This window comes from Metopolophium dirhodum, chromosome 9, assembly GCF_019925205.1.
Source record: "Metopolophium dirhodum isolate CAU chromosome 9, ASM1992520v1, whole genome shotgun sequence".
Lineage (NCBI taxonomy): Eukaryota > Metazoa > Arthropoda > Insecta > Hemiptera > Aphididae > Metopolophium > Metopolophium dirhodum.
Genome location: NC_083568.1, coordinates 23,349,258 through 23,421,346, shown reverse-complemented (window position 1 = coordinate 23,421,346; position 72,089 = coordinate 23,349,258). Strand labels below are relative to the sequence as shown.

At 28.2% G+C, this 72,089-nt stretch overlaps 5 protein-coding genes and 1 pseudogene across 8 annotated transcripts; 3 read left to right on the top strand and 3 right to left on the bottom strand.

Moving 5' to 3' along the window:
* Positions 1–13,021: 13,021 nt before the first annotated feature.
* On the bottom strand, positions 13,022–14,881 carry LOC132952378 (uncharacterized). Of its 4 annotated transcripts, none has more exons than XM_061024665.1 (5): positions 14,397–14,880; positions 14,148–14,297; positions 13,968–14,054; positions 13,715–13,911; positions 13,023–13,368 (listed from the first exon to the last, which is right to left on the bottom strand). In XM_061024665.1, the coding sequence occupies exons 1-5, from the start codon at positions 14,439–14,441 to the stop codon at positions 13,218–13,220; spliced, it is 630 nt and encodes a 209-aa protein (XP_060880648.1). In that variant the 5' UTR covers positions 14,442–14,880; the 3' UTR covers positions 13,023–13,217. The 4 variants fall into 4 exon arrangements, with proteins under 4 accessions (XP_060880650.1, XP_060880648.1, XP_060880651.1 ...); XM_061024666.1 differs by having other exon boundaries at positions 13,027–13,368; positions 14,160–14,297; positions 14,397–14,879; XM_061024667.1 differs by lacking the exon at positions 13,968–14,054 and having other exon boundaries at positions 13,022–13,368; positions 14,397–14,881.
* Positions 14,882–15,089: 208 nt separating this feature from the next.
* Positions 15,090–20,062, top strand: LOC132952905 (uncharacterized). Its single transcript, XM_061025405.1, has 2 exons — positions 15,090–15,218; positions 15,279–20,062. The coding sequence occupies exon 2, from the start codon at positions 15,817–15,819 to the stop codon at positions 19,345–19,347; it is 3,531 nt and encodes a 1,176-aa protein (XP_060881388.1). The 5' UTR covers positions 15,090–15,218; positions 15,279–15,816; the 3' UTR covers positions 19,348–20,062.
* Positions 20,063–42,884: 22,822 nt separating this feature from the next.
* On the top strand, positions 42,885–47,741 carry LOC132952866 (uncharacterized). Its single transcript, XM_061025341.1, has 11 exons — positions 42,885–43,343; positions 43,880–43,951; positions 44,825–45,015; positions 45,080–45,314; positions 45,389–45,523; positions 45,608–45,709; positions 46,044–46,214; positions 46,282–46,458; positions 46,582–46,829; positions 46,901–47,078; positions 47,551–47,741. Exons 4-11 carry the CDS (start codon positions 45,158–45,160, stop codon positions 47,658–47,660), a joined length of 1,278 nt encoding a protein of 425 aa, XP_060881324.1. The 5' UTR covers positions 42,885–43,343; positions 43,880–43,951; positions 44,825–45,015; positions 45,080–45,157; the 3' UTR covers positions 47,661–47,741.
* Positions 47,742–54,481: 6,740 nt separating this feature from the next.
* LOC132952820 (uncharacterized) lies at positions 54,482–58,819 on the bottom strand (annotated as a pseudogene).
* LOC132953033 (uncharacterized) lies at positions 56,736–58,958 on the bottom strand. The gene is made up of 3 exons (XM_061025582.1): positions 58,875–58,958; positions 56,945–57,466; positions 56,736–56,801 (listed from the first exon to the last, which is right to left on the bottom strand). Exons 1-3 carry the CDS (start codon positions 58,956–58,958, stop codon positions 56,736–56,738), a joined length of 672 nt encoding a protein of 223 aa, XP_060881565.1.
* A 261-nt stretch (positions 58,959–59,219) lies between these two features.
* On the top strand, positions 59,220–64,454 carry LOC132953032 (uncharacterized). The gene is made up of 11 exons (XM_061025581.1): positions 59,220–59,325; positions 59,483–59,656; positions 59,799–59,852; positions 61,256–61,342; positions 61,518–61,679; positions 61,911–61,970; positions 62,058–62,135; positions 62,234–62,290; positions 62,365–62,599; positions 63,518–63,682; positions 64,207–64,454. The coding sequence occupies exons 1-8, from the start codon at positions 59,220–59,222 to the stop codon at positions 62,275–62,277; spliced, it is 765 nt and encodes a 254-aa protein (XP_060881564.1). The 3' UTR covers positions 62,278–62,290; positions 62,365–62,599; positions 63,518–63,682; positions 64,207–64,454.
* Positions 64,455–72,089: the final 7,635 nt, after the last annotated feature.

The window sequence follows — 72,089 nt, the reverse complement described above, 5'->3', positions numbered from 1 at the left end:
ATATTTTGTATTGACTTGAAAATTGATAACTTGGTGCCCTACGAATAATCATTCTTTAATGAACTAAATATTTTGAATAGTTTTTTTTTGTTTATGAATCTGGGTATTTTAGTTTGTACTTTGTAATGTGTGTATTCCTACATTTAAATGTATTCAATATTTTTTTTTGGTTTCCTAAAATGCATTTGCCTGCGGGCGCCAACACCCTCCTTCAATTTTTTTTTTACGATATAACCTCTAGCCAAATATTTTAAACATTGACTATCGGGTACCCTTGAATAGTCCTTATCTTTAATGAACTAAATATTTTAAATAGTTTTTTTTTGTTTATGAATCTGGGTATTTTAGTTTGTACTTTGTAATGTGTGTATTCCTACATTTAAATGTATTCAATATTTTTTTTTGGTTTCCTAAAATGCATTTGCCTGCGGGCGCCAACACCCTCCTTCAATTTTTTTTTTACGATATAACCTCTAGCCAAATATTTTAAACATTGACTATCGGGTACCCTTGAATAGTCCTTATCTTTAATGAATTAAATATTTTAAATAGTTTTTTTTGTTTATGAATCTAGGCATTTTAGTTTGTAAGTTGTTATGTGTATTCCTACAGTTAAATTTTTTCAAAATTTTTTTTTTGGTTTCCTAAAATGCATTTGCCTGCGGGTGCAAACACCCTCCTTCAATTTTTTTTTTAGGATATAACCTCTAGCCAAATATTTTAAACATTGACTATCGGGTACCCTTGAATAGTCCTTATCTTTAATGAACTAAATATTTTAAATAGTTTTTTTTTGTTTATGAATCAGGGCATTTTAGTTTGTACTTTGTAATGTGTATTCCTACAGTTAAATTTATTCAATATTTTTTTTTGGTTTCCTAAAATGCATTTGCCTGCGGGCGCCAACACCCTCCTTCAATTTTTTTTTTAGGATATAACCTCTAGCCAAATATTTTAAACATTGACTATCGGGTACCCTTGAATAGTCCTTATCTTTAATGAACTAAATATTTTAAATAGTTTTTTTTTGTTTATGAATCTGGGTATTTTAGTTTGTACTTTGTAATGTGTATTCCTACAGTTAAATTTATTCAATATTTTTTTTGGTTTCCTAAAATGCATTTGCCTGCGGGCGCCAACACCCTCCTTCAATTTTTTTTTTAGGATATAACCTCTAGCCAAATATTTTAAACGTTGACTATCGGGTACCCTTGAATAGTCCTTATCTTTAATGAACTAAATATTTTAAATAGTTTTTTTTTGTTTATGAATCTGGGCATTGTAGTTTGTACTTTGTAATGTGTATTCCTACAGTTAAATTTATTCAATAATTTTTTTTGGTTTCCTAAAATGCATTTGCCTGCGCGCGCCAACACCCTCCTTCAATTTTTTTTTTAGGATATAACCTCTAGCCAAATATTTTAACCATTGACTATCGGGTACCCTTGAATAGTCCTTATCTTTAATGAACTAAATATTTTAAATAGTTTTTTTTTGTTTATGAATCTGGGCATTTTAGTTTGTACTTTGTAATGTGTATTCCTACAGTTAAATTTATTCAATATTTTTGTTTGGTTTCCTAAAATGCATTTGCCTGCGGGCGCCAACACCCTCCATCAATTTTTTTTTTCAATAATGTAACTCTAGTTGAATATTTTGTATTGACTTGAAAATTGATAACTTGGTGCCCTATGAATAATCATTCTTTAATGAACTAAATATTTTAAATAGTTTTTTTTTGTTTATGAATCTGGGCATTTTAGTTTGTACTTTGTAATGTGTATTCCTACAGTTAAATTTATTCAATATTTTTTTTTGGTTTCCTAAATTGCATTTGCCTGCGGGCGCCAACACCCTCCTTCAATTTTTTTTTTCAATAATGTAACTCTAGTTGAATATTTTGTATTAACTTGAAAATTGATAACTTGGTGCCCTATGAATAATCATTCTTTAATGAACTAAATATTTTGAATAAATTTTTCTGTTTAAGATTCTGGGCATTTCAGTTTGTACGTTGTTATGTGTATTCCTACAGTTAAATTTTTTCAAAATTTTTTTTTTTGGTTTCCTAAAATGCATTTGCCTGCGGGCGCCAACACCCTCCATCAATTTTTTTTTTCAATAATGTAACTCTAGTTGAATATTTTGTATTAACTTGAAAATTGATAACTTGGTGCCCTATGAATAATCATTCTTTAATGAACTAAATATTTTGAATAGTTTTTTCTGTTTAAGATTCTGGGCATTTTAGTTTGTAAGTTGTTATGTGTATTCCTACAGTTAAATTTTTTCAAAATTTTTTTTTTGGTTTCCTAAAATGCATTTGCCTGCGGGCGCCAACACCCTCCTTCAATTTTTATTTTAGGATATAACCTCTAGCCAAATATTTTAAACATTGACTATCGGGTACCCTTGAATAGTCCTTATCTTTAATGAACTAAATATTTTAAATAGTTTTTTTTTGTTTATGAATCTGGGCATTTTAGTTTGTACTTTGTAATGTGTATTCCTACAGTTAAATTTATTCAATATTTTTTTTGGTTTCCTAAAATGCATTTGCCTGCGGGCGCCAACACCCTCCTTCAATTTTTTTTTTAGGATATAACCTCTAGCCAAATATTTTAACCATTGACTATCGGGTACCCTTGAATAGTCCTTATCTTTAATGAACTAAATATTTTAAATAGTTTTTTTTTGTTTATGAATCTGGGCATTTTAGTTTGTACTTTGTAATGTGTATTCCTACAGTTAAATTTATTCAATATTTTTTTTTGGTTTCCTAAATTGCATTTGCCTGCGGGCGCCAACACCCTCCTTCAATTTTTTTTTTCAATAATGTAACTCTAGTTGAATATTTTGTATTAACTTGAAAATTGATAACTTGGTGCCCTATGAATAATCATTCTTTAATGAACTAAATATTTTGAATAGTTTTTTCTGTTTAAGATTCTGGGCATTTTAGTTTGTAAGTTGTTATGTGTATTCCTACAATTAAATTTTTTCAAAATTTTTTTTTTAGGATATAACCTCTAGCCAAATATTTTAAACATTGACTATCGGGTACCCTTGAATAGTCCTTATCTTTAATGAACTATATATTTTAAATAGTTTTTTTTGTTTATGAATCTGGGCATTTTAGTTTGTACTTTGTAATGTGTATTCCTACAGTTAAATGTATTCAATATTTTTTTTTTGGTTTCCTAAAATGCATTTGCCTGCGGGCGCCAACAACCTTCTTCAATTTTCTTTTAGGATATAACCTCTAGCCAAATATTTTAGACATTGACTATCGGGTACCCTTGAATAGTCCTTATCTTTAATGAACTAAATATTTTAAATAGTTTTTTTTTGTTTATGAATCTGGGCATTGTAGTTTGTACTTTGTAATGTGTATTCCTACAGTTAAATTTATTCAATAATTTTTTTTGGTTTCCTAAAATGCATTTGCCTGCGCGCGCCAACACCCTCCTTCAATTTTTTTTTTAGGATATAACCTCTAGCCAAATATTTTAACCATTGACTATCGGGTACCCTTGAATAGTCCTTATCTTTAATGAACTAAATATTTTAAATAGTTTTTTTTTTGTTTATGAATCTGGGCATTTTAGTTTGTACTTTGTAATGTGTATTCCTACAGTTAAATTTATTCAATATTTTTTTTTGGTTTCCTAAATTGCATTTGCCTGCGGGCGCCAACACCCTCCTTCAATTTTTTTTTTCAATAATGTAACTCTAGTTGAATATTTTGTATTAACTTGAAAATTGATAACTTGGTGCCCTATGAATAATCATTCTTTAATGAACTAAATATTTTGAATAGTTTTTACTGTTTAAGATTCTGGGCATTTTAGTTTGTAAGTTGTTATGTGTATTCCTACAATTAAATTTTTTCAAAATTTTTTTTTTAGGATATAACCTCTAGCCAAATATTTTAAACATTGACTATCGGGTACCCTTGAATAGTCCTTATCTTTAATGAACTATATATTTTAAATAGTTTTTTTTGTTTATGAATCTGGGCATTTTAGTTTGTACTTTGTAATGTGTATTCCTACAGTTAAATGTATTCAATATTTTTTTTTGGTTTCCTAAAATGCATTTGCCTGCGGGCGCCAACAACCTTCTTCAATTTTCTTTTAGGATATAACCTCTAGCCAAATATTTTACACATTGACTATCGGGTACCCTTGAATAGTCCTTATCTTTAATGAACTAAATATTTTAAATAGTTTTTTTTTGTTTATGAATCTGGGCATTGTAGTTTGTACTTTGTAATGTGTATTCCTACAGTTAAATTTATTCAATAATTTTTTTTGGTTTCCTAAAATGCATTTGCCTGCGCGCGCCAACACCCTCCTTCAATTTTTTTTTTAGGATATAACCTCTAGCCAAATGTTTTAACCATTGACTATCGGGTACCCTTGAATAGTCCTTATCTTTAATGAACTAAATATTTTAAATAGTTATTTTTTGTTTATGAATCTGGGCATTTTAGTTTGTACTTTGTAATGTGTATTCCTACAGTTAAATGTATTCAATATTTTTTTTTGGTTTCCTAAAATGCATTTGCCTGCGGGCGCCAACACCCTCCTTCAATTTTTTTTTCCAATAATGTAAGTCTAGTTGAATATTTTGTATTGACTTGAAAATTGATAACATGGTGCCCTATGAATAATCATTCTTTAATGAACTAAATATTTTGAATAGTTTTTTCTGTTTAAGATTCTGGGCATTTTAGTTTGTAAGTTGTTATGTGTATTCCTACAGTTAAATTTTTTCAAAATTTTTTTTTTTGGTTTCCTAAAATGCATTTGCCTGCGGGTGCAAACACCCTCCTTCAATTTTTTTTTCAGGATATAACCTCTAGCCAAATATTTTAAACATTGACTATCGGGTACCCTTGAATAGTCCTTATCTTTAATGAACTAAATATTTTAAATAGTTTTTTTTTGTTTATGAATCTGGGCATTTTAGTTTGTACTTTGTAATGTGTATTCCTACAGTAAAATTTATTCAATATTTTTTTTGGTTTCCTAAAATGCATTTGCCTGCGGGCGCCAACACCCTCCTTCAATTTTTTTTTTAGGATATAACCTCTAGCCAAATATTTTAACCATTGACTATCGGGTACCCTTGAATAGTCCTTATCTTTAATGAACTAAATATTTTAAATAGTTTTTTTTTGTTTATGAATCTGGGCATTTTAGTTTGTACTTTGTAATGTGTATTCCTACAGTTAAATTTATTCAATATTTTTTTTTTGGTTTCCTAAATTGCATTTGCCTGCGGGCGCCAACACCCTCCTTCAATTTTTTTTTTTCAATAATGTAACTCTAGTTGAATATTTTGTATTAACTTGAAAATTGATAACTTGGTGCCCTATGAATAATCATTCTTTAATGAAATAAATATTTTGAATAGTTTTTCTGTTTAAGATCTGGGCATTTCAGTTTGTACGTTGTTATGTGTATTCCTACAGTTAAATTTTTTCAAAATTTTTTTTTTTGGTTTCCTAAAATGCATTTGCCTGCGGGCGCCAACACCCTCCATCAATTTTTTTTTTCAATAATGTAACTCTAGTTGAATATTTTGTATTGACTTGAAAATTGATAACTTGGAGCCCTACGAATAATCATTCTTTAATTAACTAAATATTTTGAATAGTTTTTTCTGTTTAAGATTCTGGGCATTTTAGTTTGTAAGTTGTTATGTGTATTCCTACAATTAAATTTTTTCAAAATTTTTTTTTTAGAATATAACCTCTAGCCAAATATTTTAAACATTGACTATCGGGTACCCTTGAATAGTCCTTATCTTTAATGAACTATATATTTTAAATAGTTTTTTTTGTTTATGAATCTGGGCATTTTAGTTTGTACTTTGTAATGTGTATTCCTACAGTTAAATTTATTCAATATTTTTGTTTGGTTTCCTAAAATGCATTTGCCTGCGGGCGCCAACACCCTCCATCAATTTTTTTTTTCAATAATGTAACTCTAGTTGAATATTTTGTATTGACTTGAAAATTGATAACTTGGTGCCCTATGAATAATCATTCTTTAATGAACTAAATATTTTGAATAGTTTTTTCTGTTTAAGATTCTGGGCATTTTAGTTTGTAAGTTGTTATGTGTATTCCTACAGTTAAATTTTTTCAAAATTTTTTTTTTGGTTTCCTAAAATGCATTTTCCTGCGGGCGCCAACACCCTCCTTCAATTTTTATTTTAGGATATAACCTCTAGCCAAATATTTTAAACATTGACTATCGGGTACCCTTGAATAATCCTTATCTTTAATGAACTAAATATTTTAAATAGTTTTTTTTTGTTTATGAATCTGGGCATTTTAGTTTGTACTTTGTAATGTGTATTCCTACAGTTAAATTTATTCAATATTTTTGTTTGGTTTCCTAAAATGCATTTGCCTGCGGGCGCCAACACCCTCCATCAATTTTTTTTTTCAATAATGTAACTCTAGTTGAATATTTTGTATTGACTTGAAAATTGATAACTTGGTGCCCTATGAATAATCATTCTTTAATGAACTAAATATTTTAAATAGTTTTTTTTTGTTTATGAATCTGGGCATTTTAGTTTGTACTTTGTAATGTGTATTCCTACAGTTAAATTTATTCAATATTTTTTTTTGGTTTCCTAAATTGCATTTGCCTGCGGGTGCCAACACCCTCCTTCAATTTTTTTTTTCAATAATGTAACTCTAGTTGAATATTTTGTATTAACTTGAAAATTGATAACTTGGTGCCCTATGAATAATCATTCTTTAATGAACTAAATATTTTGAATAAATTTTTCTGTTTAAGATTCTGGGCATTTCAGTTTGTACGTTGTTATGTGTATTCCTACAGTTAAATTTTTTCAAAATTTTTTTTTTTGGTTTCCTAAAATGCATTTGCCTGCGGGCGCCAACACCCTCCATCAATTTTTTTTTTCAATAATGTAACTCTAGTTGAATATTTTGTATTAACTTGAAAATTGATAACTTGGTGCCCTTCGGAACTAAATATTTTGAATAGTTTTTTCTGTTTAAGATTCTGGGCATTTTAGTTTGTAAGTTGTTATGTGTATTCCTACAATTAAATTTTTTCAAAATTTTTTTTTTAGGATATAACCTCTAGCCAAATATTTTAAACATTGACTATCGGGTACCCTTGAATAGTCCTTATCTTTAATGAACTATATATTTTAAATAGTTTTTTTTGTTTATGAATCTGGGCATTGTAGTTTGTACTTTGTAATGTGTATTCCTACAGTTAAATTTATTCAATAATTTTTTTTGGTCTCCTAAAATGCATTTGCCTGCGCGCGCCAACACCCTCCTTCAATTTTTTTTTTAGGATATAACCTCTAGCCAAATGTTTTAACCATTGACTATCGGGTACCCTTGAATAGTCCTTATCTTTAATGAACTAAATATTTTAAATAGTTTTTTTTTGTTTATGAATCTGGGCATTTTAGTTTGTACTTTGTAATGTGTATTCCTACAGTTAAATGTATTCAATATTTTTTTTTGGTTTCCTAAAATGCATTTGCCTGCGGGCGCCAACACCCTCCTTCAATTTTTTTTTCCAATTATGTAAGTCTAGTTGAATATTTTGTATTGACTTGAAAATTGATAACATGGTGCCCTATGAATAATCATTCTTTAATGAACTAAATATTTTGAATAGTTTTTTCTGTTTAAGATTCTGGGCATTTTAGTTTGTAAGTTGTTATGTGTATTCCTACAGTTAAATTTTTTCAAAATTTTTTTTTTGGTTTCCTAAAATGCATTTGCCTGCGGGCGCCAACACCCTCCTTCAATTTTTATTTTAGGATATAACCTCTAGCCAAATATTTTAAACATTGACTATCGGGTACCCTTGAATAGTCCTTATCTTTAATGAACTAAATATTTTAAATAGTTTTTTTTTGTTTATGAATCTGGGCATTTTAGTTTGTACTTTGTAATGTGTATTCCTACAGTTAAATTTATTCAATATTTTTTTTGGTTTCCTAAAATGCATTTGCCTGCGGGCGCCAACACCCTCCTTCAATTTTTTTTTTAGGATATAACCTCTAGCCAAATATTTAAACCATTGACTATCGGGTACCCTTGAATAGTCCTTATCTTTAATGAACTAAATATTTTAAATAGTTTTTTTTTGTTTATGAATCTGGGCATTTTAGTTTGTACTTTGTAATGTGTATTCCTACAGTTAAATTTATTCAATATTTTTTTTTGGTTTCCTAAATTGCATTTGCCTGCGGGCGCCAACACCCTCCTTCAATTTTTTTTTTCAATAATGTAACTCTAGTTGAATATTTTGTATTAACTTGAAAATTGATAACTTGGTGCCCTATGAATAATCATTCTTTAATGAACTAAATATTTTGAATAGTTTTTCTGTTTAAGATCTGGGCATTTCAGTTTGTACGTTGTTATGTGTATTCCTACAGTTAAATTTTTTCAAAATTTTTTTTTTTGGTTTCCTAAAATGCATTTGCCTGCGGGCGCCAACACCCTCCATCAATTTTTTTTTTCAATAATGTAACTCTAGTTGAATATTTTGTATTGACTTGAAAATTGATAACTTGGTGCCCTACGAATAATCATTCTTTAATGAACTAAATATTTTGAATAGTTTTTTTTTGTTTATGAATCTGGGTATTTTAGTTTGTACTTTGTAATGTGTGTATTCCTACATTTAAATGTATTCAATATTTTTTTTTGGTTTCCTAAAATGCATTTGCCTGCGGGCGCCAACACCCTCCTTCAATTTTTTTTTTACGATATAACCTCTAGCCAAATATTTTAAACATTGACTATCGGGTACCCTTGAATAGTCCTTATCTTTAATGAACTAAATATTTTAAATAGTTTTTTTTTTGTTTATGAATCTGGGTATTTTAGTTTGTACTTTGTAATGTGTGTATTCCTACATTTAAATGTATTCAATATTTTTTTTTGGTTTCCTAAAATGCATTTGCCTGCGGGCGCCAACACCCTCCTTCAATTTTTTTTTTACGATATAACCTCTAGCCAAATATTTTAAACATTGACTATCGGGTACCCTTGAATAGTCCTTATCTTTAATGAATTAAATATTTTAAATAGTTTTTTTTGTTTATGAATCTAGGCATTTTAGTTTGTAAGTTGTTATGTGTATTCCTACAGTTAAATTTTTTCAAAATTTTTTTTTTGGTTTCCTAAAATGCATTTGCCTGCGGGTGCAAACACCCTCCTTCAATTTTTTTTTTAGGATATAACCTCTAGCCAAATATTTTAAACATTGACTATCGGGTACCCTTGAATAGTCCTTATCTTTAATGAACTAAATATTTTAAATAGTTTTTTTTTGTTTATGAATCAGGGCATTTTAGTTTGTACTTTGTAATGTGTATTCCTACAGTTAAATTTATTCAATATTTTTTTTTGGTTTCCTAAAATGCATTTGCCTGCGGGCGCCAACACCCTCCTTCAATTTTTTTTTTAGCATATAACCTCTAGCCAAATATTTTAAACATTGACTATCGGGTACCCTTGAATAGTCCTTATCTTTAATGAACTAAATATTTTAAATAGTTTTTTTTTGTTTATGAATCTGGGTATTTTAGTTTGTACTTTGTAATGTGTATTCCTACAGTTAAATTTATTCAATATTTTTTTTGGTTTCCTAAAATGCATTTGCCTGCGGGCGCCAACACCCTCCTTCAATTTTTTTTTTAGGATATAACCTCTAGCCAAATATTTTAAACGTTGACTATCGGGTACCCTTGAATAGTCCTTATCTTTAATGAACTAAATATTTTAAATAGTTTTTTTTTGTTTATGAATCTGGGCATTGTAGTTTGTACTTTGTAATGTGTATTCCTACAGTTAAATTTATTCAATATTTTTTTTTGGTTTCCTAAAATGCATTTGCCTGCGCGCGCCAACACCCTCCTTCAATTTTTTTTTTAGGATATAACCTCTAGCCAAATATTTTAACCATTGACTATCGGGTACCCTTGAATAGTCCTTATCTTTAATGAACTAAATATTTTAAATAGTTTTTTTTTGTTTATGAATCTGGGCATTTTAGTTTGTACTTTGTAATGTGTATTCCTACAGTTAAATGTATTCAATATTTTTTTTTGGTTTCCTAAAATGCATTTGCCTGCGGGCGCCAACACCCTCCTTCAATTTTTTTTTCCAATAATGTAAGTCTAGTTCAATATTTTGTATTGACTTGAAAATTGATAACTTGGTGCCCTATGAATAATCATTCTTTAATGAACTAAATATTTTAAATAGTTTTTTATTGTTTATGAATCTGGGCATTTTAGTTTGTACTTTGTAATGTGTATTCCTACAGTTGAATGTATTTAATATTTTTTTTTGGTTTCCTAAAATGCATTTGCCTGCGGGCGCCAACACCCTCCTTCAATTTTTTTTTTTACGATATAACCTCTAGCCAAATATTTTAAACATTGACTATCGGGTACCCTTGAATAGTCCTTATCTTTAATGAACTAAATATTTTAAATAGTTTTTTTTGTTTATGAATCTGGGCATTTTAGTTTGTAAGTTGTTATGTGTATTCCTACAGTTAAATTTTTTCAAAATTTTTTTTTTGGTTTCCTAAAATGCATTTGCCTGCGGGTGCAAACACCCTCCTTCAATTTTTTTTTTAGGATATAACCTCTAAGTAGGTAGTATATGTAGGTTCTATCCCAGTTTTTACAATTACAGGGAGATTTAAAAACGGTTATCCACGACTTTCCCCCTTGAACGATCAGATTTGTGGGTGCTTACTACCCCAGTTTTTTACTGTTCCAGGGTGATTTAAAAATGGTTATCCACGACTTTCCCCCTTGGATGAACAGATTTTTGGCTGCTTTCTATCCCAGTTTACACTATTTAATTTTTCCAATTTAAATTTTACCCAAAAAAAAAAAAGATATTTACTCAGTTTCACAACAAGTGATTATTATTATTTTTTGCCCATACAAATATATTTACTGTTTCCAGTTTTTTACTGTTCCAGGGAGATTTAAAAACGGATATCCACGACTTTTCCACTTGGACGATCAGATTTGTGGGTGCTTACTATCCCAGTTTTTACAATTACAGGGAGATTTAAAAACGTGTATCCACAACTTTCCCGCTTGGTCGATCAGATTTTTGGCTGCTTTCTATCCCAGTTTATACTGCTTAATTTTTTCAATTCAAATTTTACTCAGTTTCACAACAAGTGATTATTATTATTTTTTGGCCCATACAAATATATTTACTGTTTCCATTTTTATCTTACTTTTTAATTTTTTCATTATTTTAACTTATATACAAAAATAGTAATTAAATAACTTGTAGACTCATGGCCTAGTGGGCTAAGGCGTTGAGTGTAGAGTTTGATAAATTTAAATTTAGGGTAAGTATGTATGTTAATACTACACCCAGTGTCATAGTCCACTATACCATGGGTCTACATTTTTTTTGTTTTTTTTTCATGTTTTTATTCATAAACTGTAATTTTTAATTTTATAATATATTATGTTTCAATTTTCGGGTTATTAGATTTTGTAATAACTGTTTATAATATGTTATATAATAACGCACAACTTAATCTGTATCAGTTTATTAGTAACCGTTGAATTGTGCGTTATTATTTACAATGGACTTATTAAAAGAAATTGAAAGAGACATTTCAGAAATGGGTATAATTCATCCATCACATTTTTGTTACAAGGAATTAGCTGAATTGTATACATTATTATCAAAATTAAAAAGCCACGCTATTAAATGTGGAACAGAAAAAAACAATAATCATTTTACTTTATGTGCGTGGTCAAATCAAAATTGTGATTGCGGACCTGATACATGTTTGTGCATTGTTATCAATTATCTGTTTACCGATTTGAAAAAAATATTGATCAATAAACAAAAATCATTAGTTAAATAATCACTTTTTAACTTTCATAATGTGATCAAACTGTTATCCAACACACTATATTTGACTTTTTTTGATTTTATTTTAGTTGTGTTTTTACAGTGTAGTAGTGTTGACTATGCTGTATTTTATTTATTTGTTAAGGTACTAATAATTTAATTAAAATTGGAACATATATTTCAATCGATAAAAATCAATCAATAGGTACGTCAACTCTGCCAAACATTGAAGGCACATAGAAGATTCACTATACTGAAATCCAAACCAAAATATTATCATCTTGAATTCAATAATTAAATCAATACTGCACACATCATGGACGCCGTAGTAGTCAAATCAATATTCAGCATACATCAACAGAATAAAAAAAACATTTATATTGGATACCTAGTTGATCAACCTTTATCTGTTATTATTTTATTCATGTGTAACGTAACTAAACGATATCTAATACTAAATGTATTTCAATGGAATAAGTTTATATCTGATGATAGTTTTAATATAATTGTTTGTTCTTTATCCACTGTTCAACATTCAAAACGATTACATTTAGATAATAATTTTTATTATAAAATATGTGCAAAATCTGAATCAGTTAATTTACATCATAATAATAACAGAATCACATTATCCAGTGATAATTTAAATCGATTGAAATTATTGGAAACATGTATAAATGCAAATATCATAGAGTTATCAAATAAATTAGTGGCGTATCAGACTGTTTTCAATAATGCATGTATAATTATCAAGTATGATATTTTATATTTATCACCTGATTGTATTAGAAGTGATTTTATCAGTACATATATTAAAGATTATAATTTCAAAATGAATGACCTGAAGGATGAAGAAAAGTCATTTTTACTTGAATTACAACAAATCCATCACGAAACGTTTGCAGACATTATACTAAAGCCTGATATAACCAGCCAATAAAACCAAAATAATCATGATATACGACAAGCTTACTATTTAATAATTAGATTATACCTTCATAATAAACATTATTTATTTTGTCAAATGCATACCTTTATTTAATAATAAATGATAATAATATAATTAATATATTATATATTATAAATAATCTTAAATGTCAACTGGTTAAAATAAACCAAAATATTTTCCATAATATAATCATATTGTATAAATTATTGAATCAAATGTAAGCTTTCTAAAATAAAATTGAATACAAATATTTTAACCGTTTGGTAATAAATAAAAAATACACAAATATTAATGACGGGTTTCATTTAGTGAAACTATAATAATATAAACATATAGTTATTATTTATAAGATTCAATTTTTTTGTTGTTGTTACACATAAATTTATCCATTAATAAATCTTGCAAATTATTAAATGCCGATATTATTGTATTGTCAGCTTTATCTTTTTCGTTCAGCATAGTTTTTGCGTTGAACGTTGAGGTTTTCCATCTATTAAAACAAATTAATGATTGTATATTATAAATGCATATATTTTCATATTATCATAAATATTTTATCAAATAAACTAGATGACACAATTGTTGAGCAGTTAAATATTTTACATACTGTGTGAATATTATTAGTATCAACGACGAAACATCATCATACCTATATTCACAAAATTGCTTGGTTGTAAGCATCGTGCCTATTTAGGTTATAAAATAGTACTATGGCATGATATGTTTCCCCAATAATTTACAAATATTGTACTTAATTTTTTTTTTTTCTTATTCATTTTAATGATACCTAGTGTAAATCTTAATATACTCTGTTTATACAAAATATTAATAGTTACCTGTCTTTTGACTCTACTTTTTCCATGTCCGATGTTTTGTATTTTTGAATAACCAAATAATCACTTGCTGTTTTGATTTCGGGTATTTTGATACAAAAATTTCCACCATCTGATTTTTTTACGCGTATGCAGTTTTCATTAACCATAGTTGTTAAACCATTATATTCTTGTTCCAGTTTTAATAAATGCGACTGAAACTAAAATCAATATTAAATTGATAAATATATTATTATTAAAATATGGAATATTTTACTTTCTGTTTTTTTGGTTTAGGTTTTATAACGGTTTCAGGTTTTTTAGAATTCTGCATTTGCTCATTTTTCCGATGATTATAAAGTTCCTAAATTTATATACCCATGTTTTTAACATATTGATGTGTAATGTAAGGAAATTAAGAAAAAAGTTTATGATATAATAATAATAATAATAATACCGGTGCACATACATCAATTTCTTCATCATCTGAATTTTGATCGCTTGTGTTGACCATTATTAATTTCTGTTTTTTTGGTTTAGCTTTCATAGTGATTTTGGGTTTTTTAGAATTCTGCATTTGCACATTTTTTCGATATGAATAATGATCCTAAATTTAAATGATTATGTTTTAAACTTATTGTTAATAAATGGTGTTAAATTAAAGTATATTAATAATATATTATAATTATTATAATAATGTACTTACATTGATTTCTTCATCGGCCGAATTTTGTACACTCATGTCGGACATTATTACTATGCACTCGTATTGCTTAAAATTAACTGATGAAATTCACATTAGGTCTCTTTATTTTATATAAATTAATATCTATGATATATAGTAATAGTCATGTCAATGCCTGTTACACATGGTGTTGGTAATAAATAAAAACTGATATACACATTGTTTTTAACGATAAACAGAGAAATTAAAAGATATTTGGCATTGACTAATGTGTGGAAAAGCAGATTATAAACTGTATGCCCAAAATCGTTTGATATATCCATCACTTATTCGCACTGCACTATTTTTATTTTTAGTATTTTGTACATCAATGATTATAATTAAAATTTGATCGCATTTTATGTTTACATTAAGATATAAGGTGCCGTGTTGGTAATAAATAAAAACTGATATACACATTGTTTTTAACGATTAACAGAGGAATTAAAAGATATTTGACATTGGCTAATGTGTGGAAAAGCAGATTATAAACTGTATGCCAAAAATCGTTTGATATATCCATCACTTATTCGCACTGCACTATTTTTTATTTTTAGTATTTTGTACATCAATGATTATAATTTAAATTTGATCGCATTTCATGTTTACATTAACATATAAGGTGCTAATAATAAAAATAGTGCCGTGCGAATAAGTGATGGATATATCAAACGATTTTTGGCATACAGTTTATAATCTGCTTTTCCATGTTACTTAAATAGTGGGGTTCATTAGATCAATAATAATAATACTCAACAAGCTGGTATGCAAGAACGCCGCATGCAGCGAGCAGAATATTTCATTGTAAGTTAATTAATTATAACATTTTAATTTTTAAAATATAATCATTTTATTCATTTTTAGCAAAGATATGATACCTGACGACAACCTCGATAATGTAATTAGTCATATACCACCGATCACAATACAACATATTGCAAAATATCCATTTACTCACAGTGAACGTGAAGTTTATGAATATTTTCGCCAGTTGCATTCAGTTTTTGTCGTGAGGGAAGTTCGATATTCATTTGATGATAATATTATCGATATATTTTGCTCATTCGAATGTGCCAATTATATCAATCAGGCGTATTTTGAGTCGAATCTTGTAAATTTAAGTTTAAAAGCGTACCATGTTATGTTTAAGGATATAAATGTGCTACAAATGTATTGTCAAAGACGAAGGTGTTTGGCATGCCAAAAATACGTCACTGTCTGTGACAATCGCAATTTATATGCTGAACCCGAAGAGGATTATGTAATACAAGTATTTCCAATAACCAATTGCACCGTCAATCTACTTCAATCAACAGTTCATACATAACTACATAAGTGATATTTTATTTTAATACGTTATTATATATTTTATTTTAATGCGGTTTTGAATTAATTGTTAAAAATGCCAAAATTTAACCGCATTAAAAAAATTAATCGATTAAACATCACTGGACAAAAATTAGTAGAAATTGAGAAATTTAAAAATAATCGCTCAAAAACTTTTTATTATAAAAACAACGAAAACCTTATTGACTTATTGTCATTTTTAAATTCTACTTCTTCTTCATTAAAATCAAAACTAAAAGAATTATGTTCTTCATCCACATATAAATTTAATTTATTTGTAGACTTAGTATATGAAAATTTAATTACGGGAGAAGTTCGGGATGTTGCATTTAAAACAACAAATGTTTTATGTTATTTTACTTCAAATTTTTCTACCCTTTTTAAAAACATGTTCGATAAATTATTAAATGAACAAGAGTCATTTCTGTTGAAGGGTTCTTCTTGGAGACAAATTAGTTTAGATGGTCTCCAATTAAGAACAAATAAAGTAAATTTACTAGGGGGTTCCTCATTTATAAAATTACCCCAATCAATTTATAATAAAAAAGCAATAATAAACGTAATGAATTATGACAATAGATGTTTTAAATATGCAATTTTATCAAAATTTAATGAAAAAAAAAATAAAAATAATTTTAGTATTAAATATTTTAATTTTTTGGAAAAAAAAAGTGGTCTTAATTTTAATTGTATTGATTACCCTACACCAATCAATCAAATAAAAAAATTTGAAAAAATTAATAACATATCCGTTAATGTTTATAGTTGTGATGATAAAAATCAAATTTACCCACTTCATATAAATAATAACGAAAAATCCGATCATTATGATTTGTTTTTTTTCTCAAATGAACCAACAACACATTATTGTTACATAGCTAATTTCTCACGACTGATTAGATCACAAAGAACAAAACATGAAAGTAAAATAATTATTTGCAAGCGATGTTTTACGACTTTTAATGTTAAACCAAATAAAAACAAGGCATGGGGGCAGCATGGTCTCGATAGGCATAAAGTAATCTGCCAAAAACATAAACTTTGTAAGCCTGTAATGATTGATCCACATGATGACAAATTTATATATTTTAATAAATATAATCGGGCTGACCGAATTCCTATTGTAATTTATGCCGATTTTGAATGCTTTTTAAAACCCACTAATAATATCATAACGGTCAATACTAAAAACACGCATTATCATAAGCCCATGAGTTATGGGCTATATGTTAAAATTGATTACAACATCGTCCCAAAAAAATTAGTAAAACAATTTAAAATTCCTAAAAATCCAATAATTTATAGAGGCAAAAATGCATCAAAGCATTTTATGTTAACTATAATTGATATTTCTACCAAAATTTATTATCTATATAATACTAATAAATCAATGCATAAATTAACAAAAAAGGAAGAAGGTCAATATATTAATTCGAAAAAATGTGAACTATGTTTGAGATCATTTAATAATGAAACCGTATTTAAAGTTAGAGACCACTCACATCTTACAGGGAAATATTTAAGGGCTTTATGCTTAAATTGTAATTTTTCGGCACAAAACCCATCATTTGTACCAGTATATTTCCATAATTTATCGTATGACGGTCATTTTATTGTACGCACCTTAGGCTGTAATGATAATGACATACGCATTATTCCAAACTCGGGTGAAAAATATTTGACCTTTAGTAAGCAAATTTTTGATAAATTTTATGTAAAATTTGTAGACACTTTTATGTTCATGTCAGAATCACTCTCTAATTTAGCTACTAATTTAGCCGAAGATAAAACAAGATTCCGTGAAATTAACCATCATTTTCCTTTAGAAAACGTTGATTTAGTTATTCGGAAAGGTGTATTTCCATATGAGTATGTAGACTGCAACTCAAAACTTAAAGATACCTCATTACCACCTAGAATTAAATTTTATAATTCGTTAACAGATGATCATATTTCAAAAAAAGATTACATGCATGCATGCAATGTTTGGGAGAAATTTAATATAAAAACATTAGGTGAATATAGTGATTTATATTTATTAACGGACATATTGATTCTGGCTGATGTATTTGAAAATTTTAGAGATATTTGTTTGAAAACTTTTAATTTAGACGCCTCTTATTATTTGACAGCACCTGGTTTTGCGTTTGACGCAATGTTAAGTTTTACTGGAGTTAAACTTGAGAGATTAACAGATTATTTGATGTTACTCATGATGGAGAATGGAATAAGAGGGGGGGTATGCCAATCTGTAAGACGCTATGCCAGAGCTAATCTACCAGATGTTGATGGGATTAATTATAACAAAAAAAAACCACACATTTATTTGGCATATTTTGATTGTGTAAATTTATACGGCAAATCAATGCTTGCAAGTTTACCATACAAAAATTTTGAATGGTATAATGATTTGACATTAGACGTTACTACTATAGATGACGATGCACCTATTGGTTATATACTGGAAGTGGATGTGGATTACCCCGAAAAATTACATGATATTCATAGCGATTTACCTTTTTTGCCACACAATAGTTGTCCACCTAATTCTAAGATTATTAAACTGCTGACAACTTTAAATAATAAATCAAATTATGTCGTTCATTATAGATTGTTAAAGCAGGCAATTCACAACGGATTAAAAGTTGTAAAAGTTCATAAAATAATTAAGTTTGATCAATCAAAATGGTTAGCCCCTTATGTTGATAAATGCACTAGTATGAGGGTCTTGGCAAAAAACAAGTTTGAATATGAATTTTGGAAATTACTCGTGAATAGTGTCTATGGGAAATGTATGGAGAATCCGCGTAAAAGATTGGATATAAAGTTGGTATCAGATGATCGAAAAGCTCATAGGCTAATGAGAAAACCTAATTTCATAGATAGAACTATATATAGCAATGAGTTAATGTCTTTACATTTTCAAAAAGAAAAGATTAAATTTGATAAACCAATCTACGTGGGATTTTCTATTTTAGATATATCGAAAACCTATATTTATAATTTCCATTATGACGTAATGAAAAATAAATACGGAAAAAAAATATCACTATTATACACTGATACCGATTCATTAATATATCGTATTAAAACAAATAATTATTTTAATGATTTAAAATTTGATTTATTGAGTCATTTTGATACTTCTAATTTTCCAATTAGTCACTTTTGTTACAGTGATAAACATAAGAACACCCCAGGATATTTTAAAGACGAATTGAAGAGTGAAATTATGACGCAATTTGTAACGCTAAGACCCAAATTATATGCTTATACAGTAAGTGGTATTGAATACAAAAAGGCAAAAGGTGTAAAAAAGTATGTTAGAGACAAGTATATGACGGTCAATCATTATTTAGATATTTTATCAAAGTTCAGTATACAAAATTCCTCACATTTGGATGCACAAAATGGTGAATCTAGTCAAATTAATGCATACTGTGATATTAACTCAATACAGGCAACAAAACATAATGTTTATTCCAAAACAACCAGAAAAATAGTATTGAGTGCAAATGACGATAAACGTGTCATATTAAAAGGTGGTATTTGCACTTTACCATACGGACATTATAAATTAAACTAATCAAAAATAATTATGAATATGTTTTATTACAAACGTATTTTATAAATAGTAAATCATTTAACTAATTAGCTATTCGACAAATCGTTATCGATGATAAAATTAATTAAGGGAGCTATAGTAACCTAATCATGAAGCAAATTGTTTAATTTTTATATTATAATATATTAATGTACAAAATATAACAATAATCATTGTTTTTCAAATTTAATATTTCTAAAAGTGTTATAATATTTAATTCATTGAACATTTTATAAATTGTAAAAATGGAAAATGTATGTTATTTAATTTGGTTACAAACTTTTTGTTAAAACTATGTATATATTTTAATATTCTAACATTGATCATTAACTTTTATGTATGATTCATTTCTATTTATTTTTTATTATTAAATAATAATATACATAATTGTATTGTGATTGACTTTGGTCGAGATTCATTATGTTAAATTGTAAGTAATATGATTTATGATACTGTAATTATTTAATAATAAATTAAAAAATTGTAATATGCCGGTTCTATGAAGATGATGAAGCAAAATGTATATAATTTTACTTTTTATTGATCCTATTATATTAAATATAGAAGTCTATTTATGTTTATATACTTTAGTTATATTGATTTATTTAAAATATGTTATAATTGGTAAATATTATTATACTTTTGTTAATATCGTTATTCTATATTGTAATTGAACATTGGCCTTGTAAATATTAAATAAAATTAAATAAATAATATATAGAATAATGATGCATTTTATACTTGATCATTCAATTTTGAAATTTAGTGTTATAACTTATAAAATTATGTTTTTAATTTTTTTGAATCTTGTATAACTAAATCATTTGAAACAATATTGTACTTAACCAATTGTGTAATTTTTATATAAACCTGATCGCTTATTATCCCGTGCTAGTAGTATACATCTGTATGTTTACAGTTCATTGACGTGTTGTAACGTAATGATTAAGACTTAATCTGGATATCCCTCCGGGGGGTCACCGATTTACTGAGACACACATTACTGAGATTACACACATGTTGTAAACCTATTTATTCATTACACAAAATTATTTAGTGTATATACATCAAATGTTTACACTATAGTCAAAATTATTTTTTATCAAACCTTACTATAAAACTGAAATAATATTTAATGAAAATATTACAAATTAATAAATAATAGTTTTTTTATTGTTATAAATTAATTCTTAATTATATTTACACAAGTTTTCTTACTTCTCTAGTAAAAGGTACATATTCTACAATTCTATCATGAATTAATAAACAGTAAGCAGTCACACCTGCTAGTGATTCTGAAGCTTCAATTTCCAATTGAACATCTACTGCTGAAGCAGTGGCTGAATCGTTCTGTTTCGAAGTATCGATGACTATAATTGGTGCGTTTGTCAGAAAAGTAGAAGGACTCAATATGGGGTTACGAATACTTTTTTCATAGTACGATTCTTGAAACGATGTATACATATTATATAATAAGGTGAAATTATTTTTAGTAAAATCTAAATTCAAATTATTGTACGGATAAGCTATCGAGTTCAGAAACACTTTAACGTTTGTTAAATTACAATGGTCAAATATACTACAATCTTTTGTTATCAAATTTTTGCGTCCTTTTTGTAATCCAATTATGATAAATCGGGGTTTTTCTAATTTTGATGCAGTTTTCAAATTCCATACAACTTTTTTAGTGGTACCAAGTTCAGGATATTCAAAAGTTTCAAAAGATCTAAAAGGGATAAATAGGCTTTTTTCTTTTTCTATAAGTTTCAATAATTTTAATCTTTCTTCATCGTCAACAGTGATATGTGGTACCATCCAGACAATTTTATTTAAAACGACTTTACCTTCAGTAGCAGTTGCACCAGTTTTAACTTGTAAAGCATTTAAATCACTATGACTTCGGGTTAATATTAATTCCAATCTAGAATTCACTAATATTCTTTTATAGTCTTCAAATAAACCTAACCAATATTTCAATGGAATGCAAGCACTAAATTCACCTTTATCATTTTCCGATTGTGTTGCGTTTTTAAAATTCCAGCCAGCATTTTCATAGCAATTGTAGTTGTCTGGCGTACCGGATAAGTAACCTTTCAACGAGCTAGTGATTCCAAGAACACGTGCGCTATCTACTTCTATCCCATTGATTTCCAATCGTATTTGTTCGAAGAGGTAAGAGTAACCGTTATTAGATAGTTTCACTTTGGTAGGATCAGTAATTGTTCCTTCCAAAAAAATGAAGCTTTCGTGTAGGTATGGATAAACATCCGTTTGCTGGATTGATATACGTATTTCATCATTATTATTAAATGATGTTGTATACGGTGCGTATGAATGATATTCAATTTTCGTAATTTTAGAATCCGTTTCGTACTGTGAAGTTATATCCAAAATATCACTTTCAGGCATTTTGCTTCAATTGATAACCCAGAGCTTGTAAAATTTTTTTATTCTTCACTGTCAATTTTTTTATTTTATTTGATGTTACTGGTAGCACTTTAGTCTTATGACTAGTTGTCCTGATCCGAAGTAGTGGACTTATATTGAATTTTAATCCCATCTCAAGACCCGTAACGTTTAATATGTAACACAATTGTCAATGCCTCATCAAAATTATCAATCGGATTATGATCTTGATCTACTAACTGAACGGTTATCGAGTCAATATTTGTTTTATTCAATTTGTAATATATTAAGTTTGGTGGTGACTGTATAACTTTAGATCCTGTTTTTTCACTCGGGAAAAACTCATAAATCGAATGACTTTGAAGATGGTTGTTGAATGATCCTTGAGCTATATTACACATTACTTTTATAGAATTAATTGTGTTTAAATTGACAGCTTTTTTTGATCGAAGAATTTCATTGTATGGGTTATATACTCGTTTTTCAAAACCGAATACAGGTGCTATACTATGCGGATACTCAAAGTGTAGTATCCCATTACATTTTATATACGATCTGAAATCGTTAGGATCAACCGTAATGTCGAATGTTAAATTGGTTAAGTTTTTACTATTATAGGTATCTATTTGCTTCTTAACTCGTTGCTTAATATCTTCAATTTCATAACAACCCTCTTCCAATGTAATAAAACATATCATAGGATCATTATTGTTTTCATTCTCAGCTACTTGTATAGAAAATTTATTATTATTATCATTAATATTTGGAAACGAATTAAATGACTGTAAACATAACAAAGCTATTTCTGAGTCCTCGTAAAGGCCTATAGGTGGAAAATAATTTACAGATAATATGGTAGCATTCCCAGTTAAACTTAAAGTAACTGACTCATACATTACAAAATCTAAGATATAAATTTAATGATGAGATCCGTGACGTTTAATATGCAGAACAACTGTTAACGTTTCGTTAAAATTGTCAATTGGATTATTGTTTTGGTCAACTAACTGAACAGTAATTGAATTAATATCTGTTTTGTTTAATCGGTAATATATAAGGTTTACCGGAGATTGAACAACCTTTGTTCCTCTTCTCCCACTCGGGAAAAACTCATATATCGAATGGGTTTGAAGTTGGTTGTTGAATGACCCATGTGCTATATTACACATTACTTTTATAGAATTAAATGTGTTTAAATTTGCAGCTTTATCCGATCGATGTTCTTCATAAAACGGTCCACAATCTTTCTTTCTATACCCAAAAACAGGTGCTATACTATACGGATGCTCAAAGCGTAGTATTCCATTACATTTTATATACGTTCTAAAATCGATAGGATCAATACGTACATTGAATGTTAGCTTTGTTCCGTAGACTTTATTAGCTTGAGGTAACTCTTCTACCATATATTTGTTAATATCTTCTATGTCACAGCATTCGACTGGCACAAAAAATTGAATATTTACTTTTCTATCTGGAGGAATTGATTTTATTCTCAGCCGGTTATTAGTTAGATTTATAATATTTGGAAATGAATTGTATGTTTGCAAAGATAACAAAGCTATTTCTGAATCCTCGTAAACGTTTAGAGATGGAAAATAATTCGTGGATAATATAGTTGTATTTCCAGTTAAACTTAATGTAACAGATTCATACATTGTAAAAATTCAAGACATAAATGACCACAGTTAAATGTATTGAAGTCTTGATAGTTGGAATAGTTGTATACTATTTTGAACTGTCTGAAATAATGTTGTAATTCAATTGGTGGTGGTAAATCACCAAAGCTATCAAAATATACAACTTTGTCCTTATTTTTATAAAACGCTACCCAATGGCTTCCGTCGCCTGAAGATATATCCAAGTTTAATATACCACATTCAATCGTATGCGGTTTTTTAGGTAAGTTATCACGTGAAAAGACACCACGGAAATGATTGATTTTCAACTTCCCGACGTATTTTATAATATCCTGAGACGAAAGCGGTCTGTCAGGTAGCGTAATCATCAGTTTTTTTTTTTCTTGATCTATTCTTGTTTGAATTCAAACCACTTCCTTTTTTTCTTTTTCTATTTTGAACCGCATTATACACACTAGCACCTCCAGACATCAAACTACCAAGTGCTGACAATCCTGCAAATATAGGTATTAAAGGAATTACACCTCCTGACTGTCTCGGTGCTAAAATCAGCCTTTTACCACCATTCTTTTTCTTTGAGATTCTTTTTTTCTTCGCTGCTAATATACCATTTGTTTTTATAGCACGTTTCCGTTTACAACCCATACCTATTTTTCTTTTAGCTTTCATCGCATTTGTTACTGCATACGCAACTAGTTTCTCTTTTTTAGGAGTATCTTTTGCTTTAAATCTTTCCCAAGCACGATTTTCTAACACTTTATCAGCTCTATGTCTATCGTCTAAATTTTTACTCGCTGCATACACAATATCGTGATCGCGACAAGCAGCATCCAATGGGTTTATTCCTTTATCACCACGATCTAACCTCTTTTTTAATTTCGTACCTGGACCGCAATACTGATATCCTGGTACATGGGCTTCAAACGGGAGACTATTTATAAGGGAGTTTACAAATCCTTTTCCAGTCTTGACTGACTTACACTTACGAGTTGAACGTGTCATCGATAACTGATTACAAATTGGAAAATTCTAGCGTATTTATAAGAAAAAATGGATTTGATTGAACAGAAAGATAAATTGGATGTTATAAATGTGGATGTTCGGACAGTTAAAAAACCATCAAGACACGGTTCGTTATTTCCTGATACTATACGTGCTATACTAGTTGGTCCCAGCGGTTCAGGAAAAACAAATATAATGTATAATCTGATCACACACGCAAACGGGTTAAGATTTGAAAATATTTATTTATACTCGAAAACCTCCAATCAAGAAAAATATGTTTTATTAAAAAAAATTATAGATGATATACAAGGTGCTATTTTTTTCATATTTACAAGCGCTGATAAGGTTATAAAACCGAACTTGACTAAAAAAAATTCTATTATAATTTTTGATGATGTAATATGTGGTCCACAATCTGTAATCAGAGAATACTTCAGCATTGGAAGACATTCAGGTGCTAGCTCTGTATTTTATTTAGCACAAACATATTCTAAAATATCAAAACAATTAGTAAGAGATAACTCAAACTTTTTAATGCTGCTGAAACAAGATGATACAAATTTACGACATATATTCAACGATCATACGTCAGCAGATATGGATTTCTCAAAATTTCGGGAAATTTCCCATTTATGTTGGAACCACAGTGATTACGGGTTTCTGGTTATCGATAAGACTCGAGAAATGAATGAAGGAAGATATAGATGTGGTTTTCATACGTTTATTAAAATAAGATAAATTAGTATTGTATTATGTTAACATACATATCATTAATTTTCTGATATTATAATTTACAAGCCATTTAATGATGAACTTTGTAAAAATTATTGTAAACCTTAATATTATTTTAATAAAATACTTTATAAATATATATATATACCATAGTACGCAGTTATTAACCACATAGTGATATCAGTAGTCATACGATACAGTTAAATTGTATTTATTATTTACAATGGATAAAGAAAAAGTTTTGCTGGAAAATTTAATAACATCAAAAAAAAATATTAAACGAAAAATAATGGAAATGAAACGGGGCGTTATAGATTCTGAAAACTATTTCCGTGAAGCATTTAAACCATTGAGTACAAGTATAGAAAAAAATAATCAATGTAACTCGCACCCAGCTGATCAAAAAAATACGGAAACCTCGCATATTAGTGACGAAGATGACGATGTATTAAATTCAACATTTTCAAATTTTTTTAATAATCGACAGACAATACAACGTTATGATAAATCCTATGGTATGTATTATGATAAAGCTAGTGATTCGTACAAAATAGGAGATCACACAATAACTTTTTGTCATGGTAACTTACAGTTGGTTAATAAATACTATAAATGGACTAAAGGGCTATGGTCGTTATTATGCGAGAAGGAACCAAAAAATCACACTATAGAAGATATGGAATATTATTATGATATTTTAAGAACAACACATGTTCATTTAAAACCCGATGGGAAACCCAAAACCTCAAGATACTTTAAATGGATTAATGTTGTAAAACCTCTGTACGAACGAATGAAAAATGAGGATCATCAGTTAAACAAAGAAATAACTAAAATTAATACCCCTAAAACTCCTCAAATTAACTTATTACCATTTAACGAACATATATCTAGGTTGAGCGCTAAACGTAGTAATATTCATAATAATACAACCATGGGAAATGCGCCGTTTGAATTTCAACCAACAGCTAACAGTTCTATGATTTCAGAACCTGTTGTTGAAAATATGTTTAGTTTTACTTCAACACCGCAGACTAATAATAAAGGTGCTGGTTTATATAAAGATGTAATACCTCAAACCCAGTTAGTTTATTATGACGACCCAAATGAGCTAGTGACTAGATTAAATCTTTTAGCATCATCACAAAGTGCGGGTAATACTGGTGTTAATAATGAAATTATATCTATTTTAGAAGAGCTACGTGAGAGAAATATTATAGTATAATGGTAACCTTAGATAGTATAGCTAATGAACTACATCGGCCAGCCAGAAAAATATTTCCTAGACGATGCGTAGTAACACGGTTTATTGATGACCTCTGGCAAGCTGATTTAATGGATATGCAATCTCATTCTAAAAAAAATCACGGCTTTAGATATATTTTAGTTGTTATAGACACGTATTCAAAATATATTTGGGTTGAGTCACTGAAAAATAAGTCCGGTGAAAATTGTACAAAAGCCATGTCTAATATATTGAAAAAAGCTAATCCAAAATTGTTACAGACAGATAATGGCACAGAATTTTATAATATTCAATTTCAAAATTTAATGAAAAAATATAAAATTAAACATTTTAGTTCATACAGTGTTATCAAGTGTTCAATTTGTGAACGTGTTATACAAACCCTTAAAAATAATATATATAGACATTTCACTGCAACAGGTACATGGAATTGGTATGATAAAATATCAAAAATTATACAAAACTATAATAATACAAAACATAGAACAATCAAATGTACACCCAATGATGCTCGGTTGGACGCAAACAAAATTAAATTTAATACCCATATAAATGATAAAACATTATATAAACCGAAATTTAAAGTTAATGATAAAGTAAGAATATCTAAGTATAAACATGCATTTAGTAAAGGATACACCCCAAATTGGACAACGGAAATATTTACAATTTCAAAAGTCTTACAGACAAACCCAGTAACTTATCGACTAAAAGATGGAACAGGCAATAAAATCTTAGGTGGTTTTTACGAACAGGAAATTAAGTTAACGGATTATCCAGACACTTTCCTCGTTGAACGTATCATAAAAAAAGTTGGGAATAAAATGTTTGTCAAATGGTTAGGCTTTGATTCGAGCCAAAATTCATGGATAACATCATCAGATATTTTAAAATAAAGATATTTTATATGTTATACTTTTTATAATAAAAAATATAAAAGTTTTTTATCAAGGCAAATTAATTATTTACATAGGTTATCTCCTGAAATAAAAAAAGATTGATTATTGTATACAAAAAAGTTTTATTTATAAAAAAACAATAATTTATTATACTAATAGGTCTTGTAATATCATATCAGACATTGTGTTAAAATGAAATTGCAATATTTCATGTAAAAATGATGTGTCATCGTTTTGTAGATGCGAATAATAACTAAAGTCATAGTTTTGAATATATTGGTTTGTAAATTCATTCCTCTGGCAAGTGATGGGAAGACCGCGGACATCGTTTTTAATCAGTTCGTAAGCTGTGTCAAATGTAACCTGATAACTTGACAAACGTTTCTGTTTTTCTACAATATACAAATCGATCAAATTTTGTATTTGCTTGAGACGGGCGAAGTCAATGTTCGTCAAACTAATGTAATTGTCGTTTATATGCAAGGTAATTAAACTATGTTTAACATTGGTTGAATATGAAAAGTTATCTGTTATTTTTACACGTCTACATCTGATATGTAAATTATTCATAATTGAATTGTAATTAGATTCAGACATAAGTGTAAACCATTCTTCCAAACTTAATGTAATAATTTTCTTTGAAAGTTTACACTCCAATAGCAAAATAATAGAAATCTGATTATTAATTAATAACCCAACTGTAATATTTTTCTTGCTAAAAGCACGGATGTCAAAAGTAGACTTACAGACAATTATTGGTGAATCCATTGTTAAATAATTTTGTTAATTTTTTTATAAGTTAAAAATATTTTGACCACTATAAGCATAAATATAAAGTGAAATATAACTGCTAGAAGTCCTACGTTGAACTGTGAGTTTTTATCGTTTGTAAACATATTATATACTAAAATCATGGATAAAAAATACAAAAAATGTAAAAAAAATATATATTATAAGCAAAAACACATGATTTAACAAATGGTGTCGTCCGGATCGGTTTCACAATTGCAAATAACATCGGTTTTACAATAATTACTTAAGACTTTTTGTATATACTGATTTCCCTTCATTAATAATAGAAATACACATTTTGGTGAATAACGAGTATGTTCTATAAAACAATCGTCAAAAATTTCAAAATTATGTAGAATTATCCCACACCAGTGACATTGAACTGCATCCCCGATGTTTAGATACTGGAAACCACACTGGGCCAATTTATATTTGTTCTGGCCCGTATTTGATGGGTATGTTTGAAATGATCTTAGCCTTGATGAAAATGCGGTGAATTCTGGATAAGCCGGTGTTGAATTGAATCGTATTTGACTAACCAATGACCGGATATCATTTGTACATTTTTGGAAATTCATTTTTTTTAAAAAAATTAAAGAAACGACGAGGAAATTAGAAACTACAAAACACAACTTGGTAAAACAGCTAATCGCAAGCAACTGAATATATTTAAAAATTATTAATAATTTGTTTACCAAATTTTGATAAAAAATACAGTGCAACCAACAAAAGTAAAATTTAAGTTTCTCCGGAAAAACAGTCTGTGAATGAACAAATACATCAATGAAAATTTAATTCACATGTTCTCCTGGTACACCATAGTCTGCTTTAAGCAAAAAGCGATATCTAGCAGTGATGAAAAAATTAAACAGTATAAACTGGGATAGAAAGCAGCCAAAAATCTGTTCATCCAAGGGGGAAAGTCGTGGATAACCGTTTTTAAATCACCCTGGAACAGTAAAAAACTGGGGTAGTAAGCACCCACAAATCTGATCGTTCAAGGGGGAAAGTCGTGGATAACCGTTTTTAAATCTCCCTGTAATTGTAAAAACTGGGATAGAACCTACATATACTACCTACTCCTCTAGCCAAATATTTTAAACATTGACTATCGGGTACCCTTGAATAGTCCTTATCTTTAATGAACTAAATATTTTAAATAGTTTTTTTTTTGTTTATGAATCAGGGCATTTTAGTTTGTACTTTGTAATGTGTATTCCTACAGTTAAATTTATTCAATATTTTTTTTTGGTTTCCTAAAATGCATTTGCCTGCGGTCGCCAACACCCTCCTTCAATTTTTATTTTAGGATATAACCTCTAGCCAAATATTTTAAACATTGACTATCGGGTACCCTTGAATAGTCCTTATCTTTAATGAACTATATATTTTAAATAGTTTTTTTTGTTTATGAATCTGGGCATTTTAGTTTGTACTTTGTAATGTGTATTCCTACAGTTAAATGTATTCAATATTTTTTTTTGGTTTCCTAAAATGCATTTGCCTGCGGGCGCCAACAACCTTCTTCAATTTTCTTTTAGGATATAACCTCTAGCCAAATATTTTACACATTGACTATCGGGTACCCTTGAATAATCCTTATCTTTAATGAACTAAATATTTTAAATAGTTTTTTTTTGTTTATGAATCTGGGCATTGTAGTTTGTACTTTGTAATGTGTATTCCTACAGTTAAATTTATTCAATAATTTTTTTTGGTTTCCTAAAATGCATTTGCCTGCGCGCGCTAACACCCTCCTTCAATTTTTTTTTTAGGATATAACCTCTAGCCAAATGTTTTAACCATTGACTATCGGGTACCCTTGAATAGTCCTTATCTTTAATGAACTAAATATTTTAAATAGTTTTTTTTTGTTTATGAATCTGGGCATTTTAGTTTGTACTTTGTAATGTGTATTCCTACAGTTAAATGTATTCAATATTTTTTTTTGGTTTCCTAAAATGCATTTGCCTGCGGGCGCCAACACCCTCCTTCAATTTTTTTTTCCAATAATGTAAGTCTAGTTGAATATTTTGTATTGACTTGAAAATTGATAACATGGTGCCCTATGAATAATCATTCTTTAATGAACTAAATATTTTGAATAGTTTTTTCTGTTTAAGATTCTGGGCATTTTAGTTTGTAAGTTGTTATGTGTATTCCTACAGTTAAATTTTTTCAAAATTTTTTTTTTGGTTTCCTAAAATGCATTTGCCTGCGGGTGCAAACACCCTCCTTCAATTTTTTTTTTAGGATATAACCTCTAGCCAAATATTTTAAACATTGACTATCGGGTACCCTTGAATAGTCCTTATCTTTAATGAACTAAATATTTTAAATAGTTTTTTTTTGTTTATGAATCTGGGCATTTTAGTTTGTACTTTGTAATGTGTATTCCTACAGTTAAATTTATTCAATATTTTTTTTGGTTTCCTAAAATGCATTTGCCTGCAGGCGCCAACACCCTCCTTCAATTTTTTTTTCCAATAATGTAAGTCTAGTTCAATATTTTGTATTGACTTGAAAATTGATAACTTGGTGCCCTATGAATAATCATTCTTTAATGAACTAAATATTTTAAATAGTTTTTTTTCGTTTATGAATCTGGGCATTTTAGTTTGTACTTTGTAATGTGTATTCCTACAGTTAAATTTTTTCAAAATTTTTTTTTTGGTTTCCTAAAATGCATTTGCCTGCGGGCGCCAACACCCTCCTTCAATTTTTATTTTAGGATATAACCTCTAGCCAAATATTTTAAACATTGACTATCGGGTACCCTTGAATAGTCCTTATCTTTAATGAACTAAATATTTTAAATAGTTTTTTTTTGTTTATGAATCTGGGCATTTTAGTTTGTACTTTGTAATGTGTATTCCTACAGTTAAATTTATTCAATATTTTTTTTGGTTTCCTAAAATGCATTTGCCTGCGGGCGCCAACACCCTCCTTCAATTTTTTTTTTAGGATATAACCTCTAGCCAAATATTTAAACCATTGACTATCGGGTACCCTTGAATAGTCCTTATCTTTAATGAACTAAATATTTTAAATAGTTTTTTTTTGTTTATGAATCTGGGCATTTTAGTTTGTACTTTGTAATGTGTATTCCTACAGTTAAATTTATTCAATATTTTTTTTTGGTTTCCTAAATTGCATTTGCCTGCGGGCGCCAACACCCTCCTTCAATTTTTTTTTTCAATAATGTAACTCTAGTTGAATATTTTGTATTAACTTGAAAATTGATAACTTGGTGCCCTATGAATAATCATTCTTTAATGAACTAAATATTTTGAATAGTTTTTCTGTTTAAGATCTGGGCATTTCAGTTTGTACGTTGTTATGTGTATTCCTACAGTTAAATTTTTTCAAAATTTTTTTTTTTGGTTTCCTAAAATGCATTTGCCTGCGGGCGCCAACACCCTCCATCAATTTTTTTTTTCAATAATGTAACTCTAGTTGAATATTTTGTATTGACTTGAAAATTGATAACTTGGTGCCCTACGAATAATCATTCTTTAATGAACTAAATATTTTGAATAGTTTTTTTTTTGTTTATGAATCTGGGTATTTTAGTTTGTACTTTGTAATGTGTGTATTCCTACATTTAAATGTATTCAATATTTTTTTTTGGTTTCCTAAAATGCATTTGCCTGCGGGCGCAAACACCCTCCTTCAATTTTTTTTTTACGATATAACCTCTAGCCAAATATTTTAAACATTGACTATCGGGTACCCTTGAATAGTCCTTATCTTTAATGAACTAAATATTTTAAATAGTTTTTTTTTGTTTATGAATCTGGGTATTTTAGTTTGTACTTTGTAATGTGTGTATTCCTACATTTAAATGTATTCAATATTTTTTTTTGGTTTCCTAAAATGCATTTGCCTGCGGGCGCCAACACCCTCCTTCAATTTTTTTTTTACGATATAACCTCTAGCCAAATATTTTAAACATTGACTATCGGGTACCCTTGAATAGTCCTTATCTTTAATGAACTAAATATTTTAAATAGTTTTTTTTGTTTATGAATCTAGGCATTTTAGTTTGTAAGTTGTTATGTGTATTCCTACAGTTAAATTTTTTCAAAATTTTTTTTTTGGTTTCCTAAAATGCATTTGCCTGCGGGTGCAAACACCCTCCTTCAATTTTTTTTTCCAATAATGTAAGTCTAGTTGAATATTTTGTATTGACTTGAAAATTGATAACATGGTGCCCTATGAATAATCATTCTTTAATGAACTAAATATTTTGAATAGTTTTTTCTGTTTAAGATTCTGGGCATTTTAGTTTGTAAGTTGTTATGTGTATTCCTACAGTTAAATTTTTTCAAAATTTTTTTTTTGGTTTCCTAAAATGCATTTGCCTGCGGGTGCAAACACCCTCCTTCAATTTTTTTTTTAGGATATAACCTCTAGCCAAATATTTTAAACATTGACTATCGGGTACCCTTGAATAGTCCTTATCTTTAATGAACTAAATATTTTAAATAGTTTTTTTTTGTTTATGAATCTGGGCATTTTAGTTTGTACTTTGTAATGTGTATTCCTACAGTTAAATTTATTCAATATTTTTTTTGGTTTCCTAAAATGCATTTGCCTGCAGGCGCCAACACCCTCCTTCAATTTTTTTTTCCAATAATGTAAGTCTAGTTCAATATTTTGTATTGACTTGAAAATTGATAACTTGGTGCCCTATGAATAATCATTCTTTAATGAACTAAATATTTTAAATAGTTTTTTTTCGTTTATGAATCTGGGCATTTTAGTTTGTACTTTGTAATGTGTATTCCTACAGTTAAATTTTTTCAAAATTTTTTTTTTGGTTTCCTAAAATGCATTTGCCTGCGGGCGCCAACACCCTCCTTCAATTTTTATTTTAGGATATAACCTCTAGCCAAATATTTTAAACATTGACTATCGGGTACCCTTGAATAGTCCTTATCTTTAATGAACTAAATATTTTAAATAGTTTTTTTTTGTTTATGAATCTGGGCATTTTAGTTTGTACTTTGTAATGTGTATTCCTACAGTTAAATTTATTCAATATTTTTTTTGGTTTCCTAAAATGCATTTGCCTGCGGGTGCAAACACCCTCCTTCAATTTTTTTTTCCAATAATGTAAGTCTAGTTGAATATTTTGTATTGACTTGAAAATTGATAACATGGTGCCCTATGAATAATCATTCTTTAATGAACTAAATATTTTGAATAGTTTTTTCTGTTTAAGATTCTGGGCATTTTAGTTTGTAAGTTGTTATGTGTATTCCTACAGTTAAATTTTTTCAAAATTTTTTTTTTGGTTTCCTAAAATGCATTTGCCTGCGGGTGCAAACACCCTCCTTCAATTTTTTTTTTAGGATATAACCTCTAGCCAAATATTTTAAACATTGACTATCGGGTACCCTTGAATAGTCCTTATCTTTAATGAACTAAATATTTTAAATAGTTTTTTTTTTGTTTATGAATCTGGGCATTTTAGTTTGTACTTTGTAATGTGTATTCCTACAGTTAAATTTATTCAATATTTTTTTTGGTTTCCTAAAATGCATTTGCCTGCAGGCGCCAACACCCTCCTTCAATTTTTTTTTCCAATAATGTAAGTCTAGTTCAATATTTTGTATTGACTTGAAAATTGATAACTTGGTGCCCTATGAATAATCATTCTTTAATGAACTAAATATTTTAAATAGTTTTTTTTCGTTTATGAATCTGGGCATTTTAGTTTGTACTTTGTAATGTGTATTCCTACAGTTAAATTTTTTCAAAAATTTTTTTTTTGGTTTCCTAAAATGCATTTGCCTGCGGGCGCCAACACCCTCCTTCAATTTTTATTTTAGGATATAACCTCTAGCCAAATATTTTAAACATTGACTATCGGGTACCCTTGAATAGTCCTTATCTTTAATGAACTAAATATTTTAAATAGTTTTTTTTTGTTTATGAATCTGGGCATTTTAGTTTGTACTTTGTAATGTGTATTCCTACAGTTAAATTTATTCAATATTTTTTTTGGTTTCCTAAAATGCATTTGCCTGCGGGCGCCAACACCCTCCTTCAATTTTTTTTTTAGGATATAACCTCTAGCCAAATATTTAAACCATTGACTATCGGGTACCCTTGAATAGTCCTTATCTTTAATGAACTAAATATTTTAAATAGTTTTTTTTTGTTTATGAATCTGGGCATTTTAGTTTGTACTTTGTAATGTGTATTCCTACAGTTAAATTTATTCAATATTTTTTTTTGGTTTCCTAAATTGCATTTGCCTGCGGGCGCCAACACCCTCCTTCAATTTTTTTTTTCAATAATGTAACTCTAGTTGAATATTTTGTATTAACTTGAAAATTGATAACTTGGTGCCCTATGAATAATCATTCTTTAATGAACTAAATATTTTGAATAGTTTTTCTGTTTAAGATCTGGGCATTTCAGTTTGTACGTTGTTATGTGTATTCCTACAGTTAAATTTTTTCAAAATTTTTTTTTTTGGTTTCCTAAAATGCATTTGCCTGCGGGCGCCAACACCCTCCATCAATTTTTTTTTTCAATAATGTAACTCTAGTTGAATATTTTGTATTGACTTGAAAATTGATAACTTGGTGCCCTACGAATAATCATTCTTTAATGAACTAAATATTTTGAATAGTTTTTTTTTTGTTTATGAATCTGGGTATTTTAGTTTGTACTTTGTAATGTGTGTATTCCTACATTTAAATGTATTCAAAATTTTTTTTTTGGTTTCCTAAAATGCATTTGCCTGCGGGCGCCAACACCCTCCTTCAATTTTTATTTTAGGATATAACCTCTAGCCAAATATTTTAAACATTGACTATCGGGTACCCTTGAATAGTCCTTATCTTTAATGAACTAAATATTTTAAATAGTTTTTTTTTGTTTATGAATCTGGGCATTTTAGTTTGTACTTTGTAATGTGTATTCCTACAGTTAAATTTATTCAATATTTTTTTTGGTTTCCTAAAATGCATTTGCCTGCGGGTGCAAACACCCTCCTTCAATTTTTTTTTCCAATAATGTAAGTCTAGTTGAATATTTTGTATTGACTTGAAAATTGATAACATGGTGCCCTATGAATAATCATTCTTTAATGAACTAAATATTTTGAATAGTTTTTTCTGTTTAAGATTCTGGGCATTTTAGTTTGTAAGTTGTTATGTGTATTCCTACAGTTAAATTTTTTCAAAATTTTTTTTTTGGTTTCCTAAAATGCATTTGCCTGCGGGTGCAAACACCCTCCTTCAATTTTTTTTTTAGGATATAACCTCTAGCCAAATATTTTAAACATTGACTATCGGGTACCCTTGAATAGTCCTTATCTTTAATGAACTAAATATTTTAAATAGTTTTTTTTTGTTTATGAATCTGGGCATTTTAGTTTGTACTTTGTAATGTGTATTCCTACAGTTAAATTTATTCAATATTTTTTTTGGTTTCCTAAAATGCATTTGCCTGCAGGCGCCAACACCCTCCTTCAATTTTTTTTTCCAATAATGTAAGTCTAGTTCAATATTTTGTATTGACTTGAAAATTGATAACTTGGTGCCCTATGAATAATCATTCTTTAATGAACTAAATATTTTAAATAGTTTTTTTTCGTTTATGAATCTGGGCATTTTAGTTTGTACTTTGTAATGTGTATTCCTACAGTTAAATTTTTTCAAAATTTTTTTTTTGGTTTCCTAAAATGCATTTGCCTGCGGGCGCCAACACCCTCCTTCAATTTTTATTTTAGGATATAACCTCTAGCCAAATATTTTAAACATTGACTATCGGGTACCCTTGAATAGTCCTTATCTTTAATGAACTAAATATTTTAAATAGTTTTTTTTTGTTTATGAATCTGGGCATTTTAGTTTGTACTTTGTAATGTGTATTCCTACAGTTAAATTTATTCAATATTTTTTTTGGTTTCCTAAAATGCATTTGCCTGCGGGCGCCAACACCCTCCTTCAATTTTTTTTTTAGGATATAACCTCTAGCCAAATATTTAAACCATTGACTATCGGGTACCCTTGAATAGTCCTTATCTTTAATGAACTAAATATTTTAAATAGTTTTTTTTTGTTTATGAATCTGGGCATTTTAGTTTGTACTTTGTAATGTGTATTCCTACAGTTAAATTTATTCAATATTTTTTTTTGGTTTCCTAAATTGCATTTGCCTGCGGGCGCCAACACCCTCCTTCAATTTTTTTTTTCAATAATGTAACTCTAGTTGAATATTTTGTATTAACTTGAAAATTGATAACTTGGTGCCCTATGAATAATCATTCTTTAATGAACTAAATATTTTGAATAGTTTTTCTGTTTAAGATCTGGGCATTTCAGTTTGTACGTTGTTATGTGTATTCCTACAGTTAAATTTTTTCAAAATTTTTTTTTTTGGTTTCCTAAAATGCATTTGCCTGCGGGCGCCAACACCCTCCATCAATTTTTTTTTTCAATAATGTAACTCTAGTTGAATATTTTGTATTGACTTGAAAATTGATAACTTGGTGCCCTACGAATAATCATTCTTTAATGAACTAAATATTTTGAATAGTTTTTTTTTTTGTTTATGAATCTGGGTATTTTAGTTTGTACTTTGTAATGTGTGTATTCCTACATTTAAATGTATTCAATATTTTTTTTTGGTTTCCTAAAATGCATTTGCCTGCGGGCGCAAACACCCTCCTTCAATTTTTTTTTTACGATATAACCTCTAGCCAAATATTTTAAACATTGACTATCGGGTACCCTTGAATAGTCCTTATCTTTAATGAACTAAATATTTTAAATAGTTTTTTTTTGTTTATGAATCTGGGTATTTTAGTTTGTACTTTGTAATGTGTGTATTCCTACATTTAAATGTATTCAATATTTTTTTTTGGTTTCCTAAAATGCATTTGCCTGCGGGCGCCAACACCCTCCTTCAATTTTTTTTTTACGATATAACCTCTAGCCAAATATTTTAAACATTGACTATCGGGTACCCTTGAATAGTCCTTATCTTTAATGAACTAAATATTTTAAATAGTTTTTTTTGTTTATGAATCTAGGCATTTTAGTTTGTAAGTTGTTATGTGTATTCCTACAGTTAAATTTTTTCAAAATTTTTTTTTTGGTTTCCTAAAATGCATTTGCCTGCGGGTGCAAACACCCTCCTTCAATTTTTTTTTTAGGATATAACCTCTAGCCAAATATTTTAAACATTGACTATCGGGTACCCTTGAATAGTCCTTATCTTTAATGAACTAAATATTTTAAATAGTTTTTTTTTGTTTATGAATCAGGGCATTTTAGTTTGTACTTTGTAATGTGTATTCCTACAGTTAAATTTATTCAATATTTTTTTTTGGTTTCCTAAAATGCATTTGCCTGCGGGCGCCAACACCCTCCTTCAATTTTTTTTTTAGGATATAACCTCTAGCCAAATATTTTAAACATTGACTATCGGGTACCCTTCAATAGTCCTTATCTTTAATGAACTAAATATTTTAAATAGTTTTTTTTTGTTTATGAATCTGGGTATTTTAGTTTGTACTTTGTAATGTGTATTCCTACAGTTAAATTTATTCAATATTTTTTTTGGTTTCCTAAAATGCATTTGCCTGCGGGTGCCAACACCCTCCTTCAATTTTTTTTTTAGGATATAACCTCTAGCCAAATATTTTAAACGTTGACTATCGGGTACCCTTGAATAGTCCTTATCTTTAATGAACTAAATATTTTAAATAGTTTTTTTTTGTTTATGAATCTGGGCATTGTAGTTTGTACTTTGTAATGTGTATTCCTACAGTTAAATTTATTCAATATTTTTTTTTGGTTTCCTAAAATGCATTTGCCTGCGCGCGCCAACACCCTCCTTCAATTTTTTTTTTAGGATATAACCTCTAGCCAAATATTTTAACCATTGACTATCGGGTACCCTTGAATAGTCCTTATCTTTAATGAACTAAATATTTTAAATAGTTTTTTTTTGTTTATGAATCTGGGCATTTTAGTTTGTACTTTGTAATGTGTATTCCTACAGTTAAATGTATTCAATATTTTTTTTTGGTTTCCTAAAATGCATTTGCCTGCGGGCGCCAACACCCTCCTTCAATTTTTTTTTCCAATAATGTAAGTCTAGTTCAATATTTTGTATTGACTTGAAAATTGATAACTTGGTGCCCTATGAATAATCATTCTTTAATGAACTAAATATTTTAAATAGTTTTTTTTTGTTTATGAATCTGGGCATTTTAGTTTGTACTTTGTAATGTGTATTCCTACAGTTGAATGTATTTAATATTTTTTTTTGGTTTCCTAAAATGCATTTGCCTGCGGGCGCCAACACCCTCCTTCAATTTTTTTTTTACGATATAACCTCTAGCCAAATATTTTAAACATTGACTATCGGGTACCCTTGAATAGTCCTTATCTTTAATGAACTAAATATTTTAAATAGTTTTTTTTGTTTATGAATCTGGGCATTTTAGTTTGTAAGTTGTTATGTGTATTCCTACAGTTAAATTTTTTCAAAATTTTTTTTTTGGTTTCCTAAAATGCATTTGCCTGCGGGTGCAAACACCCTCCTTCAATTTTTTTTTTAGGATATAACCTCTAGCCAAATATTTTAAACATTGACTATCGGGTACCCTTGAATAGTCCTTATCTTTAATGAACTAAATATTTTAAATAGTTTTTTTTTGTTTATGAATCAGGGCATTTTAGTTTGTACTTTGTAATGTGTATTCCTACAGTTAAATTTATTCAATATTTTTTTTTGGTTTCCTAAAATGCATTTGCCTGCGGGCGCCAACACCCTCCTTCAATTTTTTTTTTAGGATATAACCTCTAGCCAAATATTTTAAACATTGACTATCGGGTACCCTTGAATAGTCCTTATCTTTAATGAACTAAATATTTTAAATAGTTTTTTTTTGTTTATGAATCTGGGTATTTTAGTTTGTACTTTGTAATGTGTATTCCTACAGTTAAATGTATTTAATATTTTTTTTTGGTTTCCTAAAATGCATTTGCCTGCGGGCGCCAACACCCTCCTTCAATTTTTTTTAGGATATAACCTCTAGCCAAATATTTTAAACATTGACTATCGGGTACCCTTGAATAGTCCTTATCTTTAATGAACTAAATATTGTAAATAGTTTTTTTTGTTTATGAATCTGGGCATTTTAGTTTGTACTTTGTAATGTGTATTCCTACAGTTAAATTTATTCAATATTTTTTTTTGGTTTCCTAAATGCATTTGCCTGTGGGCGCCAACACCCTCCTTCATAAAATAATTAATACATAAAGTTCTGAAAATATTCACTGCACTTCTAGCCAATGTAAATCTAACAAGACCCAAAACAACAAAATCCGTTCTCCAGTTTCGGAAAACTACCTTGCTAAATGAAAATCTAGCAAAAAATAACTCTTTTTTTATCTGTGATAAAAGTTTATCAGGCTTTCTGGGTGAATTAAAATCATCAACTGTAACTGCAACCAACAAACCGTATAGCACCAGGTTATCAATGTTTAAAAAATTCGGTTAGGGTTAAAATCATAAAAAAATTTGAAGGGAGGTGTTGTCGCTCGCAAGCAAATATTTTTTAGAAAACCAAAAAAAAATTTGGAAAAAATTTGGAAAAAATTTTATTCTAAGAATACAAATTACAAAGTTCAAACTAAAATGTCCAGAATCTTAAACTGAAAAAACTATTCAAAATGTTTACTTCATTAATGATGGATTATTAAGAGGGCACCAGCTGGTTATCAATGTTCAAAAAGTGTTTACAAAAAATTCAACTAGTGTTACATTACGAAAAAATATATTGAAGGAGCGTGTTCAAACAAAAAATGTGTGTGTATTATTTACATAAACGAATAGTTAATATGATCGGAGGTGCATCACCGTAATAAACGTATTAGAAAATAAATAAAACGAATGTAAATTTAATTAATAGAAATAATTAGTTCATTAAAGAATGATTATTCATAGGGCGCCAAGTTATCAATGTTAAGGTATATACAAAAAGTTCAACTAGTTCCATTCCTAAAAATAAAAAATTGAAGAAGGGTGTTAGCGCCCGCAGGCAAATGCATTTTAGGAAACCAAAAAAATATGTGGAAAAAATTTTACTCTAAGATTACAAATTACAAAGTTCAAACTAAAATGTCCAGAATCTTTAACAGAAAAAACTATTCAAAATTTTTAGTTCGTTAAAGAAAGATTATTTATAGGGCACCAAGTTATCAATGTTCAAGCCTATACACAAAATTCAAGTAAAGTTACATTACTAAAAAAAAAAATTGAAGGAGGGTGTTGGCGCCCGTGGGCAAATACATTTTAGAAAACATAAAAAAATTTAAATAAATTATACTATGGGAATACACCTTACAAAGTTCAGATTAAAATTTCCAGAATCTTAAACAGAAACAACTATTCAAAATATTTAGTTCATTAATGATGGATTATTCAGAGAGCACATGGTTATCAATGTTCAAAAAGTATGTACAAAAAATTCAACTAGCTAAAATCATATAGCACCAGGTTGAAAAAGTTTTAAAAAAAGATATGTATAAAAAAATCAAAAAAAGTTAATTATAAAAAAAATAAATTGAATGGGGAACTTAAGAGAACCTAGCCAACCTCTTTTCAAATTATATAGTATGTACTCAGTGTACTCCCAGGTATAGCCGGTTAATGTTGAAAAATATTTATACAAAAAAATCTACAAGAGTTAAAAAAAATGTTTTAGAAACCTAAAGTATAACCAAAAGTATAGGTAGTTCATTAAAGAAGGATTATTCATAGGGCACAAGGTTATCAATGTTCAAGTCTATACAAAAACAATATATTGAACTAGAGCTACATAACTAAAAAAAAATTGTTTTAGAAACCTAGGTGAAGTAACACTAAACAAAAGAAGACGCTGGAAGCTGAATACTGCAATACATATTAACTACAATCCAAAAACTAGGTATTGCTTACATTATAGTAATACGAACAGTTATTATGTTCACAGGTGTATCACCGCAATATATATATTAGAAAATGTATAAAAATGAATGTAATTTATAAAGGATGCAAAAAAATTAAATGAGAAAAAGGTCCTGCACGGATTCTACTATGTGATTGTAATTTATGAAGGACATAAAATAATGTTTAATTTAAAATAATATTGAGTTTGTTGGGTCTACAGCAGGGCCGGATTAAGGGTTTTGCCGCCTATAGGCTGAAATAAATTTACCGCCTAATTTTCATAGGTATTGATATTTTACTTCTGTAAGTGATACGTAAAAACTCTCCACACCCCATATAAAAAATGATCATTAATAAAATAAAAACATAAAATTAATACTATTACTATTTATTAATGAATGAAAACTCTTTAAGCATATTACAAAAAAAAAAATACGAACAAATAATTATTTTTCATATTCTTCAGATTATAGTCTTACGTCTTGATTTTTTTTTCGCAAAGTCTTCTATGATGTCGTCATATGATAACTGATTAGTTAATTCATGTTCAATACTTAGTATAGCAAGTGCATTTAATCGATCCTGTGACATCGTTGATCGGAGATAATTTTTTATTCTTTTCAAGCAAGAAAAAGAACGTTCAGCTGAACAGTTAGTCACCGCAGTAGATGTATATATTCTGAGTGCTTTTTCGATGTTGGGATATATTGAAATTAAGTTTTTTTCATGTAAAATTTGAAGAAGTTTGGGAACATTGTTTTGCTTATCGTCAGCCAGTTGTATTATGTGTGCTTTTAAAATATGTAAACATTCATTGATTAATTAATTTAAATCCATATCATCATAGTATATTTCATTAAGTTGTGTAGCTCCTTTAACAATATCATCATGTGATAGACGTTCGAGCATGACAATAAAAGCAAATGGAAAAAAAAACCCACGTTTTAAGAATTTTTTCATTGTTTGATAATATCCTATAGAACATAGATTTAGTTAAATATCTACTTTGGTCAGAGAATATCCGTTTGGAGTTTGAAAAGTCTGAGTTCATATTTTGATCAACACCCCCTAACAGCACAGACCTTCCCGGGTACCGTCTATAAAGCGCCCAATTGATGCTTAACTGGAACTTCCTGATGGGCTGCATTTCGACCTCCCTGGTACCACCCGTGTAGTACTCAATTGATACCTATTTGGAACTTTCCGATGGGATGTATTTTAATCGTCCCAAGACCTACCTAGTAATTTGAGTTAAATTGTAAATATATATATAATTATATTTATATTTTTAATATATCAATACATCAATATTGAATATACTATATATCAATACTATTATTATACATATTGACGTATTGTATAAACCTTGTATAAGATATTATATAGGTACTCGTACTTCTTAATTTGTTATTTTATTATAAACAATAAATATTATGTTGATTATCAATGTTTGTGTAGTGTATGAGGTGCTTAGCACTTTTTGCGATTTCTATACATCTTAAGTAGCAATCATTTTATTGCAATCAACTTCCTATATTAAAATAATTATAATTTATAATATATTATATTATTAACTATTATGGTTCTAAGAACTAACAAGTAAACAATACTAAAATCTATAGAATATATTATGGCGCATTATTCATTAAACAATATGTGTTGCTATCGCGGAGTACCTACAGACCGGTTGAGGTTTTTGTTTTTGTTAGGAAATATCAGCTATTTTTATATTTTCGTGAATATTCTAGATCTAAGCATACCTCACCCTACCCACATAATGAACGACGTCGATACCGCGCGGTACGATATGACCGACGAGTGACCACTGACCAATGCGTATTTAGTATTTACTATTGTACTATCTAATATAATATTAATTTATTGTTTATAGTTAACGAGTATAACGGCGCGGCGGCAGCGCATTGTAAAATTATTAATATTATATTTTAGTGCTTCACTGCGACGCTCCACGCTCCACTAGGTATCCATATTCCACGGTTACGAAAAATCATTTTTTTTTGCCTCGTGGTTCGTTTCGTGCGTTCTGGATTTGTTGTTGTTGATTGTTGTCGTTGATGTTTGGTTTGAATGTTTCACTGTTTCAGCGTTCCGCCATTGTATCTTGCATTTGCGTATATACCTAGTGTTGTTTTTTGTATCTACGTATAACGTTTTTCGTTTAGTTTGTGGATTTATTGTACTTCGCTAAGCTACTGAACGTGTGTCAATTTTCGTTGATTGTACTTTCCGTTGAGGTTTCCACGTTCCGCCATTGCGTCTTGCGTGATATAAGTAAGTACAAAGTTAATTATATCTATATTTATAATTATTTAGAACATTCAGTTTGTAAGTATAACCATAATATTAGTCAATCTACTAAGCGTAGAAGATTTTTTGAAGATGTTGAAACATTCGACTTTTTAATTGATAACTAACTTGAATTAGGCATGAAATTAATAATATGCTCAATTACATCCAAAACTTTTCCTAGTTTGGTAAAACTATTAAAAGGGCATAGATGCATAGTGGTTTTGAAAATTTGAATAATGATTGTATTTGAGTTATCAATTACCTAATTTATTTCTTTATAAATAATAAATATTAGCTCTCACAATGTCAACTAAATAACAATATCGATTGAGAATTACATTTTATATTACCTAAGTATATTAAATGCATTAAAGTAATAACTATTATTGTTTAAAATAAAATACTGAAGAATACATAATATTATTAAATATTTATGGTAAAGTTGACTAGAGTTTAGACACATTTTTATTATTTACAAACTTAAGTACTTATACCTATTTTATTTATTTTACATTTAGGTATATAGTTAAGATAAAAACCATGTCAGATTTAAGTATTTGTGAAGAAGATGTTGGAATCATGGAATTAAGGTATTTATTTCAATAATATTTATTATAAATGTATAGGTCAGAACAATCTATACCTTATAAACATTGTTACACAATAACTATGGTTATTGTTCACAATGCTTTTGTTAGTTGAGTTGGTTTCATTTTATTAGCTATCAGGACAAATAGAATGTCCATGATCTTCACAAACATACTTTTATAAAATACGGATATATATTAGGTATCTACAATTTACTCTGCCTCTATATCTCCGGTCGAGCCTGGGTTGCCCCGTGCGCACGTCTATGTCTGCACATGTGTTAGGTAACTGAAAAAACTATATAGTGAAAACGATTGAACTGCCTACTGTATTAGGTATGTGCAGATATATGAAAACTAAAATTATTTTCAATTTTCAACTTTATTATTTAAAAATATGACATTTAAAATTCAATCAAAAGCAAATAATATTTGTGGTCTTACTTCAGGAAAAATAGTTATCATTGAGAATATAATATGCTTCAAAGTAAATAACGAAAGTTACATAATCGGTAAAGAATTTTTGGAAATGAAACCATTGTATACTGAACCTTGTGTATCTTCTCATTTGGGTATTTTTAGGGTTTCAAATCTTTCTATGAGAAAAATATGGCCCTTAAATAATGTTAACACAAAATACTTTTTGTGTGAAATTAATTTGGAATGTTTTGCTGCCTTTCCACTTTTACATATTGACAATAATGAAAGACCAAGCTTATGAAATTTAAATTACTAACAAAAGCTTAATTCATGAGGTTAGAATGTTTTAACACTACCTATTTAACATTATTTATTTATTTACTATTATACAACTTATGATCTTTAGAAAAATGTTTTTATAAAAGACATTAAATTAATTAAGAGTAATATTTCTAGGAATTACGTAATTGTTGAATTTGTTGATGGTGTTCAAGTAGTTCCACACAATTGGATATCATCTAACCAGACAGAAACATTTTACCCAGAAAATATAAACTCCAGGAAATATGACAAACTGGTCCTTAATACCGTTCCATATGAGTCTTCATGGAAAACATTTTCTATAAAAAAAATTTGGGGTTCCTCTGGTATTAAAAATTATATTATTGTCCATTATACAAATAATGAATTGTTGTTTTTATTATTATTTAGATAACTTTATTAGGGCAAAACAAAAGTTAAAAATTGCTTTGCAATTATCTGAAGCTGAAGACTTAAATTCTGAGATCGATGAAGTGCTTGCAAAAAAAAAAACGGAGAGAGCTTGCTAATAAAAGGGTGAATAGACAGAGTATATTATCGCCCAAAATGATAAAAAGTCAAACTTCAAAATTATCTAATTTTTCTATTCCACCACTTCCAATAGATCCATTTAAGTCATTACCTCGTAAGTATTATGAACAATTACATTATTCTGTTTAATTTAATTATGTTTTTTATATAATTATCATATTTTTTTAGTTGTCATAACACAAAAAAGAAAAATCTGTAATTTGCAGTCCAACAAGTTTAAACATTCACCTAAAGAAAAAAATTGTAAAAAATTAGATGAAGTGTCAATGGCTAGTCATAAAAATGTTGGAAAGAATACTAGAGGTAAAATATATAGTAATATAGTCTTAGTAAATATCATAAAAAATTATATTTTTACTATAATTTAGTTCTTATAAATTTTTCTAGATAACGAATCTTGCAGAAAAAATATTGGACATTTATACTCCCCTTCTACAAGTCAACAAAATTGGTCGGTTGATAGGACATTTATTGAAGAAAATACTGAAGGTGATACAAGCATTAAAATAATTAATAAAAGACAGAGTTAAAAATCTAAACAACTGTTAATATGCATAGTTTCTGCTTTTAATTAATTGCACAATCTGAATAAAAATATTGGTAATTCTCCTTCTTCAAGTACCCAAAATTCATTTCCAAATAACAAAAACAATTTGTACACAAATCATTTAAAATTATACTCGCCTAAAACCAAAAATGCTGGTATGCCTACTTTGTCAAGTGGTAACAAAAAACCTAAATATTAAGAGTAGTAGTAGAAGAATCCATAGCTATACCTAAACTCTGCTATTTATTTAACTTGATATTTATTAAATATTTATAGAAAATGATCTGATGGCATCTCCTCCAATGTTTAGTCCAATTAAAAGTGGTCTAAAAAGAAGTATTTTTGATATGACACCGCAAAAACCGGTAAAAAATGTTGCTGTGAGAAAACTGTTTCCTTCAACACAGTACAATTCCAATACATCAAAAATAGGCAGTGAAGCTATTGGTAAAGAATTGTATTTTTAAATTATCCCTTACATATTTATTTAATCTTATATTAATAAACTTTATAGCAAATTATCTGATGGCAACTCCTTCAAAATTGAATGATAGCCCAATTATAAGTTTAACAGGCCTTTTTCAAAGCACACCAGAATCTGCTCATAAAAATGTAACACCTGTAGCAGACAGTCAACTAATATCTTCGACAACACAGTCTGAGACATTCTCAAAAGACAGTGAAGCTAATGGTAAAGAATAATATCATAAATATTATTATACACCTGACCTATTTTAAAAATAAAATATGTTTTGGTATATAATTGGTATATTTTATCAATTTCAATTGCATTATACTAGTTTTATGTTTTCAGTTAACCATGGTTGTATTTTAAAATTTATTACCTCAACATTACCACAGCTTAATACAAAATTAAATAAAATTATTTTAAATCAGTCCAAACATGAAGAATTGCTAAAAAAAATTTTACAAAATAAAACAGTGCACGATGAGAGCTTTTATGACAACACGGATTTAGAAGAATTCCCATTACATAATTTAGATTCCTTAAAAGAAATAGATGGAAAACTAAAGTCAGATACATTATTTTACAAATGTTTGGTAAGGCTTATAAAATGTTAAATTACTATTTATTTATATTTTACAAACAAAGCATATATTTTTTTCCCTAGGTAAAACGATTGAAAGAATTTGGTGGTAATAATGTGTATATGGTGACCAAATGCATTATGGACTTCTTGATGACTGATAATTTAGGGATGCAAATATCTCTGACAGGACGTGGAACAAATAATAAGAAAAATGAAAAAATGTCACTCATTTCATTAACAATGTTTAAATTGATAACACGTAAGTTGAATTTATATTATAATATTATTAACTTATATTGTTAAGAACACATTATTATTACTGTTAATACTTTATATGGGTAATTGATTACCCACCCATTTTTAATTAGATGATTAATAATGGTTTTTAATTCTTGTCATATTATTTAACTTGTTAGTAATGAATCTGATGTTTATGAGTGTTATTAATTGAAAATTGTATGAAAATATAATATGATGGAATTCCATTTGAAGTGTATATTATAATTTATAATAACACAGATACTTCATTTTCATCTCATTTTTTTTTTTTATAATTTCTACTTACTTTTTATATTAACACTTTATTATTTATATTTTAATTTAATCAAAACCAATTGGATAAGTGTATATTTTTGAGAGAAAGTATTGAATTAACAGTATGCTAATATTTTGATAATAATTATGATTTAACTAATTACATTTTCTTATGTAAATTTGTATTTTAAATGCAGGAGTAATATTGAAAAATGTATCCGGTTCAACAATTACTAGTATTAATAAAGCGGTTACTGGGTGGTTAAAACATGCCAAGGAAAGAAATGGACGAAGAGAATCATTGTAGTGCAATTAGTCATTGAAATAATTATTTAATGGTCATTATAGTGATCAAACATTATTTAAAGTTAGTTTTTTTTTTTTTGTAATAAAGAATAAGTAATTCTTCAAACAAGTTTTTTTTTTAATTTCATTCATATTTTATTTGCTTACTTGATTAAAAATATAATTTTACAATTATAAAATAAAATATATATTATAACAATATTTTATTATTATGATACTGTTTTTTTAGCTGATATGTTGTTATTACAATAAAATAAAATAAATTATTTACAATTTACTACAATTTAAATCTGTATATAAAAAATTAATTGATTTTCCTACAAATTAAGTACCTTTATATTTTGTTTAAAAATCTTTGGAAAGAAAAATAGTTGTTAATTTTTAAAATTTATGAAGGCTTAAAATAATTGAATGGGGTCATGTTAAAATCCCTATTGACAATAAGCTTTACTCATCTAATTATAAATAATTAAAAATGTAAATGTTTTTTTTACAAATTACACTTAAGTAAGGTTGACTCCTCAATCGGACATAAATAAGGGATATTATTCCAGTAGATTTTTTGGATCTAAAATGAATTCCTTACAAGACTCGTACAGGAACCATTGAGACCTTATTGGGATATATTCATAACTTTTTCAAGAAGTTTCCAGGACCTTAATAGACTGCAAACAGGAATATTATGGGAAATATACAGACCATAATGGACCATGTTGTATCACTGGCCAGTTGGTTCCTGACGGGCAGTCTTGTGGAAAGTCTGAACCCGGACATTAGGAATCCTACAGACCGCCTAAGACCTACCCAGACCGGTCTGGGATTTAAACAGGTATTTCCTATTAAGAGTCTCAGAGTCTCAAAAATCAGTCCCAAGACCTTCCTGGGTAGGTCTATGTGTTGTTAGGGCCGTGTGATGCCACAAAGTGAATAAAGTCGGCTGTTCGTATCCATTGAGAAGGATCTTTACTAAAAATACTTGTTTTAGTTTTATTTTGTAACTCTATATCTGTACTGTCGTTAAAATCAGTATTATTTTTTTCATTTACATTCTGTACTGTTTTAATATCCCCGGAATCTATGACACTAGAAGATATTTTTGAACTTACACTTACTGACGTAATTACTTCCTTACTAAATAATGTATTAATTTTCGGACCGCGTTAAAAACTATGATAATTAATAAACGTCTAACTTCCTGTCCTATCATAACCTAACCTAACATAACCAAATTAATAATATTTAAATATTTTCTTTCATTGTATATTTTTGCCCCCCCCCCCCCCCCCCCCAAAGTACCAACTAGATTCACTTTCCGATCAGAAAAATTACTGTTGAAGAAAATCCAAGCTCTTTTACTGTCCTAAAAGGTGATGACTAAAGACCGGATTTATATGTTTTTACATATCGTTACTGGATCTATGCAGTCTTATGAGAGTAAAAAATGTGGATAATTTGTTCAATTCTGAATGCGTAGAAAAAAGTTTTTTTTGCATATTTGAGAATATTTTATGGGTTAGAGAATATTTAACTCATTTAGCATATTTTGGAATAGTTCGTAAATTGTGAGAAAAAATTTGTATTTATTTTTAATTTTAATATTACGGTACCCAGAAAAATTTTTGAACATTTACAATTTTTTATTTTATCATTTCCAACTCTTACTAAAGTGCATTAGAATACGCAACTTTAAATACCTATTAATTAACTCACTATTAATATAAAATTGAAAAAAAAATAATTTTTAAATGCATATTAAAGTAAATATAATGAATGATGTTTATTGATTATTTTTGCATATTTTTTAAATTTTTAAGAGAATATAATGAGAATATTTTACGGTTTTTTCGAGAATATTAGCATCATATTTCAGGTATTTTAAGAGAATATAAATCCGGTCTTTAGTGACGACAGACACAAAAATTAAAAAAACACACATAATTGTAAAATCAATACATTCAAAGAGGGTGTTGGCGCCCGCAGGCAAATGCATTTTAGGAAACCAAAAAAAAAATCTGGAAAAAATTTTACTCTAAGAATACACATTACAAAGTTCAAACTAAAATGTCCAGAATCTTAAACAGAAAAAACTATTCAACATTTTTAGTTTATTAAAGAGGATTATTCGTGTGGAACCAGGTTATCAATATTTAAAAAATTCAGTTAGTGTTAAAATCATAAAAAAAAAATTGAATGGAGGTGTTGGCGCCCACAGGCAAATGCATTTTAGAAAACATAAAAAAATTTAAATAAATTATATAGTGGGAATACAAATTATAAAATACAAACCAAGAAACCCAAGAATCTTAAACAGAAAAACTATTCAAAATGATAAGATCACAAAAGAATGATAAAACTATTCAAATTTTTAGTTCATTAAAGAGGATTATTCGTGTGGAACCAGGTCATCAATGTTCAAAAAGTATAAACGAAAAATTCAACTTGTTTAAAAAATTCAGTTAGGGTTAAAATCATAAGAAAATTTGAAATTTAGAAAAAATTAAATAGTAGGAACACACATTAAATAGTTAAAACTAAAATGTCCAGCAACTTAAACACAAAAAACTACTCAAACTATTTAGTTCATTAATGATGGATTATTCAGAGAGCCCCAGGTTATCAATGTTTCAAAAAGTATGAACAAAAGATTCAACTTAAGTAGCATTACTAAAAAAAAAAAAAAATTGAAAGAGGGTGTTGGCGCACGCAAGCAAATCCATTTTTGAACATCAAAAAAATATTTAGAAAAAATTAAATAGTAGGAACACACATAACAAAGTTCAAACTAAAATGTCTAGAATCTTAAACAATATTTCTATTTTAAATGATAAGCTCACTAAAGAATGATACAACAGAGGGTATCTGGTTATCATTGTTTAAAAAGTCTCTACAAAAAATTCAACAACAAATAAAAAAATTTTGAAAAAGTTAAATTGTAGGAACACACATTAAAGAGTTCAAACTAATATGTCCAGAAACTTTAATACCCAGAATATTAAACACAAAAAACTATTCAAAATATTTAGTTCATTAATGATGGATTATTCAGGAAGCACTAGGTTATCAATGTTCAAAAAGCATGTATAAAAAATTCAATAGTAGGCTCACACATTAAAGAGTTAAAACTAATATGTCCACAAACTTATACACGAAAAACTATTCAAAATATTTAGTTCATTAATGATGGATTATTCAGAGGGCACCAGGTTATCAATGTTTAAAAAATCCGGTTATTATTAAAATCATAAAAAAAAAATTGAAGGGAGGTGTTGCGCCCACAGGCAAATTAATTTTAGAAAACCAAAACAAATTTAGAAAAAACTAAATAGTAGGAACACACATAACAAAGTTCAAACTAAAATGTCCAGAATCTTAAACAGTATTTCTATTTTAAATGATAAGCTCACTAAAGAATTGTAGTAAACCGACGGTATTACTAATATTCTAAGTACATTCCCACGATAGGACAACAACAACAAGAAGGTTAACTACATCAACGATAGGACAACAACAACAAGAAGGTTAACTACATCAACGATTCCAGGAACCACGTACAATGTACGTACTTAGAGTTTGACAGCGCGATTAAAAAACATTTTGCATTTCCACGATAATACGAAAACAACCTATGAAAATAATCCGTGAGTGACAGCGCAATTTGAGGATTAAGTAAACGGATTATAAATATCTGCAAAAACTTAATTAACTTTGTACCAATAAGTGCCAATCATTCGCTCGGGTTGTTTTTGCAATAACAACGTCCAGCCCGGTTCCTTTCAAATATCCACCTCCTGGACTCTACCGTGTACATTTGTATCCGTATAGATTTTATATAAATATAAGATAGAATCTATAGTAAGATTAGATTTAGTACAGAGTCTGCACTACGCACACGCTGAGTCTCGGGCAGATGCTTTTCGCTCTGTCCTCAAATTTATATATGAAATTAATTACTTTTTAAATAAATTACTTATAACTAACTTGTGCAACTTGTCTCTCTACAACCTTCTCTCCTACATTAAACATCAACGTCGACGAACTCAAAAATATAAGCGAGCAGTGAGGGATCACTACAGAATGATAAAACAGAGGGTATCTGGTTATCATTATTTAAAAAGTCTCTACAAATTAAAGAGTTCCAACTTAAATACCCAGAATCTTAAACACAAAAAACTATTAAAAATATTTAGTTCATTAATGATGGATTATTCAGGAAGCACTAGGTTATCAATGTTCAAAAACATGTATAAAAGATACAATAGTAGGAACAGACATTAAAGAGTTAAAACTAATATGTCCACATACTTATATACGAAAAACTATTCAAAATATTTAGTTTATTAATGATGGATTATTCAGAGAGCACCAGGTTATCAATGTTCAAAAAGTATGAACAAAAGATTAAACTTGAGTAGCATGACTAAAAAAAAAAATTGAAAGAGGGTGTTGGCGCCCGCAGGCAAATGCATTTTAGAAAACCAAAAAAAAATGTAGATAAAATGAAGTAAACATTTTGAATAGTTTTTTCTGTTTAAGATTCTGGACATTTTAGTTTGAACTTTGTAATTTGTATTCTTAGAGTAAAATTTTTTCCAAATTTTTTTTTGGTTTTCTAAAAAATATTTGCTTGCGAGCGACAACACCTCCCTTCAAATTTTTTTATGATTTTAACCCTAACCGAATTTTTTAAACATTGATAACCTGGTGCTATACAGTTTGTTGGTTGCAGTTACAGTTGATGATTTTAATTCACCCAGAAAGCCTGATAAACTTAACAATGTCTACTTCATACACACTTATGTTTGTATATTACTCAAGTCTCCGATTTTAAACGTTTGTCAAAACCAAAAGTTACTTAGTGGTTTATCGTTTTTAGTTCATACAGTGGTTTATACTTATTCTTGTTTTCAAAACTGAAATATTTAATGTATCACATACAAGGAACCCAGATAGCAAATTTACGTTCTTAAAATACTGCAGTTATGTTAAAAAAATAACTTTGTTGTTTTTATAACATTTCCAGATGGTTCTAAGTATCTTTTTTAATGTTTTTATAACATTCTCTTAGAGTTTTTTGGCCGCGGAAATTTTGTTCTATTAACATTTTAACGTAACTATTATTATATTGTTAAGTATAACTTATTGAAACATTATTAAAATGTTACACATTAGTATCAAAATATGTTATATTAAGATTACAATCTTGATTTTATAACCATGTATATTATATTATATTTAGATATACTAGTGGCTCTTCTCCTTGCCCAATTTTCTCACCAACCAACCTGACTATTTATTTTATACTCTCTTGGTCTCTTATTATTTAAACAATATAACTGTTTTTTTTTTTTTTTTTAAATTATTTGATAAAACTGTTTTGTATATTAGTTACTTATTACAATTGATACTTAAGTGAACAATATACTAATGTAAAACTACTAAATGAATTTGTAACCCTGTTATTAGCTGTTAACTATATATTTAATATTTTCCTTGGTTATAAACGTTTTTATAAAATAATACAGGGTTTGTACAAATAAAACATTATTTATTATGTTTATATGTACACAACATCTCAGCATAGTTTAAAAATGTATACAGTAAGTAGAAGTTAGCACAGTACTGTGCAACTAGAATAAAAATTCCCTGGTTAAAAACTGATAACTGTAGATTGTATAGTATTTATTTGAAAGAAAACCATGACCGTCTACTATTACAATTTGTAATAATAATAATTCCATATTATGTATGTTAATACACAAATTAATGCCATATGAAAAAAAAAAAATAAATGAATATAATAATATTTATGAATGAATGAATCACATTAATTTTTCCTTTGAATTATTTTTAGTAGTTGCTTGAAGTCGGTAAGGAGCACGTGAGAGCCAAATTCTCAACGGTTCATCTATTTCTTTGTCAGTATGTGTTTTGTATTTCATGTGTAGTCGTAATGCATCTGAAACAAACATTTTATTAACAATAATATAGTTCAAAATTTAAAAAATGTTAACTAAATATTTTATTTTACACAATGCCCAGTATTCCTCTCTTTAAAATTTGTAGTTATAATTTGGATAATAAACTATATTGATTCAATATTCAACTTTGAATTCTTATATTAATGTACCTATATACTTAACCGGACAAAAGACGAAGATAAGGACCTAAATATAATAATAATGAAATGATAAAACTATTAATAGAAATTATTTAGACTGGAATACTATCATCACTCAAAATCGTTTTTTATTGTGCCTATAGGTCGTATCATAAAATTCAAATTTAGCATGCCCATTATAGTAACCTTCTCAATGAAATCTCTACATTCTACACCTACAGCAGAGCTACTTCTCCAGTTATATATATCAATCATTTTTTATAATAAACATGTCCACATTATTGTTAACAACTAAAACGTTAACTAAAACTACCTGATATCATGTTTTGGTTTTCAACGGAATATTGTAGTTGGCGCTTAACAGAATTGTTATTAACTGTTGAATCCTCTGTTAAAAAACTTGTTAGTAGTTTTAGAATTATTTGTGTGACTTTTGCTGATATCAATTTGTGTGCTTACTCGCCATGGTCCACTAGGCGATGTCATAACAAAATCAGGACTTGGAATAGATTTTTTTGGCGTTATTTTCAATGGAGATGTTTCATCTAAAATTAATTATCACTTTATTATAGGTACACAGACACACATAATATAAACCATTTAATATTTTTATAATATAATAATATTCAAGATAAAAAATATTTGATCCATTACAATGTATTGAATGTATTAATTGATATGACATCCATAATAACTGGTATTACCTAATTCCTGTTCCGAATGTTTTTTTTTTTTTTGAACAGTCCATGTTCGATCTTCATCAGAATCATCAAAATCGCTAATGTTAGAACTTTCACTATCAGGATCATTGGAAATTTGATTAATATTATATTGCGGATCAGTTATATTTGGACCAATAGTATCTGAAACAAAAACAATTTTTACTTGAAAAATAAAAATAATATTACAAATTATAGTATATAAATTATGTACCTTTCATAGGGTTATACTGAGGTGGGCAACTTGAAGAACTTGCACGCTGATTTTCTTAATTAATTTTCACTCTTTTGGACGGTTTGTTTTTAGGAGATAGACCGTGTTTTAAGACATGTTTTGGTATACCATTAAAATGTTCATCTTCGGTACATGATATATCTGATTTTATCATTGCGTTGGGTAATTTTGATTTAGCTTTATCTAAAGAGGCTATAATAAAGTAAATATTTTAAATAATTACACAAATAGATTTTTTCAAATATGAAATAAGCAAGGTACTATCACTAACTATATGTTTTCTCAGACATTTTCCGTATCTTGTAAAAATAAAAATCATTTTTGTTTGGCTTTACTCGACTTTCAATGATTTTTTGGCTATTTTTCTGATCTTTTGGCCAGGCACAATTATTTTTTTTTAGCCAAGTATCAGGTACAACTGAGATTGTATTATCATCGGTGAAGTTAACAATATTCCACCAAGACATTATCTAAATAATCAAGAATTAAATTATTTACTGGTATTTATTAACTAATTTTTACAATTTAATTATAGGTATTTTATATTATACTATTTTAAATGTATAATACTAGCCGATTTAAAGGACTCAAAACATTTGTTTTCGGTCTGTCTCGTGCATAATAAAGCAACAAATGTATTACATACCTACTTCCATGAATGTGAGTATCTGATTTAGTTTAAGGAAAATTTACTGATTTACTGATTATACATTTTTTATGGAAGGATATTTTCTGTGCATTGACTAAATAGTTAGGTATTCAATATTTTAATTTTTTTAAGAAGCTATTAATGGTTAAAAACAATAGAAATTAAGTTAAATTAAAACGAGATTATATTAATAAAAGATTAAAATATTAAAAAACTATCCTGTCAATTAATACATCATATTATTATTAATACATTAATCATGTCATGTAAATGCAAAGAACACATTGTTTATGAAATATACCTTTGACCTAAACTAAACCAGTCTTAATCTTTTATTATGAGCAAGATAGATATAGAAAACAAATGTTGATGTTGCAGTCCCTTATATTTAAATGATAAATACAAAAATGAAAAAATTAGTTTTAAATTACATGACGTCAGTATGTATTACTAGCATGGCTATGTACTTGCTATCATGAACAAATAATTTTTTTTATGTCATGTTCAGTTCAGCATTTAATTTTTTTAGATAGTTTTTGTACAACAAATATATCTAATATTGTTGAGTTAATAGGGCTTTCATATAAGGCTGATTTTATTTTAAATTGTTGACCAACTATTATTATATTATCATCATCTCTTAAACAAAAATTTAAGCATCTTACAATATCTTTGTTTTTGGTTAAGATATAACTATTTTTTTCTTCTTGGATTTTAATTTTAATAGTTTTGTATAAAAGAGTATAATATTCAAGACCATTTAAATTTTCTGGTAATGGGCCATTAGTATGTTGAATTTTTAGTACAGGTTTTCCTTCTAACAATTGTTTAAATTAATAAAATACTTTTCATTATACCTATTAATAACCTGCTGTAAAGGTTTGTCATGCTTTCTCAAAAACGACTTTAGCTCTTTCATGAAGTTTTCAAAAACAAAAGTGGAACAGTTATCCAAGGGACCATACCTCAAATAATCATCACAGATATGGAGTAGTCCGTAAACGTTATGTGAAACAAATTGTTAGCCATAAATGTTTTGAAAACTCATAACAAAGAAATCTAGTAACTCCTTTGCAAAATTTACAAGAAAACTATAATTTGGGCTCAGAAGAATAAGCATGGAAATATTAAATGTCATAAAGTTTGTATAACATGCTTCAGTTATGATATTTTTTAAAACAATTGGTCCGGTATATAACAAAAAAAACCGATGCTCTTTGGCTTCCCACCTAGAAAGTTCTTGTATACTTCTACCCTTTCTAACAAAATCAGAAGTTATGTAAGAATTATGTTTCAAAATTAATTCTGATAATTCATTGATTTTTCTTGCCCTAATATGTATATTTAATGGACCCTTATTTACCCAAAGCATTAACAATTTCTTCATTACACCAATATTTACAAGGTGTAAATAATCTAGGCTAAATGAATAAACAGTATCAAAATTGGGCAACTCTGCTAAATTTGAAATCGTATTATACACATGAAAATCTTCATCCAGAGTATTAATATAGGAAATATGATCTTTACTAGTAGACTTCACTCGTGTATACAGGAAACATACTCTACGATCTATGTATTCACCTTCAATGTTGCATCGAGTACAAGAAGAAAATCCACTATGACCTTTGACTTTCAAGATAAAGCTTTTAGCAGGGGAATCACAACAAAAAACATCAATTATGACATTAATTTGAACAGAATTTATCATAATGCCATTGGCTGTAAGTTCATTAGCTTCTACTGTAAAATCTAACAGAAAATCATTGCTACAATGTGGTTTTTCTGTACCATAATAAAGTCCTACTAAAAATACGTGTTTTGGTAATGGAGACTCAACTTCAATGTAGGCTAAAATTGGCCAAAACTGATTACTACTACTTTTAGAAATTGGTAATCCATCTATACCTATTGCAATTTTTACTTCATCAATGTTTGCGGGTAAATTCAATTTAATACCATTAGCTAATCCAAAATGATGGTAGAGACCAGGTTCAACTTTACGAATATGTTTTGAAGCACTAGAAGGTGTTTGTAATATAGTCCGACAGTCAGAAGGTAGATTGTTGAAACCATCATGTTTGTCCTTTTAGTAAACCATTAACAGCATTGTGAGGTATATTATACTGAAAACTGAACTGCCCATGTTGCTAAAAAATTTTGAATAGAATTATCTGAAGTATTATCAGAAGAATGAGATGAAATAACTGGTCTGGAAATTATAGAAGAAATTAAAGAAGTTGATTGATTTGGGTGACTCACCACATTTGAATGATCATAATATGATGACAATGAAAATAAAACACTAGGCTTACCAATTTCAACTGCACTGCTGCAAGGTGTACAATTTGTCTCTAACCGCTATTCAATTTGATCCATAGTACTAACTATTATTTATACCTATATCATGCTTGGAAGATGAGCTGGAAGCTGAATGAGAATACACATTGTGAAGTAAATTTATTTATTTCCTAATTTTCCTCCTTTTTGTTCTCTCATTTAACACTCAATTTTGTAGTAAGTTCTAGATAAAAGTATGGTTATTAAGATTCTAATGATAGGTACCAATATGTACAAAGGATGAATAGAAATTAAAAATTATGAGAAATTATATTTGGTTTGGTACCTACAATTATTATTATATATACTACCTACCAATACTAAGAAGGTATGTACTAAGTTGTAGATATGAGAAGTTATAGCAAAATTCAACAATATAATTAATACATGCAAATGATCATAAAATAAAAAGCAAAGTATGTCAAATTAATTAAATATATTATATAAACTGGTAGGTTTGGTGTCTACTGCCTACTTATCTAATACCTATGTAATATATAATATGTACCTACCTATATCAACTACCTACTTATATAAAAAATAATACCTATAGGTAGTTCCGTATAGTAGTAATATATTACCTGTAACAAAATAAATTGTTATTATATTACCTGTAGTAGGTAGTTGAATCTTCAATATTGGCAATCACAGCCAGAAAACAGCACAATATCGGACGATGGTTAGGTTAGGTTAAAAAGGTCTGTTCACGGCACACGCGTAGGTACAATGGATCACAAAGACACGGATGGTGGCGACCGGGGACTCTCACACGGGTGTTATGCACGATGGCAGATTACCAGTCCCCAAAGTCACGCACCTAAAGCAAACGCCAATGGCTGAACGGCGACGGTACATACGACGATAAATCTTAAAATCGGCGATAGGCCGTATGTAACTGTTCACGGCACACGCGTAGGTATAATGGACTCAAGACACGGTTGATGCACGTCGAACGTGGACGAAGGCAGATTACCAGGTTAGGTTGCCCTTCAATAAGTCACAGTATCTAATCACGAAAACCCGAACCCGGGAAACGGAACGTTAAACAACAACAAAGACACTGATCAGCTAATTGTGTTAACGTTTACCTATGATCTGAAGTCTAAACCTAGGAAACAAGCTAGTAACCAACTTGATGTTATAACCTTGTTTACCCGTAATCGAAAACGGTACTGCCATGTTGGCGGGGTACGGGACGCGAGGTCGGCTACTCGGCTCGTTTCTGTCATGGGTGTCATGTCGTCATAAAACATTTTGTTGTTAAAGTTAAACCTTAACGGCTTATTGCTCAACTTGTTTTCTAACTCGCTTCGATAATCGACGCCAGTGAATCACGGTTCAATATTATCACGTACCTACTCTATAAATTGTTATTCGTGTACTCACATTGTTAATTGTTATAATAGTGCGTAGGTACTGATGTCGGTAATTTGGAATTCAATGCATTTAATTTTAATATAATCGTTTGATGACATTTACTTTTGTTTACAATATTCAATATGACGTGGTCGGTTATTCACTTCTTTAAAGATAATGGAGTAGAGGTAGTACCTAGCACATGGTTTAAAGATGATACCTGTGCTTGGCCTAAGACCCATGTGAAACGTTTTATTAAAAACCAATGTATACCAAATACTAGAGAGTTCCAGTGGTTCAAAGCTAGGCATTGTCTACAAATATTGGTAAGCTTATATTTTTTTTACAAAATAATAACTAAATTGTATAATAATATAACCTATAATTATTTTGATATACATTTTAGAATCGTTTCTTGTTGCTCGAACGAAATGCAAAAAAGAATTGATCACTTCGGATTTATCATCTACTGAAGATGACAATTATTCTAAAATAAAAAATACAAATAATGGAAAAAAATCAAAATCTGGTAATAATTGCAGGAATGACAAAAAAACGGGATATGGCGCTGACAAATCAGGTAAGATGATTATATTATGTATAGTATACCTTCTTTAATAATTTAACTAATATTGGAAAAATATATTTTATTATTAATAGTATTTATACAATTATTAACTTATGTTTATAAGATGTGTATTATTTTTATTTTATTTTTGTAGACATTGAAACTGATAGCGATGACAATAATTATGAATTACCAGCTTATGATTCTGGTAAGTAAATATATATAATTATGATAACTATACCTTTTTTTTTTTTTTTTTTTTATTTTTAGAAGAATATATACAATCTATATCGTAGACATAATAAGTATAATATGTGCGATAGGGAGAGAAACAATAGGGTAATAATAACTATACCTACCTAAAATTTATTGTACTTCAAAATTGATAAAAATCTTTATTGTAGATGATAATAATTCCAGTACAAATAACATTAATTCTCTGTCTGAGAAATGTAAGTTAAGGACTTCTCTTCAAACTCAAAAAATTCCTCCCTGCCCCCTACTACCTTCTCTTAAAATCATACCTAGAAAATCGCACCTTCTGTGTCCGCGTTAACAACAGCTACTCATCAAACTTCCAAATACTAGCTGGAGTCCCTCAAGGAAGTAACATAGCTCCCTTCTTATACTCTATATTCGCCTACGACACTCCGACCTCTCCTCATACATCACTGGGTACATATGCTGACGACACGATAATCCTGGCTTCAAACCATGACCCCCAGGTAGTATCTCTCCGGCTACAAAATCATCTCAACTCGATTCAACTATGGTCAAACCGCTGGAAGATCAAAATTAATGAAGCTAAATCATCCTTTATCACTTTCTCTCTTAGACCAGGGGACTGCCCCTCTGTATCGTTTAATAATAACCAAATCCCAATCACCCTGACAATAAGATACCTAGATTTGATCTTTGACAGGCGCCTCACATGGGCCCAACACCTTAAAAGAAAAAGAAAAACAGTCAACTCCAGACTCCATTTACTCCGCCCACTTCTTAGATCCAGGACATCATTAAAAAAATAAACTATTAATATACAAAACCATCATCAGACCTGTTTGGTCCTATGGCATCCAGATTTGGGGCTCTGCCAAACCCTCCAACACGAGAACAATCCAGGCATTCCAGTCTATCTGTCTGAGGCAAATTGTCTCTGCTCCATGGTTTATCACAAATAACAATCTCCACAAAGATCTAAATATTCCATCGCTCTCTCAATTAACAAAGTCTCACTACGTCTCCTTTCATTCCAAGTTAATCCAACACTACAATCCATTAATAAAACGCATATCTTCTCTAACAATCCCTGATAACCCCCAGAGACGTTTAAAACGCTCCTGGCCTAGAGACCTTCTAATTTAATCTGTGGGGTGGCACTACTGAGTGCACTCCCCCATCTGTTATTCTCGTTATGTAAATACTTTATCTAAATTACTTATTGTACCAAATTGATGTATAGATTGTAATTATATTTTAAATAAAAAAAAAAAATATATATATATAATGAAAAAAAGAAAAAAAAAGAAAAGTTTTCAATGATTTATTAATATAGTATATTTAATTTTATGTTCTCTATATTCGTTTCTAATGACTCATATTTTTTTACAGCTTGTGTTTATGATATGCTCATTACTCCATCAAAAAATATACGAACATTCGTCAAATCACCATCAAAAACTCCAGTTTTTGAATCTAGTATGTACCTACCTATAATATATTATATATATCATACTATCCATACATTCATTCTAATCATGTTTTTGGGGGAATTATGTAATATACTTGTAGATTATTAGTTACTTGAATAATTTCATTAAAGTTGTCCAAACTGTTTCACAAAAAAAAAATTTAATTATATTTCTGTTTACAGTTGATGATAATTTCTGCATGGTGAAAAATGTGTCACCTTATAGAAGAAATAAACATTTTGTACTTTCTCCTAATAATTTGGCAAGAGCAGAAAAAAACAAAAAAAGAAATTTATCTGAATCTCCTAGAAAAGTATATCCATCTCCTGAAACTTTTCAATCACGTATTATACCTAATAATTAGTTCTATTAAAATGCAATTTTTCTATCATATAAAAAATTAAAAATATTTTAAATTACACTCAAAACACAGAGAAAAAAATTAAATCAGCACCTCTTATTAAGATGACTAAATACCATTGTTAGTATATATAAATAATATGATTTTAAGGATAGTATATAATACGCTGATATATAGTCTTACAAACGTTTTACACTAATTTTTGTTTTTATAGCTCTTTCACAAGAAATATCTCCTACTACTGTTCAGAAGTATTTACCATTAAAAACATATGGTAAAATTATTCATAGTGTTTTTCAAAATTGTACTATACCTATATAACAAGAAAAGCATTACATATTAATTTGTATTTCTAATATAGCACAAGCATCTGCGGCGAGATCTGCGGTATCCAAGCAATTATTTAGACCAGATAACTTAAGCCAACTGTTGACTACTTGTTAGTTTAAAAATATAATATAATAAATTATAACTGTTCAATGATTACAATTTACTAGGATTATGTTACTTATTGTATTTTCTTATATTATGTTGCAGTATTAGAAAATAAACAAAAAACGCCTCCAAAACCAAATAAATAAAAAAATTCTTCAGGTATGTAAAAATAGTAACCTTCTAATGTTTTATTTTTAAATGTTTTAATTATGATGTATAATATATAATTTCAGAAGATCAATTTAAGGAACTCATTTTATACAATCTTTTAGTATTGAAACACAGCATTAGAAACATCAATGAAAAATTGACATTGGTTGTCGAAAGGCAGATTTCACACAATTATAATGTTGAAGAATCTAATGATCTTACATTAGAATATTCTAATTTGGACTGCTTATTACCAATTGATGAAGAAGATACATTAGACAATATAGAAGAACAGATAAGAAATACCATGCATCATTGGTAAGTAATTTCATTTAGAATTAGACTTCATAAAATATAGACAATTTTTTTCTTAAATTATGGTTTTTGAAACAATGTTTCAAGTTCAATTATTTAGACTAAATCGATTACAAATGTATTTTAATGTTTACAAAACGTATAACAACTATATACCTATATTGTTAAACATATTTTCATTATGCATTCATGCCTAGTTTTAATTATGATAAATCATTTTTATGTAATTAAATACTCGTTAAATAAATCTTTACCACAGAAGTCATGTAACGCAAGTCACAAAAATGACATTTTTACTGGAGAGACAATACAAAAATGTTTGTATTGCAATGCACTTACAATTGTATATTTCAAAAAAAAAAAATTTCGCTTTACTTTTCTTATGTATCACTCTAGACATACGTTCCTATACTTCTATCATAGTTTAGGACTTAAGTTAGTATACTTCTTACTATCTATAAATTTATTGTTCATTGGACTTACGTTAAAATACAATTAAACAGATCACAAAAAAGGATATTCCAACAATAGAACTGACTCAATATTTGAAAAAATGGACTTGCGTTAGTTGACTTCTGTGTTACAGAAATATGTATAGCTTTTATTTATTGAATGATTTTAAAGGTTAAAATTAAAAGTTTTTACTAAAGAATAAAATGATTTGACTTATTAACATTAAATACATATTACATTAAATCTATATATTTTTTATCAAATTCAAATTATTAAATGGTTATTAATATCTTATTATTCCTATTCTACATTACTTTAGTAGGTCCTTAACTTAGGTAACATGTAAATATATTTTTACTATAGATATAATTACTATATTATAATAATATACATACTTATAGTACTATATGAAAGGTTTAATATTTTATGACATTAAACTTTATTTTTTTTTTTTTTATTACATTTTAGACTAAACAGTTAGCTGGACTTGGCGGAAAAAGTATCAAAGTCATGGTCAAAAGAATCATGGGATATTTGTTCACTGACAACATCTTAGCCTTATATTCTTTTAATGGCAGAGCAAATAAAAAAAAAAATGTTTTGCAAATCTATCAATTTCAAAAGTTATATTCAGTAAGTTATATATGTTGTAAATATATTATTTATTTTTACGTAATATGCAGTCATAAATTCTTCTATTACTTCTCTTTATCTATTATATTATAATATTATGAATAGCTGGTTGTATATAATATAACTGACAATTTGTTATACTCTTAAAGTCTTATATAACAGCTACCTTTTTAAATTAATAACTTTTATTATATATTTTAGTCAATAAGTTATTTATGGAAGTTAATAATTACTAATATTCACATACAAAATGTTTAATTCCAAAACAACTATTTTAATAATGCTATAATTATGATTTAAAACATTTTCTTTGATTCAAGCAATTTAATCCTATATATTTGATATATTATATTATCTAAAATAATAATTATACATATAAATGTAATATATGCCAGTCTATATGAGTTTAATGGATGGAATATGAATATGTGTTTAATATATTATAATAATATGCCTTCTACCATTAAAATGCAATTATTAATTTTGTTTTTATAATTATTATTGTTATTTGTTTTATTGTCCAGATGCTGTTAAATCAATTAAACGATTGAATAATGAATCATCGACCGATGAAATTGAAAAATACATTAAGTATTATCTCATTCAAGCACCATTCAACATAAAAAAAAAAAAAGAAATGTTTCATTAAATATGATTATCATTTAATTTTGTAATTATTATGTACAATATAATATAGCTAGGCTAGGTTTGCCTTGTAGTTATATCATATTTCAACTATATATATACTATTATTATATTGTTATAGGGCCTAACAATATATGTTGAATATGTAATACATTAAATATTTTGAATATTTTTGAAATAATAAAGATAAATTTTATGCAATTATTAAGTTTACATTTTAATTACTAAATATTATATTAATTAATTGTATAAAAATTGCTGTAAATATACCTATATAATTATTTTTTAGAATATTTTAGTTAAAAACCGACGATCTGCTCAATATTTGACAAACATTTATCAGAAGTGAAAAAAGTTATATGAACGGTTGATTGGTGTTAAAATAATATCTATTCAATATTAAACAATATTAAGGAATGTTTAAAGAGTACTTAACGGACCTTGACGATTAAAGGTTTTTTAAACCTTTAAGTATATATACTTATTTCATATTGAGTTCCGTGTCATTTCATATTTATAGTGTGTTAAATTAACATTAATTTAGTTGATATCCAATTGGTTGGCAATACTTATTCAGGGTTAAACATTGACTTGCCTACTTTGATTTTATGTTTATTTAATATTTGCATGCTATGTGGGAGCTATCTACGATTATTTGACTTAAAGTTACACCAAAAACTAAAATCGATTTTGTTAAAACGTGATATTATTGGTAGGTTAAATTTCTATTTTATAATAGATCAATAGATTACCTATAAATCACATTTTTTTATTTAAATCCCGGTAGTCGAGTTTTGGACAAGTAACTACATAGGTAACTTATAATAATTCATATTGTAATTTAATTAGGTACCAAAAAAATATAACTTCTCAAACACTGTGTCTAGAGGAACTGGTGGGATAATGCATTCGAATAATAAAATGTCTATAAACTTGCCGACCAGTTGCGCATAGTTAAATTTGGCATGCGAACTATAACTGAAATAGATAACCAGAATAGGTACATTCTGATCACAAAGTACTTTCTGTAAAAGTACATACGATTTAATATTTATTAATAGACTGTATAGATACTCAGTATAATATAAAGTTCTATGGATTTATCATAGTAAATAATACATTTTATAATATCTATGGCAATCGTCAATTGTCGACATTCGTCGGCGACGATAAACAATTTTAATAATTTCAGTGAACAAATAAGTAATAACCCATCGATATAGACCGACAGTTATAAGCCGTATACCTACATTATAATGTAAGTTTTAACACAAACTCACACATTTCGTTATGATCAGGTATTCAGGTTATTTTCATAATATATTTTGATACTTTCAAGTTTCAGTTCAGAGCGAGATGAAGATGGATAAAGATAGTTTCTTCGGCGACGGCGGCACTCTAGCTAGGTTTTACCGGAAGAGTCGATGCTTACGCGTAAGTTTGTTTTCATATTATTACTATTTTACATTTACTTTTTAGGCTTAAATTAAATATTTATTGCCACGGACAATCTGTTAACTGGGTTACGTAGAAGCATTTATAAGTTTAATCCTAAAAGCGCAATGTATAAATTACGTGAGACCGTCTTCGTTTCACCACGCCAAGTTTAATACGCAACTTTTTGCATGTTATACTATACGCCGGGTATCACCTTAGGTTTGCGCGAAGTATTTAAAACAATATAATGTTATTAATCTTTATATTTTATATTTTTATATACATAAATACATTATACACCCCATATATTTTATTAGCATACTTACAGCTTTTTTAGTGTAGTTTATACCCTATAGATGGCTATAGATATAGGTATTAAATGTCTTGCAATTATATATTTTACTATAATTATTAATTTCATTATAATATAATATAACAATACACTTTAAATTAAATTAGTTGTTACCAAGACAGGCAGTCTTAAAACAAACTCTTTTCTGGACGTTTTCAAAATGAATTATGTTTAAAAAAAATTGCACAGTTGTCGTAGCAGTCAGTTGCTAGATCAACCCGTGTGACATCAAATAGGAATTATTCTTGTTTTTTTAAATAGTTTTTTCGAAAAATATATGTAACATGTATAGCTCATACAATTATGAATTTATAGTTAATGGAAATGCGGATGTTTATACTTCATAGATATTTTTTTAGTTAATAATCGTGTAAATAATTTGATTAAACAATAAGGTACTTACCTACTCATCACTAGTATCAATTTTATTATATTACATGTAAGATCACCAACACAAGGTGCAGACTGCGTTTAAAAAATTAAAAACATAAAATAAAATATAAAGTAGATGCTGGAAACTGTAGTTTATTCTAATTTATAATCCAATTAATGTAACCGGGAATGTAACTATTAAATTCATCATTGAATTCAGAGATCACTTTGGAATAAACGCCAAAAGTATAAATGTAAATTAAATTAAAAATAATTAAAAAATATTTTGTGAAAGGAACAAGAATACTGCTAATATTTAAGTTTTAATAATTAATATTATAAATATTAATAAAATAAAGAACACATCATTATAAAATTAATACAGTCATCGATCCGCTCAGAATCTAAAATTATAGACTTAGAGTTTTAGAAACTTAGTTGGTATTATGGTATTTGATGAGTTTACTGTATACGTTTATGGCTTTATGTTAACTCTAAAATCCAGTAATCACATTTTTATTTAATAATTCATAGAATACAATATACTCTTATAAAAAAATTCTTGTGCTTCTGATATCTATCCACCACCTTGATCAATAATTAAATAGATAAACTAAAATAATAATTTAAATTATACCTATATCATATTATTATAATTCAAATTCAAAATTATAAACTATTTTGGTTTTATTGTCATATCAAATTTCAATAAACAAATTGGTCCTTAACACGGAACTCTTTGATATAAAAAGTTGCATTATATTATATCCGTGGATTCATCATATTGACGTAGGTACCTAGTATAATATCTATATCATTTATTTATCTATGGCAAATCTCAAAGTCGTTGCGGAAGACACAGTCGATTAAAAATTCTAAAATTTCAATAATCAAAGAAAATATGAGCAAAAAACTTACTGCGTTTCGTATAATTTTATTTTTCATAAATTACAATATTCTAAGTTCTGTAATCTGGAGCGTTTCCTCATGGGTGTCTTAGTTCACACACGTCACAGATTCCGCCGAAAGAGTTGATAATTAAAGTAAGTTTGTTTTTATATTCTTTTGGGGCTTAAATTTACTTTTAAGACTTAAAACAAATATTTAATGTCACGAAAAATGTGCTATCCAAGTGTTGTAGGCGCATATTTTAGTTCCGGACTAGAAATGTATAAAATACGCGAGATACAAACGCCGTCGTCGTTTTTCTAGTCCCTGTTTGTAGAATAATTATAATTAATAGGAGCTTACCTATATAAGGTACTTAATATATATATGTTCTGGTTTAATTTATAGAAATATATGTTATAGCTTATAACTGATAATAGTCATAAGATATAATTTTAATTAATAACTGGTAATTTTTTTTTCCAAATACAACGTTATTATAAGTTATAGGTTACTATTAATTTAGTATCACATACTTAACTTCTATTGTTCACCTAATATCTATATTCTATATCATAGGGATTAGGGACGTATAACCAAGTACACATAAAAGTAATATTCACGGAATGGTCAACTGCAGCCTATCCTGACGTGTGCGCACTTATGAATAATGTATCTACTCATATACTATATAAATAGTGTAATACTACATACACGAATGTGTTACCTTTTATGTTCCTAAAAGTTCAACAGTTATTATTAAATTTATTTATTTTTTACATATAGGTAGGTTACATTACAAGAATCTAATTAAAATCACATTTATTTTAATTTTTTCGAACACAATGTTTCAAAAATTTTTATTTAATATATAATTTATTGGTATAGTATTAAATAAATTAATGAAATAGAACAAACACACTTACTATAATTATTAGTAATAATAATATATCCATGGATAAATGATTAAAATACAAAACGAACAAACGAAAAACGATTCTGAGCAAAGACATCGTTAACTAATAAATAATATTGAGATTAAAGTAATTTATTTTACTATTAGGCATTAGTACCTATAACAATATAGTAGTTTAAAGTCATTTTTGCCCAAAAAATTACATTTGAAAAGGTCATCGTGTATATAAATTATAATAATATACTCTAAAAGTTTCATAAATCCGCGAATACCTACTATTTTTAAATTACAACAAAATAACTATAAACGTTATTCTTGGTTTTAATATGTTATTTCGTCCAAATTTTAACTTATAATATCGGTAAAAAGTAACTGTCTTTATAATAGATTTTTTGGTTACAATATGAACCAGGGACGGACTGAGCCGGCGGGATCTTGGAACTTTCCCGGTGGGCCGCTATTCAAAAATGATTTGTTATTGCTATATATTTATAATTATTATTAATATAAAAGATCGGCATAAATCGGTAGAAAATCGGTATAAATATGAATTATAAATATTTTTTATTTTCATACCATGACGCGTGTGTGAAAAATTGTTTATATTAACTGTTTAAGATGTTAGATTTTGGTACGGCTGATTGTCCACCCCCCTCACTCTTCAGCATCAATGCATCAGAAATTATTATTTATAATTAGGCCACGGATTTAAATATAAACTGCATTTTCTGAATTTTCTATGACATTGCTTTCCAAGCAAAGAATTCGTTTCATATATTATCAACGAATCGAAAAATGAAATTAGAACAATTATATGGGTTGAAGTCAAATATTTTAAGGCATTTAAATCCACGTCCTATTTATAACTTAACGTTATATTGTATTTACCATTCGATTAGTGTACACAATAAAAAATATAATATTATTGATGGGTTAATAGTTTGATAACTAGGTATAGGTACAGTTTTGTATGTTCAATGTAACGTTCTTAATTCAAAAAGTAGCTAAATGAGTCAAATGATTTTGTCAAGGAGGGGGGGGGGGAGGAGGATATGGCTGATTTTTTAACATGCACAATTTCAAGTGTTCATAACCTCCTATGCTACTCTAAGGAGAAGTGACACAATTTCGTGAGAGAGGAGGCGTGAAAATATTTAAAAAAAAACACGAATTTATTTAGTTATTTTGTTATTTAGGTAATACATATTATTAATTAATAGGTATTTCTTAAATTCTTTTTATTATTTTATTTGGAACATTATTTTTAAGTATTGGGATCAATAAAACTATTTTTATTTAATAACTATTTTATATCAATTAGAATTTGTTAATAAACCAAGTAATAAATAAATGGTTACCAAGTAAAAAAACCGTTATCTATATTGTAAATTTGAATTCAATTTACCGCATAGAAACAAATAAATGTTTTTTTGCAGATAATGTAAAAATATCCACCATCCATCGGTTAGGACCATATATACATATTCTATGATTAGGACGGTAGACGTAGACTTAATGTAAATATTTATTGTCAGACAAACTTATATACTCGCTAGGCGTAGAGTAGTTTTTAAAATCCAGTTGTTATAGGTGTACAAAAATTAAGATATTATGAAAAATACCTTAAATTATAATACTTTGCCTACAACTGTTAATTTATTGTTATAGTTTTTAAAATTTGAAATCAATGATTAGGCAATGCTTTTATAAGTAGGAAGGTAGGTTTTTATACCTACCTAATAAAATAAGAAAATACATAATGATTAATGTTATTTAATATGATTTGTAAGTACATAGCAGATTATTTATACCTACCACTTGGTGACGATTATTTTTGTCTTATACGTTCTTCGTAATTCCGTTCCGTCACGATAGTTTTAGTTTTCGTTAAATGTGAAACATACATTTTCTACGCATACGGGATACGGGTATTAAACATTTGGGTTTTAAGAGAACACCTCAAACGTACGTTTTATTTTGGGGGTTTTACGGGATATACCTATAGGAAATTTTCTTCAAATTTTCACATTTCACTATTTGATATTGTGATATTATTTGTACCTAGGTTAAGTTTCTGTTTTAGAATCGATCGATATGTTACCTAGGTATACATCACATTCTTTAATTTAAATTCTGGTAGTCGATTATTGGACAAGTACCTACGTAACTTATAATTCGTATCGTAATTTAATTACTAAAGAAATATAATTTCCCCAACAGTGTCTAGGGCCACCGGCAGCAGAATGCATTATAGAGTGACTATAAACTTGTGGTCTAGTATATGGTTAAAATTGGCATGCGACCAACAACTGGGGGCTTGTTCTGGAAAATTTAAATGATCTAATAAGGTTCATCTCATTATTTGAATTAAATTAATTTTTAAGCGATTGTTGTGTTAATCAATTTTTTAATTTATTTCATTCAACACACTCGTCTCAGTTTTCTAGTACCTCTAGATTTCTCACAAAATTCATATCGATCATCTCACAGCTTTCATATTCAAAACCAAAAAAATATGTATTTTTATCATATTTCAATCTTTTTCATCGAACACCATTATATATTACAGATCATAAAGATACTAGTATTGTATACTAGATAAGTTTCAATTAGCGAGATGTAGAGAGAGATAATGGAGATGGAACGAGATGTAGACGGATGAAGATAGCTGTTTCTTCGACGACAGCGTGTGCTGCAGTACAGCTAGGTTTCACTGGAAGAGTTGATGTTTATGCGTAAGTTTGTTTTTATATTATTTTGGTCTTACATTTACTTTTTAGACTTGAATTAAATATTTATTGTCGCGGAAAATCTGTTAACTAAGTAACGTAGAAGCATATACGTTTACTACTGTCTACCAAAGGCGCAATGTATAATAATAATAAATTATACGCCAGTCCGAACAATCCAAACGCTGTCTTACTCGTAGTCGAGTTCTAGTTGATAACTGACTTGTGAATAAATGTAATTTTTGTTAGGTATACAAATAAAACTAATAAATCCTTTAATACAATATTTAAAAATACAAACTCTGTGTAATAAAAATTAATATTAGGTATTTATTGGTAGGTTTATATAATATCTGTAGACTGTAACGCATAGGTCATTAGAATATTGTAGAACATTTTACTGCATACGATGCGTGTTATTTCAGAAATGGTATTCGTCAGTGAACATTTTCAAACTGGGAATAATATATCATAAGCAGATTGAAATGTGTGAACGTTTCAGTGTTTCGAAGACTAAGTTTCGTAGCAGATTTTGTCATTTTGATTCCGTCACGGGGTATGTATTTTCTTATTACTCAGTAGGTTTTTTTTTACTATAGTTAATTGATCAGGGGATGTATTTATTTATTTATTTATTTATTTATCAATACGGACAAAAGTCCAGTTCACAATATATTTGTATAGATAACAATAATATTATAATATAATTAAAATATTAAAATAATAAAAAATGAAAAGATTAACACATCGAATAAAAGTAATAATAATAATAATAATATTAATAATTATGATATATATATATAAATATTGCCCGAAAATTTTCAATATTTGTATTTTAACTATACTGGTATAACACTATTCGGACTATCAATAAAGTCGTGTTCAAAATTAGAAAATTGGTGAGGTATGATATTTTTTTAAGCAATTCTTTCGAGTAGGGAATTCGCTCAATGATATTTAAATATTTTCACCGATAATCAAGTACGATGACTTGTAGGTAACTAGAGACTGAGTGAATAGGAATTAGGAGGTGTGTGATATGGCGAAGATAAGGAAATGGGTCAACAG

Excerpts from the sequence above, each read along its gene's own strand:
- LOC132952378 (XM_061024665.1), bottom strand. The coding sequence starts at position 14,441 with ATGTCCGACATGAGTGTACAAAATTCGGCCGATGAAGAAATCAAT. Across the intron at positions 14,055-14,147 it reads AAATTGATGTATGTGCACCG|GAACTTTATAATCATCGGAA; the intron begins GTATTATTATTA and ends ATATAAATTTAG. Across the intron at positions 13,912-13,967 it reads CTAAACCAAAAAAACAGAAA|TTTCAGTCGCATTTATTAAA; the intron begins GTAAAATATTCC and ends TATTGATTTTAG.
- LOC132952905 (XM_061025405.1), top strand. The coding sequence starts at position 15,817 with ATGCCAAAATTTAACCGCATTAAAAAAATTAATCGATTAAACATCACT.
- LOC132952866 (XM_061025341.1), top strand. The coding sequence starts at position 45,158 with ATGAAGTGCTTGCAAAAAAAAAAACGGAGAGAGCTTGCTAATAAAAGG. Across the intron at positions 45,315-45,388 it reads TCCATTTAAGTCATTACCTC|TTGTCATAACACAAAAAAGA; the intron begins GTAAGTATTATG and ends ATATTTTTTTAG. Across the intron at positions 45,710-46,043 it reads TATTGAAGAAAATACTGAAG|AAAATGATCTGATGGCATCT; the intron begins GTGATACAAGCA and ends AAATATTTATAG.
- LOC132953033 (XM_061025582.1), bottom strand. The coding sequence starts at position 58,958 with ATGACACCCATGACAGAAACGAGCCGAGTAGCCGACCTCGCGTCCCGT. Across the intron at positions 57,467-58,874 it reads AGTACCGTTTTCGATTACGG|GACAAACATGATGGTTTCAA; the intron begins GTAAACAAGGTT and ends GTTTACTAAAAG. Across the intron at positions 56,802-56,944 it reads GTGAATACATAGATCGTAGA|CCTAGATTATTTACACCTTG; the intron begins GTATGTTTCCTG and ends TTATTCATTTAG.
- LOC132953032 (XM_061025581.1), top strand. The coding sequence starts at position 59,220 with ATGACGTGGTCGGTTATTCACTTCTTTAAAGATAATGGAGTAGAGGTA. Across the intron at positions 59,853-61,255 it reads ATTACCAGCTTATGATTCTG|CTTGTGTTTATGATATGCTC; the intron begins GTAAGTAAATAT and ends ATTTTTTTACAG. Across the intron at positions 61,680-61,910 it reads TCCTGAAACTTTTCAATCAC|CTCTTTCACAAGAAATATCT; the intron begins GTATTATACCTA and ends TTGTTTTTATAG.